Source organism: Callorhinus ursinus, unplaced genomic scaffold (genome assembly GCF_003265705.2).
Source record: "Callorhinus ursinus isolate GAN/ISIS: 27379988/994484 unplaced genomic scaffold, GSC_fseal_2.0 scaffold2, whole genome shotgun sequence".
Taxonomy (NCBI): domain Eukaryota; kingdom Metazoa; phylum Chordata; class Mammalia; order Carnivora; family Otariidae; genus Callorhinus; species Callorhinus ursinus.
Genome location: NW_027397064.1, coordinates 5,334,258 through 5,404,438, shown reverse-complemented (window position 1 = coordinate 5,404,438; position 70,181 = coordinate 5,334,258). Strand labels below are relative to the sequence as shown.

At 47.8% G+C, this 70,181-nt stretch overlaps 1 protein-coding gene and 2 non-coding genes across 5 annotated transcripts; all 3 read left to right on the top strand.

Annotated features, from left to right (window-relative positions):
- The first annotated feature begins 23,543 nt into the window (after positions 1-23,543).
- ATG16L1 (autophagy related 16 like 1) lies at positions 23,544-60,563 on the top strand. Of its 3 annotated transcripts, XM_073877028.1 has the most exons (19): positions 23,544-23,829; positions 27,306-27,399; positions 31,589-31,694; positions 32,411-32,484; positions 33,359-33,610; positions 38,620-38,685; positions 41,040-41,126; positions 41,784-41,840; positions 42,055-42,102; positions 42,733-42,835; positions 46,190-46,295; positions 49,968-50,038; positions 50,774-50,845; positions 55,770-55,890; positions 56,163-56,268; positions 57,498-57,647; positions 57,792-57,839; positions 58,131-58,232; positions 58,993-60,563. In XM_073877028.1, exons 1-19 carry the CDS (start codon positions 23,715-23,717, stop codon positions 59,084-59,086), a joined length of 1,872 nt encoding a protein of 623 aa, XP_073733129.1. In that variant the 5' UTR covers positions 23,544-23,714; the 3' UTR covers positions 59,087-60,563. The 3 variants fall into 3 exon arrangements, with proteins under 3 accessions (XP_073733129.1, XP_025745109.1, XP_025745119.1); XM_025889324.2 differs by lacking the exon at positions 42,055-42,102 and having other exon boundaries at positions 23,545-23,829; XM_025889334.2 differs by lacking the exons at positions 41,784-41,840; positions 42,055-42,102 and having other exon boundaries at positions 23,545-23,829.
- LOC112808021 (small Cajal body-specific RNA 6) lies at positions 43,723-43,998 on the top strand. The gene has a single exon (XR_003204244.1).
- Positions 55,017-55,243, top strand: LOC112808028 (small Cajal body-specific RNA 6). The gene has a single exon (XR_003204245.1).
- Positions 60,564-70,181: the final 9,618 nt, after the last annotated feature.

Below are 70,181 nucleotides of genomic sequence, written 5' to 3'. Positions count from 1 at the left end.
TCTCTCCCGCTGCAGGAGAGCAGTGGCCCGTGCCCGTCAGGAGTGGCGTGGGGCCTGCACCGCCGCTCCAGCGCCCGGGGCCTGCGAGGCTCCATCCACAGCAGCCCCTCTCGTTCGCTCCCCCCCCCGTCCTCCTCCGCTCTTTCCACTCCCCTTCGGCCACGGATGGCGCAGACAAAGCAAGATCAGCCCTGGCCCAAGCAAGCCCCCACTTGCAGGTTACCTCCTGGGGGATCTAACCCAGAAAGAACCAGAAAGAAACACAAAGGCTGCTCACCAGAAGGCAGTTTCTCAGCCTTGACGCTATTGACATTTGGGGCCGAGTCATTCTCTGTTGTGGGGCCATCCTGTGCGTTGCAGGATGGTTAGCAGCATCCCTGGCCTCTGCCCACCAGATGCCAGGGCTCCCCGCCCCCCAACACCACCAAAGGCCCCCCGGGGGGGGGAGGGGGAGGGGTGAAATCATCCCCGGAAGTGAAAAACTGCCATCCCACGCTTCCCCTAGAGAAAGAGGCTCTCCCCACAAATCTGTCAAAATATCGCCAGGCCAGTCAGGCTCCTTCCGTTTCAAGGGACAAAGGTGGGGGTCACCTCAGGGGATGGGGTCTGTCACCAAGTGCTTGGCAAGTAAGGAAGTTTCACAGCTGTGCCTTGGGGGAATGGGAAGAGTAGCCCCTCAGCAGTCGGGTACAAGCCCCACGTGAGCCCAGGTTCAGCCCTGGGGCCCCATGAGATGCCAGCCACCACGCTCACCACCCCGCTGCTGCTTGTCTCTACTTGGTCCACAGTCCCAGCCCCTCGCTCAGTATGCCCTACATTTAAAGCTTCCGGGGAGCTCAATTTGGGGTCAGCTAATCTCCACCTGTCTTATTAGTTTGGGTTCCCCAGAAACAGGCTCTGGGACAAAGTCGGGAATTGAGAAGAGAAGGAAGCCAATAAAGGATGCTCTAAGAGTAGGTAGCCCCTGGGGCCAACCGGGGCTTAAACTATCTCCAAAGAGGTGAGAGCTGGGTGCTTACACACCAGCTCGCAAGAGCCACAGTGAAGGGCGGCCTCTGGGGTGTGTTAAATTCCTCAGCTCTTCTGGCCCATCAGCAAAGACAACTCCATTGGCGAGAGGGAGCATGACATGGTGGGGGCGGGGGGCACCAACGTGCCCACTCCACCAGCCCGTAGGGTCAGCACCACCGGGCAAAGTGCCCGAACCCAGCCAGCCCAGCGGCCACTGGTCTCTCCTGTTTCTACTCTGTGCTTTTGGGCTGACATTCCTGGGTGCTCAGAGAGACATCTCTGAAGAGATACTTAGTGTAAGTATGTCCCAAATAACATAATGAGAGACGGAAGATACAGACAGTGGTCAGACCATATATAGAAGTAGAACCCTGACCCACAGCCTGCCAGGAAACCAGGCCCTCATGCATAGTAACCGGCCCAGGAAGGCAGCCTGCTGTCTTTTTCTGACCGTCCGGGCAGCCAGACGACAACCTCCGTAACAACTGGCCCCAAAGAGCTGGGACTTGACTAATGATTGGCAGCTTCCCTAATTTTTGTCCCTGCTTCCAACTTAAGACCAACCAGAGAGAGTCCAACATGTCCTCCCGCCCAGTCACATAGACATCCCACTTTTAGGTAGCCCTCCTCCAGCTTCCCCAGGCCCCAGGCTCCCATCAGGGCACACCCCGAAGCCTCCCCGTTCCCCCCCGCAAGCTCCCCCACCCCTCTGCCTGCCTCTGAGGCTCTGCTATAAAGCAAATGACAGTTATCACAAGCTCTGAATAGATAACCCTGCCTTTTCTCATTCACTCTGTCCTCACTTATGTCTACACTAAGTCTGTCTCAAATAATTTACACTAAAAATGTATGGGTTTTTAAAATCTGATATTAAAATTTAACAGGGTGTCTTGAATTTTTTCTGGCAATGGTAAAGCTGTTCCATCTATCCAGGGACCCGGGTCAAGACTCCATCCCCCGGAGCTGGAGAACTACCGTGCTCCCACAGCTGGAAGGAGGCATCCCAAATCCCTACGGTACAAGCCTGTAACAAGCAAAGAGCAGTAACAACAAATAACACTTACAGACTGGACTGTAAGTTCCGGTTTCCCATCAAAGAGAACCAAATCAAAGTTAAGGGAGTGCTTGTTTTAGGGTAAAAGTTTTAAGAATAGACGAAAATTTAAAGAAGTGGGACGTCTGGGTGGTTCAGTTGGTTAAGCGTCTGCCTTCGGCTCAGGTCATGATCCCAGGGTCCTGGGATCGAGCCCCACATCGGGCTCCCTGCTCAGCGGGGAGCCTGCTTTTCCCTCTCCCTCTGCCTGCCGCTCCCCCTGCTTGTGTTCTCTCTCTCTCTCAAATAAATAAATAAATCTTTAAAAAAATTAGAGAAGTAAGTATACCCTGTCGAAGTTATATTTCGCTCTTAAGGTATCTAAAGCTAGCTGCCCGTTAGCTGGATTACCTTGGCCAAGCTATTCAGCACCTCAGGAGGGACAGAATTTGCAATGTTAGTTTACCCACACCACCTGCCCCCAAAACAAGCTGACTAACCCGAACAGTCCCACTTCTCAGAGGAACAGAATAGAATTCTGAGAACCCACAGTTTATGGCTTAGATTACCAGGATACGTCATTCACAATGTTCAGGACCCTTTTCAAAATTACTTTACGTAAGGGAATCTGCAAAATGTGACCCATCTCAAAAGAAAAGATAAGCAGCAGAGGTCATGTTAGAATTAGCAAAGATGTTAAAGCAGCGAGGAAACGACACCCCAGGACCTTAAGAAAAATACTCCTGAAGTGTAGATATAGTTAGAGATATGTAATATCTCTAAAGTATATATTTATTACATATACCTGCAGAATATATATACGCTTTAGGATATAAATATCTTTATATGTATATCTATCTATCTTTATATAGTATCTTGATAAAGTATAGATATATAATATATATATTTAGGAGTATTATATATCTCTATCTCTATCTATCACCTATAATCTCAGCAGAGAAATAGACATTTTAAAAAGTCAAGCCCAGAATTCTAGTCCTGGTCAAAAGATCCTTCAAATATTAAGGTGAAATAAAGACATTTTCAGATAAAAGAAAACTTCATGCTAAGATCTCCTACAAAAAAAAAATGCTAAGGGAATTTCTTGAGGCTGATGGGTTATCACAATAGGTAGGAACTCAGATCTTTAGGAGGGAATGAAAAGCATTGAAAGTGATAAATATGTGGATAAATAGAAAAGACCCTTCTGTTCTCTTAATTTCTTTAAAATATGACTGTGTAAAGCAATAATCATAACATTCTATTGTAGTGGTTGTAATGGATGTAGAGGAAAGACTTATGACCACAAATCATAAAGGATAGAAGAGGGTAGGAAACCGCTACGTAATTGCAAATTTTAGACATTTTACTTGAAGTGGGACAAAACTAACCCTAAATAGACTGTGAGGTGTTAAAGAAGTGTATTTTCATCTCTAGAGTAACCACCAAAGAAGGGGATTCTTGGGGAGCTTCTTCCAGTGGCCTCCAGTCCCACCTCCATATTTCCTATGTATTTCTTGTCTTTTGACCCTTTTCTGTCCCATGCTGGGCCCTGCCCTGATTCTTTGACTCCACCAAACAGCACCAAGGGAAGTCCACATGTAAGACCGGCTTCAGGGAAAATGTGGGGCAATGAGTGATTGCTCCAGCACAGAATGTCACGGCCAACAACTTACAAAGAACTATTAAACATGTTTGTTCTTAAAATTCTTCAGTTACCTAGCCAATTTTTCTCTGATCTACTTTCTCTGGGACGTGCCCCCCCCCCCCGTCCTCCACACTTGCCCTCACTCCCCATGATTTTCTCACTTTGTCCTACTGGACAATGTGGTTCTGCATCTCCTTCAAAGCCCATCCTGGCCATGCCTTGGGGGTCAGCTCCCAATAGCCATGATCCTCCAAAATGTTCTGCTACAAAAAGATAGTTTTCTCCCTGAAAAATTCCACTACTAGCTTTTAAACCCATTTTCCCTCCTTCCTACATATAGATAACACCGTGGAGACGTTTCCTGCCTCCCTTCTCTAGTAAACTGAGCAAATGAGCTCCAACGCAAATTTGCATCTTCCACTCATCCAGGTCTGAGCCAAACAAGTGCCTTAGAAGCATCAAAACCCACCCTTAATGGCTATTGTTACTGAAGTATACCCCCTGGGATCCCACTCCCCATCTGGCTTATTTGTTTCATCCAAAATGTAAATTTCTGAAGCATCTCCTACGTGCTAGGCACCCAGGTCTTGTCATGGTACATATACAACTCTCCCTAAGAAGGGTTTTTCAGAAAGCTCCTTAGAGGATAAAAAAAAATATTCTAGTATTTGGTATTTCTCTGTACCATCTCCTTGTCACTGGTAAACACAGGGCCACCTGAAGGCCAGCTTAATCCATGCAAGTCTAACCATAAAAGCTTTGTGCCAGGGGTGCCTGGGTGGTGCAGTCAGTTAAGCATCCGACTCATGGTTTCGGCTCAGGTCCTGATCTCAGCGTCGTGAGATCGAGCCCCTCCTGGGGTTACGTGCTCAGTGTGGAGTCTGCTTAAAACTGTCTCTCCCTCTGCCCCTCACCAGCCCTGCAAATCAATCAATCTTTTTTTAAAAACCCAAAAAACAAAACAAAACAGAAAACCTTTGTGCCAGCCATCTTTTGCTGCGTAACAAACCACCCCAAAACTTAGTGGCTTTAAACAACAATACTCATTTTACTCACAGATCGGCAATTTAGGGAGAGCTTGTTGGTAACAGCTTGTCCCGGCTTCCACCACCATAACTGGGTGAGCTTGAAGACTGGTGGCTGGGGGCTGGGAACATTGCAGTATCATTCATTCACAAGCCTGGTGGCTGATGCTGGCTATCAGCTGGGACCTCTGTGGTGGCAGGAACACCTATGGTCCAGCCTCTGGAGTCCTGCAGAATCACTGTGCTGCGTTCCGTTCTCAGTAAGCCCACGTTCCAGGAGAAGAGAATTAGACTCCACCTTTTGTGTTTTTTTGTTTTGTTTTTTGTGTTTTTTTTTTTAATAAAGATTTTATTTTTTTATTTGACCCAGAGAGAAAGAGGAAGAGAGCAAGCACAAGCAGGGGGAGCAGCAGGCAGGGGAGAAGCAGGCTCCCAAGGAGCAGGGAGCCCGATGCGGGGCTCCATCCCAGGACCCTGGGATCATGACCTGAGCCAAAGGCAGACGCCCAACCAACCGAGCCACCCAGGCGCCCCTAGACTCCACCTTTCGACGGGGAAGTGTTCAAGAACTCACAGGCATGTTTTAAAACCCCATGGCCTTGAAGAGAAATGTTGCTCATAATTGAGCCTCATAATCCACAAGAAGCTTCCTCAACATCCTCCTTGCCAGTTTTCTCCAAAGATCGGGGCATCCTGCTGCTGATCTCTCCCTCCCCTCCTCCCTCCCCCTCCTCCCTCCCCTCCCCCCTACCCCTCCACCCTCCCCCTCCTCCCTCCCCCTCCACCCTCCCCCTTCCTCCACCCAGACAGATGTCCAGTCTTCCTCACTCTGCTCTCTTGGTTCTGGCACCTGCAGTCCCTTTTACATCAAGTTACCCTTAGACGCTCATGTGTTCCCTTCCCCTGTGCTCCATTTCTGTCAGTTTCCTCAATGGAACCAACAAAGTCTTCCCATCCCGGGAAGGTGGGGGGTGGGGCGGTTGTCCCTCTTTAATATTTCTCATGCTGACCCCTGAACTGCGTGGGTCCGCTTAAACGTGGATTTTCTTTTTCTAAATACAGTAGAGTACCAAAAACATATTTCCTGTTTCTTACGATTTTTAGTATCATTTTCTTTTCTCTAGCTGACTTCACTGCAAGAAAGTATGTAATACATGTAACATGCAAAATAGGTGTTAATCGATTGTTTATATAAGACTTCTGCTCAACAGTTTGGGGGGAGCCAAAAGTTACCCGTGGTTTTTCTTTTTCAAGATTTTATTTATTTATTTATTTGAGAGAGAGAGAGAGAGAGAGAGAGAGAGAGAGAGAGAGAACAAGTGGGGAGGAGGGGCAGAGGGAGAGGCAGAAGCAGGCTCCCCGCTGAGCAGGGAGCCCGATGCGGGACTCGACCCCAGGACCCTGAGATCATGACCTGAGCCGGAGGCAGACACTTAGCTGAGCCACCCAGGTACCCCTACCTGTGGACTTTTGACTGCGTGAGGCGGTTTGGCGCCTCCAACCCCTGTGTCGTTCAAGGGTCAGCTGTCTATGTGTGTGTGTGTGTATACATATATATATAAACACATTTATATATTTGAAAATAAACCCAAGAGTTCACACAGTAATTATATTTGCAAGTTGAGCCAGTATTCCGGATAGACTAGACATCTTTGTACACACACAACCCATGAATGTAAATAAATGCACCTGAACGTATAGGGAAAGCGCACACGCAAGGGAGACCTTAATGAAGACCCTGTTTCCAGAGGCGCAGGCAGAGTGGAGAGAACCCGCGAAGGATGTTGAGACACCCAGGGACCAGTGACCGCAAGAAGCCACCACCTCCCTGAGCTCACTTGTTATCCAAGGCAGTGAGAGTTGGAGCCAGAAAGAGGGGCCCCTGCTAGACACTGCGGCCATAAAAGGAACCAGGAACAGCAGAGAAGGGCAGGGCTTAAAGGCACCTCCTCCTCCCTTGTCTCTTCGTTCCTTCCCCACTAGTTCTCCCATTGCCCAAACCAAGCAGAGGCCAGAGGGCAAGGGAGGCCCTTGGCCCAGGAGGCAGCAATGTCCATAGGGGTCAGCTTCCAGACACGGGACACACTGAGAAGGGCAGAGAACCAAGGGGCAGGAGAGTGGGCAAAGCAGCAAAATCAATACAATTTGTTACAAAAATGAATAAGATCACTTTTTGACGGTAACTCTTTCACACTATACATACATCGTGAGTAAAAGATGGGGGGGCACATAAGCAAACAGTTAAGAAAAATAGACATGGACAGTCATGGGCTGACAGCCACTCTTAATTACATGAACTAATGGAGTGGGATTCCTGGCATGACTTACTCCAAAGTAATTTATATTTGGCTTGGAAAGCAGAATGGTTTTTATAACAGATTTTTCTAATTATGTTTTGCTTATGTTAATATGAGGATTTGATTCCTCAAGTAAATACCACCTGATCACAAAGCAGGATGGCTCAAAAGCACACTGAGCGCCAGGTGGAAGACAGGCTGGGATTTCACAATTCGCTGCAAACGATGCAAAAGTAAATGGAAGGTTTTGCTTTGGTTTCCTGGGGGCTGCGCTCTCCAGCTGGTGTGTAGAGGCATGAAGGGCAGCTCCTGTATCTCATGCTTCCTCTGGATTCATCAAAAATAATAGCACTCAAACGGCTATGGATAAGGATCTCCTGTAGAAGCTTCGAGAATGCATATTCATATGCCTGCCGGAGCACCGAGTTCCCTCGGTCGGGATGGTGACTGGGAATCGGAATTTCAGCAAACATTCCAGATCAACATGATGCCAGTGGTCAAGACATCAGATCTGTGGAAACGCTGTTCAAAGTGCGGGACGTGTTCATGCATAAAGGAAGCAAAGTGGCTTAACAAAGCGGGGAATGATTTGGGGTCAGAGCTGGGTTCAAATCTCAACTTAGCTATTAGTTAGTTGAGGCCAGTTTCCTTCTCCATCATTTGCAAGAAGGGAAATAAATATACATAAGGGTACGCTTGTAAATAATAAATGAAAAGTGAAGATCATGACTGATTCATAATGGCGCTCACTGTTTGTACCCAGAAGCTTCTTGATTGAGCCTTTCTCAAGAAAATTGGGTTTTGGGAGTCCTAGCTTAGAAGACCCGGGAACACAGTACCCATGAGGTGTGCCGAGTCGGATGCCCAGCTCTGGGTCCTTGTGCTCACTGAGCACTGCCCCGAGAGTGTAGATATCATACGTTCCATGGTTTTCAAGGCTCTCTCCCTCCTTGTTTCCACCCAGGAAATTATTATTCATCCTGCAGCATATGGACAACAGGTTTTTACCCATTCTCTCTTGCTGCTGGCATTATACCATCCAACAATATGGTGTTAACAAAAAATATTAAAACTAGCCATGTTAAATTTTTGGTTCTGGTTCATAATGTAACACAATGAAAGGGAAAATCTTTCGCACAGTCCCAGTGGTGCAGAAACATTTAGAAAAGATTCTAAATATAGACTCCCAGATGACAGAGGGGTTGTTTTATGTCATTCTGTGATTTCCTTTTCACAGCATGTTCTATGTGCTGGCATAAAAAATTTTAATGAAGTCAGAATGCTAAATTTAAGTGAACTTTTGCTCTCGTTCATTGCAAAATACAGCTCGTCGCCATTTAATTGGCTGTGCATCTTGGCATCAGACCGGCAAGCAGCAAAACAAAAATCAGACCTCATAATGCAACAATCTTGATTACGCCCTGATTCTATTTTTTTTAAAGATTTTATTTATTTATTTGTCAGAGAGAGAGAGAGAGAGACAGAGCACACAAGCAGGGGGAGTGGCAGGCAGGGGGAAGAGCAGGCTCCCCGCTGAGCAGGGAGCCCCATGTGGGACTTGATCCCAAGACCCTGGGATCATGACCTGAGCCGAAGGCAGACGCTTAACCGACTGAGCCACCCAGGCGTCCCTACGCCCTGATTCTAACTACCACTGTGGGTCTTTCTTAATCTTTTATGTAATTGACCTTCAGTGAATACGTGCAAAAAGTGTTTTCAATTGTTCCTCTTAAATCACCCTAACTGGACATGAGTATGCGACAATATATGACTTGAGGAATAGTTTACATAATCTAATTACTAATCCTTGTTGATATGTGATAAGCTCCAATTATTTTTTGGTCAATAAATAGCCTATGAATACTGCTTATTTTGGGGAATAAATTTATACTGCAAGCTGTTCTAAGCAAGCCATTCAAAATGTTCACTTATAATTTAGGTACGAATTCTACAGTAACCTGTTAGTGACTATACAATCCGAAGTAGCTCTATTAGAACTGTGCTTCTCAAACTTAGGGGTACAGAGGGATGCCTGGGTGGCTCAGTTGATTAAGTGTCATGATCCCAGGGTCCTGGGATCAAGTCCCACATCGGGCCCCTTGCTCAGCGGGGAGCCTGCTACTCCCCCTGCTTGTGTGTGCTCTCTCCCTCTGACAAATAAATAAATAAAATCTTAAAAAAAAAAAAAAAAAAACCTAAGGGTACAAAAAGATCACCCGAGGAAACCCCTTCAAAATGCAGGCCCTGGGGCCAACCACAGAGAATCTGATTCAGTACCCTCTAGGGCAAGGGAGAGATGAAAACAGAAACATGCATTTCAAAATCAACATCCCAGGTGATACTGATGTAGCTAATTGAGGACCTGCCTGTTTTCCTGGAGGACCTGCCCATTCCCTCAGCTATGGGCAGACTCCCAACCTTGGCATCCTCCCCTGGCTGGAGGCAGGTATGTGTCTAGGATTAAGGAAAGTTCTTTCAGCTCTTGAACTTCTCTTGGCCTGACCCCATGACAGTCTAATCACAAACTGGGTAAGTTCATGAAAATCCAGCAGGTTACTTATCTCAAGGATTGCTCAAACAGGTTAATCCTAGATGCCTTCAGGGCCAAATAAAAATGCAGTGCTATATGTGTTCACTACTCCATAGAGTGAATCTTACCCATATTTTATAGAGAAAGAAACTGAGGTTCAAGGGAAGTCAGGGCACTTGGCAAAGCTCACAGAAGACAGGTAGAAAACCGAGTCTCTGAGCCGTGTCTTCAGTCTTCAAATGCTTTCTTTCCAGCTCCTTGTCAGGCGGTTGTATTGCCAGGATCTGTGGAGGTGGGTTAAGCTTTTTACATAAGAAATAAACTAATTACCTCTCGGAATTAATTTTCTATGCGAGAGGAGATTTCTCTGCACTCACAGAACAACAGCTACACAGGAAATGATTAAAATTCTAAGAAAACTTTTCCTCCGTCTCTATCTTCAGACCTTTTACAATGCTTCCATCTTTTGGTTAGGTGTGAAAATAGAAAAGCAAGTTGAGTCCTGGGTTACCTCTGATTTTCAAGCCCTCTATCAAGGGCCAACAATCCCCTGGCTTGGCTCCCTGGAGCTGGGCAGAGTCGTTGCAGGAACTGTTTCCCAACGGATCAGAAGAGTGATCCTCACAAACCTAACCCTAGAATTTCCTTTTGACTTTTGCAGTTTGGATGGTTTTGTAATTTTGATGGCCTGCTCAGGCTGTCATAAGAAAATACCATACCGTTCAGTTTCCGGTGAGAGCCCACTTCCTGGTTCGCAGAGAGCCGTTTTCTGGGTATCTTCACATGCACAGCAGAGAGAGGGAAAGAGGTGTCTCTCCTCTCCCTCTTTTTATAAGGCCGACATTCCTAGCGGATTAGGGCCCCACACGGATGACCTCATTTAATTTCGTCTCCTAAAAGCCCTTCTCCACTTACAGTCACTTAATCCCTTGGGGGTTAGGCATTCAACACATGAATTTTGAGGGGGACACAATTCAGTTGATAGGAGATGGAGTCAGTAATTTTCCAGGAAAGCAACTTTGGAAAGAGGCAAGTGGGCAGTTTTCCTAACTGAAGACAGAAAGTTCTGTGCGAGAAGGTACCCTCCTGACCCTTTCGTGGAGAAAGGGATGGTATATCAGGAAGTCAACGTGTAGGGTTACCGGCCCTTAGGCAGGGCACGAGAAATACTATGGCTCTGAATCTGGTTCCATAGTGTCTCAGGCAGAGTTGTAAGCCAATATGTCTGTATTTGTACATTTCCTGGGGAGGTTTGCTTTAGCCACCATGGCTTCCCTGCTGGTTTTCAGACATATCAGGCAAGTTCTGGCCTTAGGGCTGCCTTAGGCTGGGTTTCCTAGAAGCAGAGCCTGAGACTGGGATTCTTGTGCAAGGGATTTATTGAGGAAATACTCCAAGCATCAGGAGAGGTGTTGAGGGAATCAGGATAGGTCAGAGGAAGATGTTAGGCAACTGCAGTTTTAGAAGAAGTCTAGCCTAAACCTGTCCCATGGGGAGCTTGGGAAGGAATGTACGTTGCATCATGGAGATTGTCCTGCTCGAGGTTAGGGCACTGGGCACCTATGCTCTTTGTCAGTCATTGACCACCTCCCAGGCATCTCTAAGAAGGGAGGTTGGCCTAGGGTCCAGAGAAGGGGACATGTGTGAACCTTTAGGAGCCAACACCTGCTACAACAGGGGGCTCGGTGCACTGGCTGCTCCAGAGCATTGGGTGGGCTCCAACTGGACCCGCTACAGAGCCCGCTCTAGCTGAGCCCTCTGCCCGAACGCTCTCCCCCACAAATGACCTCTTAGCTAACTCTCACCTCCTTCCGGTCTTTGCTAAAATCTCACCTTCTCAGTGAGGTCCATCCCAGCCACCCTATCGATGTGCAAACTGCACCCAAACCCCCTCACCATCACCCTTACTCTGGTCCACTTTTTTGTTTCATCCATAGCTCTCATCGCCCACACACATACATAATTTGCTTCTTTAGTATGCTCAGTCTTTTTGGCTTGTCTCTCCCCATTAGAATGGAAACTCTTTAAGGATAGAAATACTCTGAGCCGTGTGGCTAGCCTCAGCACCTAGAATAATGCCTGGCATATGTTAGGCATTTAATAAATGCTTGCTGAATTAATTGAGCCTCAAAGGGGTCCTGACACAAAGAAGAGAGGAGGTCGAGAGCCTAAAGAAACAGATGATATCCAAGGGTTCTAGCCAATCCTTTAGGCATGTAGGCCCTATACCTCTACAACCCTATACCCACTGGGTCCTACAGGAGGGGTACCCCTACCTCCAGGAATACATGGATGATACCATTTTGGGATCCAAATGAATGTAAAGTCGCCATTACAATGTGCTCTGTGTCCCACCCAACATAGCTGCTGTGCTAGAGGACTTAAACTTCTACTTGCCCTTCTGAAATAACTTGGTCTTTATTCTCCCTCAGGAGTCTCAACTTCGGAAAACTGTGCCCCATCCCCCCATGATTATACCTTACTTAGCAGAACTTCTCATTCAAAGATACATTCTGCATCATAAACAGGAAGTGAGGCATTGTCACAGCTTCCTGGGAGGATGCTTTCTAAGGCATGCACTCAGAAGTGGAGTGACCAGGTCATCGATACCCACATTCTATCTGCCTGACAAAAAAGGTATCTTGGACAAATCCTGAAAAACGTATTTTTTAAAAAACCAAGTCTTCCTAGCCATCCCCCCAAACAACACATAGGAAATTGTTTATTCCTCGCCTGGACAAAATGGGCAAAGAATGTAGACAGATAGAGTACCCAAAGAGAATGGATGATGGATACACAAATAGATGAGAAAATGTTCAGTTTTACCAAAGAAATGTAAAGTAAAACAACAGTCAGATCCGATGATCATCTATCACACTAGTGAACTTTTTTCTTCCTATTGTACTATCCAAACTGGTGAAGATACGGTCACAAAGAACGTTCTACACACAAGGAACATTCTTACAGTGCGGGCGGAACGTACAGGGGTGACGGCTGATGGAAAGTGCGTGGCCAGCTCTTTTCAGAGACTTTGCTATCTTCATCGTCTTTGACCTGCTAGAGTTAGAATTCTACGGGAACCCCGTCCTACCAAAATAATCTGAAATTCAGGGAAGGGAGGTCTTTTGAAACCAGCCCTATGGGTTTTTTGTTTTTGAATATTTAGCAGGAACCCTGCTTACAAGGTTGCTGGCTGTTTCCAGTTTATGAAGGTGGTGCTTCTGTAGCAGAGGCCTTCCCTTACTACCCCATAAAAATATCCACCCAGACTTCATTTGCTTTGGAAAAATTAACCGAAATGTGCTGTTTAGTCACCAGAAGGTAAAGCAAATCCCTACCTATGCATTGATCTCAAGGATGCTGTGAAATCACCACAAACGGGAATACAGGATCTCTGGAGGGAGAGGCAGAGAAGGTTCCATCCACTCACCCCCATGCAGGAGACCTGCCCTCTTGGCCTTGCCTGAGAGGTCACCCTGGGGTGTGGCCCAGAGGGCAGGCAGCGCCCCCACACTGCAGCGTGATGGGCTGTCACCTCCACGGTCATGAGTCAGGGCCTGACAAAGGGCACAGAGAGGGTCCTTTCCCTCTGCTAGGAGTCCTCCCCACACACTCACCACCATTTAGGACCTGGGGTAGCACTCTGCACTTCTTCCAGGACACACAGCGGCTGGTTTCTTCAGATCCTGGCAAAGATGAGCAGAACAGGGCGGGCATTTTCTGCTCTCAGTCTCTGTAACGGAATGACATCTAAGGGGTTTTCCTGCTCTAAAGTTCTAAATTTCCATTTTAGTCAAGGCTCTCTGCTTACAAGAAGGGAAATTAGCTGAGGAAGAAGAGACCCTGGCGCTGGGGAACAGGGCTGTCAGGTGGAGGGCAGCTCCATCCTGGGCCCTGCTCTCTCTGGACACTTCCTCTACCCACCTCTTCCTTGCTCCTGTCCACAGACAGCTCTTCCGCCCATTCCTGGCCTCCCTGGCTTCTCCCTCAGCTCCAGACACTGAGGTCCAGCTCCCCACACTCAGACCCCTGGAAATGGAATATGGCCTCTCTTGGGTCAACTGTGCATGGCTGGTCCAAAGAGTGGAGTGGTAAAAGGGTCCAGTGATGTGGTAGAATCATAGCCACCAGACCCCTGATCTTATCAGAGGGAAAGAGAAGTGGACTCAGGGAGGGGAAGGACCCCTCAAATGTCTCCAGCAGAGTTGGCAACTCCTTCCTTCCTCAGCCTTCTCCTGATACTTGGGCTCCCCTCCTGGTTCCCTGAACAGCACAAGACAAGGAGGACTAGACGTGAGAAATGTATTGAGGGAGAGGCCTGTAGGGGAAGATGGGAGGGGCGCTGGACAAGGCTGGTCCTCTCAGGGCCAATGGGGTGTCTATCTTTGTCATCTCGGGCTGCAATAACAGGATACCATAGACTGGGGAGGGGGGGGCTTAAATAGCAGACATTTATTTCTTGTAGCTCTGGAGCCTAGGAAGTCCAAGATCAAGGTTCCAGAGATTCCATGTCTGGCAAGAGCCTTCTTCCTGGTTTGCAGACAGCCATGGGGAGAGAGAGATCATCTCTCAGGTGTCCCTTCTTTTTTTTTCCTCCCAATATATATATATATTTTAAGTTTTATTTAAGTAATCTCTACACCCTATGTAGGGCTCAAACTTACGACCTCGAGATCAAGAGTCACATGCCCCTCTGACTGAGCCTGCCAGGCGCCCCCCTCAGGTGTCCCTTCTTAAAGGGCACTAATCCCACTCAAGAGGGCTCCACCCTCATGATCTTCCAAAGGCCCTGCCACCAAATACCATCACAATGGGGGGTTAGGGCTTAATGCATGGATTTCAGGAGTACATATTCAGTCCATGACAGCACCCTGGAGACAAAGTCAGAAGAGGAGTCTCCCGTGTCTCAGGAGCTTCCCTGCGGCACTCAGTCACTGGCTGGGGCGTCTGAGGGTGGCACGGACACTTTGGATGTGGTGGTGGATTGGGAGCACAGCTGCTGGGGTCGTAAGTCGATTACTCTTCCCCAGTAGGAGAGCTGAGAGGCACGAGTTCAAAGGCCAACACCCAACCCCTTCTTTAGTTTAAAAATGCAAAAATTCCTTTGCTTGAAGGCTGTACAAAAACAGAAGGCAAGCTAGGTTTGGCGGGTAGGCCATATTTTGCCGATCCCTGGTTTAAATCGCAGGTTAAGTTTTCTGTTGCTTGCAGTTGAAATCCTCCTAACTTCCCCAAGAGGCAAGTTATGGTTGACACCAGAATGCTGACTTAAGGTTGCTTGTCCTCCTAGGTCCCAGTGTAAATTAGGACTTGACGCTCAGGCTTACAAATCTGCAGACCATACTTTACTTTACTTCTTGTGTGTATAAGCTGGTAACTTAAGGATAAAGTAGCAGGTGTGAAGTGGGGCGAGGCTTCTGTAATAGACCTGCAAGGACAAAGGTACCCTTATAGTTTAACAAGTCACAGGAGGGTCCCTAGCAAGAATCAAAGATCTGTCTGTGAGGTACTTTCCAACTACCCCAGTCCCCAGCACAGCAGAGGGTTCCCTTACTCTTGCCTCCAACACACATGCACTCCTAAGTGAGGAGATGGAGCTGAGAATGGTTGAAAAACAACCTTCATGGAGGTGGAGGTCAAGTTGGACTCAAGGAGATGGGGCTTCGAGAAAAAAAGAGGTAAAGAGAATTAAAGAAACTGGTAGGAGGGAGGGAGGGAAAGAGAGACAGAGAGAGAGAGAGACACTGGGGACGAGACGGTGTGGGCCATCCCCAAGGTCTAGGGCAGGGCCCGGGGCCCACAGGAGATCTCAGAGGCAAGTTAGAAAGACCAGAGGAGAACTTTCCAAATCTCCAGCTCCTGGAAGACTCTGCACGAGCTGAACTAGATCACTGGACCCTGCAGGGAAGGACAATGGAACATATTCCACGATCCTGCATGGCCTTCCCAAGCTTGATCGTTCTGCCCTGGACTGGACTGCCCCACACCTCCTGGGAAGCAAGGGCGGTGCTGGGGTTACCCAGGTGGTTGGAGAAGCCATTTGTCCACGTGCAGTCTTTGACAAGACTAAGGGAGCTCTGCAATTTAATTGTGGGAAAGCTTAAGAGCTCGAGGTCCAGTGCACATCATGGGATAGAAAAATTTCCTTATTGGAAAGAAGAGGTGCAGGACAAGATGCTGGAATGCATGTGAGTCACACACCACAGAGTGGCCAGTCCTGCAGCCTGTCCCTGTTGGACCCTGCGTCGCTGGCTGGTTCCTCCTTATTTGAGGATCTGCCTCCCAGAGGAAGTGCCTGGATCCCGGGATTTGCAGAACAGACTGCTATTTCGACTTTAGGTCTTTCTGAAGACAAAAGGTCCACTTGATACCTCAGCAAAGATCCATATCTCATGACATGCAATATTTACTGATTTACTTTGTCAGAATTCTACTCCACCGTGCTTTCTCCGTGGTTCTACTGCATGAGAAGGTAGTGTTGGGAGGGGCTCTGCACAGCTATTAATACCCCGTGAGTCACTCCAACGGTGCCATTTGAAATGATGTCCCTTCACTTTCTGTTGAGGGGGAAGAGAAAGTAGTTCTAACATATGGCAACCATATTTTCCCATATTTCAGGTCTATTCTAATATTTCTATTTTTTTTTAAGATTTTATTTATTTATTTGAGAGAGAGAGAATGAGAGATAGCACAAGAGGGAAGAGGGTCAGAGGAAGAAGCAGACTCCCCGCTGAGCAGGGAGCCCGATGCGGGACTCGATCCCGGGACTCCAGGATCATGACCTGAGCCGAAGGCAGTCGCTTAACCAACTGAGCCACCCAGGCACCCTATTCTAATATTTCTAATTGTAACTTTTGGGTTAGGAACATTTTCTCTCACAGACTAATACTATCATTTAAAACAGAGATTAAGGGCGCCTGGGTGGCTCAGTTGGTTAAGCGACTGCTTCGGCTCAGGTCATGATCCTGGAGTCCCGGGATCGAGTCCCGCATCGGGCTCCCTGCTCAGCAGGGAGTCTGCTTCGCCCTCTGACCCTCCTCGCTCTCATGTGCTCTCTCTCTCTCTCATTCTCTCTCAAATAAATAAATAAAAAATCAAAAAAAAAATAAAACAGAGATTAACTCACTCAGAAGTTCAGGAGATTTCTGATCGAGACACTCTTCCCCGAAAGTCTGGAAACGGGGTGCTGATTAACACCAAAAGTGCACGGTGAGAAGAGCAGTGTATTTGTCAGGATTGTAAAGGGGAAAGCCCTGGATTCATGCTCACCGGTGGGGGCCCTACTGTTTTGCCCACCCAGCCCTAGTCTTTTCTTGGGCTTGTCTGATGTATTAATCAGGGTTCTTGAATGACAAGCGGGAATAAAAACCCAATGTAGGGGCACCTGGGTGGCTCAGTCAGTTAAGCATCCAATTCTTGATTTCGGGTCAGGTCGAAATGATCTTGGGGTCATGAGGTCGAGCCCCGAATTGGGCTCCGCACTGGGCATGGAGCCTACTTGGGATTCTCTCTTGCCCTCTCCCTCTGCCTCCCTGCTTACACACTCCCTCCCTCCCTCCCTCTCTCTCTCTCTCTCTCTCTCTCTGGAAAATTAAAAAATTAAAAAAAAATGCAAACCAGCTTTAGTGAAATGTAGTAATGTATTGGTTCAAGTAACCAGACTGGGAGGAGAATAGTGCTGGGTTAGTTTCAGGAGTGGCTGGAACCAGGGACTCCAATGCCAATGCCATCAAGACCCTCGGTTTCTCATCTCTTCTTCTCCTTTTTTTTTTTTTTTAAAGATTTTATTTATTTATTCATGAAAGACAGAGAGAGAGAGAGAGAGAGGCAGAGGGAGAAGCAGGCTCCCAAGGAGCAGGGAGCCCGATGCGGGACTCGATCCCAGGACCCTGGGATCATGACCTGAGCTGAAGGCAGACGCCTAACCATCTGAGCCACCCAGGCACCCTCATCTCTTCTTCTCCTTATGTGATTGCCCCCGTTTTCTTTTCAGACCAAACTTTTCATGAGACATGGGAGGGGACATGGCGACCAGTGGAACCCGATGCATATCCCCAGACTTCCTACCCAAAGGACAAAAGGGCCCCTCCCCTCTCTTCCAGACCCAGTTTAAAAGTTCCTGTGCAGAACAGTGATTGGTAAGGGTTTCTATGCTCATTCCTGGGGCCAATTTGTGGCATGGAGGGACAGGGAAATGCCATGAATGTAGTCAGGAGGGCAGAATCTGTTCATAAAAGAGGGGGGGGTTCTACAGGGGAGGGGGGAGGGGATGGGTGAGCCTGGGGATGGGTACTAAGGAGGGCACGTTCTGCGCGGAGCACTGGGTGTTATGCACAAACAATGAATCATGGAACCCTGCATCAAGAACTAATGATGTGATGTATGGTGATTAACCGAACAATAAAAAAATTAAAATTAAAAAAAAAAAGAATGGGGGGCTGGGCTGTCTGAACAGAAGTTCTGCCTGCCTTCTTCTGAGAACCGTCCCTTCCCTTGGGGGGACCATCTAGAAGGCTGACGCTGGCCCTCTGCCCCATCGATTGTCGGACATGGGCATCTGCTAGCCCATCAGCGTCTGCTCCCAGGAGTTTAGCACTGGGGCGCGGAGGTGCCAGAGCAGTCTGCAGCTGGCTTGTACTGACAGGCCCTCAGAGGGGCCACGTCCTCACCGTCTGGGCAGGGGGACTGAGAAACAAGAGAAGCCCAGCTGCCAGGCAAGAGGAAAAGGAAGCAGAAACTTATGGAGGGAAGTAGATGCCGAGGGCTGAGCATTCTGATGGGATCTGCATCCTGGTTCCACCGCTTCCTGGTGTCCAGCCACATCCCCACCCACTGCCAGCTCTATGCAACACCCTGGATCTGCATAACCCCCCCCTCCCTTAAGGAAGCTCAAGTTGTACTTCTATTTATTTATTTATTTATTTATTGACAGAGAGAGAGACACAGTGAGAGAGGGAACACAAGCAGGGGGAGTGGCAGAGGGAGAAGCGGGCTCCCCACCGAGCAGGGAGCCCAATGCGGGGCTCGATCCCAGGACCCCAGGATCATGGCCTGAGCCGAAGGCAAGACGCCCAACCGACTGAGCCACCCAGGCGCCCCCAAATTGCATTTCTATTGCTTGTCATTAAAAGCATTCTGGGGTACCTGGGTGGCTCAGTCGGTCAAGCGTCCGACTCTTGGTTTCGGCCCAGGTCGTGATCTCGGAGTCCTGGAATCAAGCCCCGCATTGGACTCCACGCTCAGTGGGGAGCCCGCTTGAGGATTCTCTCGCCCTCTTCCTCTGCCCCTCCCCTCCTCTAAAATACATAAATAAATCTTAAAAAAAAAAAGTCTTCTGATACTCTATTCAGCCTAAAAAAACAGCCACAACCCTAATGTGCTGACACGCAAGGCGGGGGGGTGGGGGGGGGGGGCTGTTCGTTCTGGTGTTAAGGTGTCAGTTTTCCTGGAATAAATCCAAGCTCTGCCTCTTCCTAACTCCATGACAAGCACAAGCTACTTGACCTCTGTATGTCAGTTTCAAACCTGTAAAAGGAAAGATTAACAGCACCTGCATCGTGTAGGGTGCGAAAGAAAGAAGTTAAACCAGGTAGAGCCCAGTCCCTGGTACGTAGAAATCACTCAGTAAAGTTGGGTGTTATTCACAGCAGGAGATGGCGGGAGTGTCTGGGAGAAATTTAAATGTCTGGGTGGCTCAGTGTTAAGCGTCTGCCTTCAGCTCAGGTCATGATCCCAGGGTCCTGGGATCGAGCCCCGCATCTGGCTCCCTGCTCCGCGGGAAGCCTGCTTCTCCCTCTCCCACTCCCCCTGCTTGTGTTCCCTCTCTCGCTGTGTCTCTGTCTGTCAAATAAATAAATAAAATCTTAAAAAAAAAAAATCAAAGAAGCAAACCAAGGGAGATAACTCCCCACAAACACACTCTCCAGCCAGGGCTCATACTCCCAGCTTGCTAGATGTGCCATGCCGAACCCTCCAGCCACCGTTCCAGTACTTGGCTGCCAAAATAGAGGAGGGATAACAAGGTATTCCTCTAGGGAAATAGAGCTTTGCTATAAACCTTGTGTTGGCGTACAAGGCTAATACCTCCCTCAAACATTGTCGTCGTTAAAATACGAAATCTCATTTTTACTTTATATTCCTTAAATAATGCACATTCAGATCTCCCTTCCTGAAAAGTGAGCTCTGTGATCAGGATCCAAGCCTGGGCCATCTGTCTTCCACACAGGGCTCACCCCTGTGCCAGACACACACTAGGACCCAACTGTTTACACTTGCTGATTGAAAGATAAAGGGAATCAGAAAGACCTAAAGGGGAAGGACCAGAGTAAACAGGACAGTTGTCTGAAAGTTGGACTTGGGAGTCCACCGAATTGGAGCAGCACTATAGGATCTCACAGATGAGGTATGTAGGCATTAATGGTTAAGGTGAAAGTCTGGGAAGTTTTAACAGTGGAAATGCTGTTATGTTAAATCTGGTTATACTTTGTTTCAGTGATACTAAACTTCGCACAAAGAAAGTTCTTTGTTGAGTGATGCTTCTTCCATTCTTCTGTGAGCAAACTTGCACTTGCTTAACACACTATTACAAGAATCTTGGGATATCTTATTTACACCTTACATCCATTAGAGCCAGTCAGAATCCATTTTATAGATGTTGCTTTCCAGCAAAGCATGCTGAATCCTTTAAACACTCATTACTAACCAGAGCAAAACCAAAAACTTTTCTCTTAAGCCTCATTATCTGTCTCCAGAATATTCAGACAACCTTATTTCCTCCTCCTTCCTATTACTCATCCCCATCCAGCCGTTCCTGTCAAGGTCCTCAGGAGTACACCTGAGACCTCCACATCAGACATTGCTCTTCACCAGGATGCCTTCCCTTTTGTCTAATTTAGGAATTAACTACATATCATTTCAAATTATTCTGTTTTACGTATTCTAGTCGATCCAAACTGTAGCATCAGCTGGAAGAGACCTGATGGTGGAGTACAGTGGTTAAGGGCTGCTGGAGTCAGGAGCCTGTGTGTGAACCCAGGTCTTGCCACCGACTGGCTAGGTGTCCTCAAACAAGTTATTTAGCCTCTCCAGGCTTCAGGTTCCTTGTCTGTAAATAAGGATGAAGATGGTAACAGTAGCTAACAATAACCTTACCAAGTAGGGTTGTTAGGAGGATTAAAAGAATTACAGTGTGTGAGGTAGTCAGTCAGAAGAGTTCATGGGCTAGAACACTGTGGAAGCTTTTGTACTTATTAGTTATCTTCCACAGAGCTCAGCACCCAGATGAATAAATGGTTTTATAAGTACATGTTCTTTTTTTAAAAAATATTTTATTTATTTGGCAGAGAGAGACACAGTGAGAGAGGGAACACAAGCAGGGGGAGTGGGAGAGGGAGAGGGAGAAACAGGCTTCCCGCAGAGCCGGGAGCCTGATGTGGGGCTCTATCCCAGGACCCTGGGATCATGACCCGAGCCGAAGGCAGACACTTAATAACTGAGCCACCCAGGCGCCCCAGTTGACGTGTTCATTTTTATAACTTTTTCTTGCACATGTAGTACAAGTGTAATGGGTAGTAATTAGAAAACATATAAGATACAGAAAAAACATAATAAAATATAAACATGAGTCAGCTATCCTCAAATTAAAACAAAAACAAAAACACATCAGCAATGCCACTGCCCAGAGTTAATACTATCAGTGTTTTCATATATTCCATTCATTGATTAAACAGCATTTACTGGGGCACTTGGGTGGCTCAGTCGGTTGAGCGTCGAACTCGGTTTCGGCTCAGGTCATGATCTCAGGGTCCTGGGATCAAGCCCCGTGTCGGGCTCTGCGCTCAGTGCAGAGTCTGCCTCAGATTCTCTCTCCCTCTCCCTCTCATTCAGTCTCTCAAATAAATAAATAAATAAATAAATAAATAAATAAATAAAATCTTAAAAAAAGTAAACAGCATTTCCTGAGCACCTAATATATAACAAGCTTCATGCTCTCACTGGCTATGATGTTGAGCAAAAAGAGACACAGCTCCTGCCTCACAGAGTTTACCATCTGGTGTGGGGAGACACACCTTCATCAAGTAATGATACAAGTATGCGAAGCCGCAACTGTGATTATTGCTATAAAGGAGAGGTACGTGTGTAGGAGGGAGACCTGACCTAGTTGTGAAGGTCTTTTATTGAAGATTGTGAGGCAGTGGTTACTGAGTTGAGAATTAATGCATAGGAATTCACTCGAAGTCAGAAGGGAAGAGTGTGCACAACAGAAGCACAATAAATCCAAACGTCCTCCTGTGGGAGGGCGTATGGTGGGTGGAAGGGAGTAAAAGGGTCCGAGGTGGCTGCAGATAAAGATACTAGATAAAGCTGGTGGCTTAGGGAGAGGGCACACTTAGCAGAGCTTAGTACCCTTAGTTTAGAAATTATATTCTCTATTCATTTGACAAATTTTGCCTATGAGGATCCAAGGATGCACTTCTTTTACATAAATTAGATTTACACCATACACTGTTTTTATTAGGAACATTTTTTTGAACAATAAGTATACTGTAATTTAATCTACCTCTTGTTGTTGAAAATACAGTTTCCAATTTTCCGCTATTATGAACAATGCTGTGACAGACGTTTTTGTATATGGACATTTGTCCAAATGTTTAACACAAATTTCTGCAAGTGGAATCGCTGATTCTGCAAATTTGTTAGTATGTTTTAGTCATAATCTTGTCTAGAAAATCAGCACATTCAACTGTCAAGATTTGATGCTATGTGACACTATGGTCTTTTGAGGTGGATACCACTGTTATACTTGGGGGCGTTTTTGGTGACATTCGGAAAACTGCTCTCTCATTTTCTTCAGTGTGTGAGAAAGTTCCTCCTATTTCTGATTCTTCCTAGTCTTCCCCTCAAATTCGGATCACTCAGTACTGACTGCCAATGAAGTGTCTCTAACTACAGCTCTAGAAGCCTGGCTGACCTACTCACTGGCTCCACAGGAGAGGAAAGGCTTTTTTATCTGTCTCTGAAGGAGCTTCCACTGGACTCGAGCCACACTGGAAGAGAAGCCAGGCTCTGATACTCCCTTCATCTCCTCTGGCCTCCTGCTTCGCCCAGTTCCATCTTCATGCGTAAATTCACTAACTTCTTAAAGGTAAATGGAGCTCAGAGGATTCTATTACAGACCATTTCCATTCTACTGAGTTGACAAATGCCATCTTCTCAAGAGTCTGTCTTCCATGGACCACCTTCAATATCTACTGGCAAACTGTCCTTTCCCTCTTTCAAAGTCCTGCTCATGTCCCCACCCTTAGATTACCTCCTAAGAACCCATTTACTGTTAGGTAATAATTTCTAGGCTTCTAATTATTAACATAGCCAATCTATTCACATTTTTCTTTAACTGTTCTCTGCATTCCATCTCTTCATTGTAAAAAACCTGTTCCCAAGGGCAATGGGACCCTCTTGCCAAAGTATAAAGCAGCCAGACATTTGGATAGGAGCACACCGGGGGTCTAGGTGAAGTGAGGCTTGGCAATGCACCAGGCATAGCGCTCACTGCATTACATAGGTCATTCCTTCTAATGCTCATGGCAACCCTAAGAGGGTATCATTAGGGTCCCCGTTTTACAGATTAGGAAATTGAGGCTCTGCAAGATTGCCACTCACCTAGGGTCATTCAGTTACTGTGTGGGGAGTGGCCCCCACTTCTGCTTGTAAAGTGAGGCGATAAAGAAAAGAAAGGCAGGCCAAAAAATATATAAATCGGGGGAAGGCAGCGAGGAAACGTAAATTGACAGGCGGCTCCTTCCCCGTCGTCCCCTTCTCGCGGACAGCCAGGGCTCCAGCGCAGCCCGCACGCCCCCCAGCGGCCGCCTCTCTACCCCCTGCGCTTCCGGCCTCGGGAGGGCGTCATTAGCCAGCGCCTTGCGCCGCCACCAGCCACGCGCGTGCGTGCGGCGTATGACGTCGGGTGAGGAGGCGGGTTTTCCGGTCCTGACCAAAACCCTTTCCGGCAGGAGCCGGAAGACCGTCCCGGACGGCATTGGGGGCGGCCTGTGCGTGGAAGTGAGGTCTGGGCCGCCGGCCTTCCGGCGTCCGCTGGTCGCCCATGCTGCGGCCCGCGGCCGCCAGCCCCCACTCGGATTGGCGGCGGTAAGGCGCCGGGGCAGCGCGCGAAATGTCGTCGGGCCTCCGTGCCGCCGACTTCCCCCGCTGGAAGCGCCACATTTCGGAGGAGCTGAGGCGGCGGGACCGGCTGCAGAGGCAGGCATTCGAAGAGATCATCCTGCAGTGTGAGCGGCGGGCGGGCCCGGGGAGCGGGCGGGCGGGCGGGCCCCGCTGCAGCACGCGGGGCGCCAGCAGGAGCCGGAGGCCGACCCTTGGCGTCGCCCGCGCGCCTTGCGGCGGCCCCACAAACCCTGCCTTTTTTTTTTTTTTTTTTTGGATCTTACTCTCTTTGACTTTAGAGGGCTTTCCCTACTGAATGGTGTGTTCTTCGTGGGCAGGCACCGTTCGTGCTTGTTACCCCAGCATCAGTGCTTGTGTGCTTGAATGAGCTCCAGAAACGTCCAGTTCTGGGCCTCGCGTTGTTGAAACGGTCACAGACCTTAAGCATTAACTCGCGTAATTAACATTGTTCTCTGAGTGTAATGAAATGTTCAGCTTTTGATTCCTCAGACGTCTCGTTTTTACTCCCATCTTGGTGTTCTTTAACTGGTACACATTTTGAGTCCCCCTGGTCGGTGGGGACATCGTTACTGGAAACTTCAATATGAAAGAGGTTTTCTCCTCTCCCTGTCTGCAGTTTGAATACAAAAATGTTCGTACCCTTAGATGAGGCCTCATGAGCATTTCCTTGCTCCCTCCCCAATTTTACGTAACTAACGAACGACACATTTGGGGAGAGAAATGGGCTTTCTTCGGTCCCATGGTACCATCTACCCCTTGAAGTGAGCCTGACAAAAGTCTGGAGTTCATGTTGATGATGAGATTCAAAGTAATAGTCGCCTGTTAATGAATTCTGATTGTGCTAAATCAGTGGTTCCCAAACTGATGTGCACGTTAGTACCACCTGGATCTTTTAAAAAAATTAAAAAGCCGGACCAATTAAATTGCAGTAAATAAGGGTGGGACACGGGTATGAGTGTGTTTGATGCTCTTCAAGTATTTCTTTTTTTTTTTTTAAGATTTTGTTCATTTATTTGACAGCATAAGTAGGCAGAGAGGCAGGCAGAGGCAGAGGGAGAGGGAGAAGCAGGCTCCCCGCTGAACAGGGAGCCCGATGCGGGGCTTGATCCCGGGACCCTGGGACCGTGACCTGAGCCGAAGGCAGCCGCTCAACGGACTGAGCCACCCAGGCGCCCCTCTCCAAGTATTTCTAATGTGCAGAGTGGTTTGAGTGCTTTGGTAAATATACGGCATGTGTTAGTTCTCTTTATCTTCTCGAAAATTCTATGAAGTGGGTCATTGCCCTTCTTACACATGAGGAAACTGATGCTGAGAGAGATTAAGAAACTTCTTTGGGTAGGCAAAGCAGATTCACGTTGGAGCCTGGATTTGAACACAGACTTGATGGCTCCTAACTTTTGCTTTTTTTTCTCACTGGGGTTCCGAAGAAATGACCCTTCCTTGCTTTCACTGAACCCACCCTCTTAAAAAGATGGAAGAAAAGCGAGATGATGTACCGCTCTTGTGCTTATTCCTTGTACTATAAGAGATCCTCACAGCCAGAAGCACAGAAAGCCCCTCCCACTCAAACGTGATTCCCACATGGGTTATATAAATTCAGGTGGTCAGGTGTTTATTGGATGCTTTGTCTTAAAAGCTAAAATACACTTAACAGTCACATTGGGCTGGAAGTCTGACTCCACACCTTACTGATCTTTTCACTTACCTTTCTGAGTCTGGTTTGCTGCATCTATAAAAGGGGCGAAGCTTGCCCTGCCTGCTTCGTAAAAACTGTGTATAAGTGCTTTGAAAGCCGTTTACGAAATAGTCTATAAACAGAAGTTGCTGTAATTGCATTGACAGAGATTGAATGGTTTTTCTGCATTGAAAATAGTCATTTTGATGGGAGGGGGGAGGATGTAGGAGAAAGGTCAGAAGATGATCATCCTGGAGAGGGAACACATCATGAAACAGCTGTGGTAAATAGCACATGCCAGAGGGGCTGGGAGCCCAGACTGATACGAGAGGCGGTTAGGGGGCTGGAAAGCAAGACAACCTTTGCCTGTTAGAGTTTTTCTCTTTAGGTCAGTGATTGACATTTGGGGGGTCACTTCCATTTTGCCTGTGGAACACCTTCACTTCTGTCCTCTTGCCTTCCCAGGCCAGTCAGGTTCAAGTTCAGCCCCTGCCTCTGAACCTAAAGAGAAAGGTGAAAAGAGACTGTGAGGACAGGTGGCAGCTTTCCCTTCAGCTGGATCCTTCTCTTTAGTGAGAGGGACTTTTAAGGAGGGTACCTCCTGTCCTTTGAAAGACCTAATATCACAGGGCGCCCAGCTCTGGTGTGACATTTTGAAGATCTTAATTAGAACCCTTTGATGTGAGTGAACACCCAGGGTTGGAACCATACTTCCCTGTTCTGCTGAACTGCTTGGTTAAATTAATCTAAATCAAGAATATTTCTGTTTCGGCCCAGGAGTTCCATTTCCATATATAAAAGAGAATTGAGACTCAAGACTCTTTAAGAAGAAAGATAAGCCCTTCCAACAGCAATATTCACTAGCATAAACCCTATCAAAATTTTGTTCTAGAGCAGTTCTGATCTCAGACTTTTAGGATGTGTGACAGTCCCCATCAAATGTAGCTATTCAACAAGTTTCCCATGATCAGTCTCTTATTTCGCTTAGTGCCCCCTCCCACCTTGCCTGTCCCTGTGTGACTGTCATTCCTAACTACTTGTACTTTGAACTCCACCATGTTTCCTGTCACATTTGTTACTTTCAGAAAGAAAATTCATTTTCTTCCTTAGGTTCTCCACTCTTTTGTGTTCTTTGACAATTAGCATCTAACAGCCAGTCACCTGAGCAAGGAACTTCAGAATAATCTTTGACTTTTTACTAGTAAATGTCTGTTTATGTCACTGCCTGCTTTTAAAATCGTTTATTTTACCATTGCCACTAAGAAAAGATCTGAATTTTCCATTCTGCTCTTTCATGTGTTGGTTCCAACTTTCATTCCTATCCACTTGCAAGATAACTGCTAGCCCTCCCGCCTGGACTCTGTCATCCTCACCTGTAAAACCGTCCAAGGATATGAGGAAAGAAAGATCACTCTCCTAGTTCTTTTTATACCTGACCCTCTGCTATACTTGAGCTCCTTGTTCATATTTGTGTCTCTGGTGCCCTGATCTAAAAATTACATTTTCCAAATGTAATAATAAGCTCTTTCACATTGCTTAGAGGTGCATAACATTTCATTTTTCCAGGGTGTTTTTTTGTTTGTTTTGTTTTGTTTTTTGACTCCTGAGATAAACATAGGTAAGTGGGGGACATTCTTGTAGGGATGTTTCCACAGGTTCCTTTGGCCGGCCCATTTGTGCTTAGGCCAAGAAACTTCAAAGGAGTGTATGTTTCTGGGTTTTGGACAGTTGCTACAATTGCTGTCAAAGTGCAGCACCTGGTACTTTGACACCTAATGAAAGTGAAACCTACCCAGCTGTCCCCTGTTGGTTTTTTTGGTCCAGATATTTATAGGATATTAAGTAGTAATAAGGTATATATTAGTTATAATAAATAATTTTTCTTCTTCTTTTCCTTTTTAATAGATAACAAGTTGCTAGAAAAGTCAGATCTTCATTCAGTGCTGGCCCATAAGCTGCAAGCTGAAAAGCATGACATCCCCAACAGGCATGAGATAAGGTATTTTGAAACTATCCTGTGTTGCTTGTGTCTCTTCAGTTGAAACGGTTCTCAGTTCAGCTGTCACTTCTCTAATTGAGAGGTACTGTGTCTGTGCTCCAGTTTTTGTCAGTTCCTTTCAGATAAGAACTTGTGAAGCGGGCACCTGGGTGGCTCAGTCGGTTAAGCAACTGCTTCGGCTCAGGTCATGATCCTGGAATCCCGGGATCGAGTCCCGCATCGGGCTCCCTGCTCAGCAGGGAACCTGCTTCTCCCTCTGACCCTCTTCCCTCTCATGTGCTCTCTCTCTCTTTCATTCTCTCTCAAATAAATAAATAAAAATCTTTAAAAAAAAAAAAAAAAAAGAACTTGTGAAGCCAAGTAACTAAAATCCTCTCTGAGGGTACGTACCCACCCAGAAGGCTTATCAGTAGGTGCTGTAACCCTGAGAAGTCACTCAGGGCGGGTAACTGGGCCAATTCCTCCTTCAGCCTGCTGGGTTTGCTTTTTCTAAATAATCACACCAGTAAGCATTCTTGAGCAGATTTATAGATCTTGTTAATACAGGATTGGCTGGCGCATAAAGTGCTTTTTATACAACACAGGTCTATTTGATCCTTTTTAAGTTCATTGGTTTTCATCATATTTTAATAGAGTGTGAAATTAAGCTAGCAGGTTGCAGCAAGCTTTCCTTTTTTTTTTTTTTTTAAAGAAAGATTAGGAAAAACCTGCATTTTAATAGAAAGGACAACTATTGTTTGATTAAATACGAACATATGTGTTCATGGTGGGGAGTTTGATGTGTTTACATGGGTCATTCATGTAAACTATTTTTTTTTCTTTTTTAAAGTTTTTTTCTTAGAGAGTACACATGAGCAGGGGGAGGGTCAGAGGGAGAGGGAGAAGCAAACTCCCCGCTGAGCAGGGAGCCCAACGCGGGTCTCGATCCCAGGACCCCGGGATCATGACCTGAGCTGAAGGCAGACACCTAACCGGCTGAGCCACCCAGGTACCCCGTAAGCTGTATTTCTTTTTGAGGATCATGGTCCAAAAAAATCCAAAAGTCAGACTTCATCACAAACAGTTTAAATAGAATCATTCTATAGTCTTACTGTCTCTTTCCAGATGTTTATCATGTTTGCATATTAAATTTGAGAGTCCATATGGGAACAGTACCCATTATTGCTCTAGAATTTATGTACTTTTTTGCATATCAGCTAACATTTAGCAACTGTAAGAATAAGTTGGTAGTAATTTAAGAGTTTTTTAAAGCCCAGAAATGCGAGGTATAGCCGAATTTATTTATACCTGTAGCTGAATCTGCTCTATAACTGCCTGCCATCCATGTTTCCTCATCTGGTCTCATGGCCGGCCAGAGGGGGAAAGAGAAACAGATGGTCCAGCCCAGGTTCTGTCCTTGCTTAGTAATAAATTCAAGCGATTGTTCTTGGCCTGTGGCCCTGAGAGAGCTCCTATAGTATTTAAAATATTAATTGCAGTGTTCTGGTCAATATTAGGTATAGAAAATGCCATTTTACCTTTTTCATCTAAATTCAATCAACTGAAAACTTGAAATAGTTTGTTTCTGCCTAGTTAGACTCTTGGTGACTATATTTCTCTATCCTTTCTTGGTCTGTCAAGCTCATTTGCTTGGAAGGTTGCTATAAATAAATATACAACAATTCTTTTGACTGAATATCACTGGAATGGTAATTTAATTGCAGGTCCTTCCTTTCCTGAGAACTCGAGCTCCTAATCAGGCCTCTCCTCCTGAGCGCCTTGTTTTTATTAATGGTTTTCTTTATTTTCCACAAGTTATCTATGATTCCTCTTTCCCCTCAGTGTCCTGGCCCTCCTCGTTGGTAGTCACTCAGACATGTTCATTCTTCATTCACACGCTCTTGTGGGTCTGTCCCTTAGTCCAGTGCGGGGAGACCAGCTCAAGGGGGTGTTTGATGGCGCCACAAGGGTATTTACAGAAGATGGGCCTGGTGGTTTCCTCCCTTCTGTCTCTCCTTAAGTTCTGTCCGTATTATCGTAGTTATTCTTAAAACACTACAACCCATGCTTAAAAAGCTTTATCTGGATCAATTATCTGAGTCCCTTTTGAAGTGTCTTAATCCCTTTGCTTTCTGCATAGATTATAGCACAGAAGTAGTTAATTCCAGGCATTTTCTATGTGTGCTTCCTAGATGGCAGCATCTGGCGAATTGTTAGAAATGCAGAATCTTGGGCCCCACACCAGACCTACTGTTTCAGAAAGTCGGGGGGGGGGGCGGTGGGTAGAGCCCATAATCTGTAATTGGGTGATCCTGAGAATCACTGCCTTAGACCATGGCTGCTCCGGAGTCCATCTGCAGCACCAGGCGTGCAGTGAGTGCCCTGCTCTTTGGAGAAGGGACTAGTTTTACATTTGCATATTTCACAGGGCTTTGCATTAACATAAGAGGATTTGATAAAAATAATTTCTAGTCCTCCTGCCTAATTTAGAATGGCTTCTTGTACAGTGTGTTCCACTTTCTAATCTCTTGGCTTCTACTTCGTGGGCAAAGATGGGGAAGTATTAGGTTGCCTCAAAGGATGAGGTATTAGGATGGGCTTAGAATATGTCTTAAAAATACCTTTAGACATCAAGGGTGACGTCAGGAGGGGGTGTCACACTACTCCCTCCCCTCTTGTTTATGATAGGGCTCTTCTCCCCCTCCCTTCGGGTGCTCGTGTCCTGCTTTTCCAGCATCTCCATCTTGTGCTTTCCCTGGGTGGTGGCTCAAATGTCTGTCATCTGATGGTTCTCCTCTGTAGCTGCAGCCAAAACCCCAGTCCTGAACTGAAAACGCACAGTTCGGTCACCTGCTGTTTCTGACGTGGGATGCAAAACAACATCGACTCTTGAGGGCGTCTGAGCTGAGTTCTGTGGCTTCAGATATGTCTGTTTGCTGACAACTTCTACTTGTCCGCCTCTGGCTTGGACCTCTGTACTTGACGTGCAGACTCCGGTACCCAGTTTCCACTCCACACACCCCCATGGGTGTCCACACTGCACTCTTCAGGCCTCCTCCCAGGCCCTAGTCTTTCCCATCTCAGTAGGTGGCACCTGCATCTTTCTCAGTTGCTCAGGCCCGGAACATTGAGGTCCTCATCGTGTCCTGCTTTTCTGTTAGACTCCACAGCTAACTCAGAAGGCAAATGCTGTGGGCTGTCTCTTCAGAACGGATCTAGGATCGGACCACACCTCCCCGCTTCTACTGCTACCACCTTGATCTGAGCTGGCCTTCGGAACAGCTCACTAACGGGCCTCCGTGTTTCTGCCCCTGCCCCCCGGCAGCCTGCTCTCCACTCAGCACCATGGCAGTCCTTTTACAACTTGTTATTCCTCTGCTCACAGCACTGCGGCGTCTTCCAGTCACGGTCCCTAGAGGAGCCTGGGAGGCTCTGCATGGTCTCCCCGCCTCCTCCCTGCCTGTCTTTTCCACCCTCCCGGACGCGGGGCTCTGCTTGTACTTTCTCCGAGGACACCAGCTGTGCTGCCTTCTCCAGGCCTTTCTGACCCTCGGCGTTCCCTCTGCGCGTGAGGGCCCAGCCTCCAGGAGCCGCGTGGCTTGCTCCTCACTTTCTTCCGGTCTGCGGTGATGTTCTCTCAGAGAAGCCTTCTCTGAGTGCCCTGCACAGAACAGGAGCCCTGTTGCTCCGTCCCCTTCTTTACCCTGCTTAGTTTCTCTTCACGGCACATCTGACCACTGGACCCCACGTGTTTACTTATTTGTTGTCTGTCTTCTCTTAACCATTTATCGGTCGCCTGAAAGCAAAGCTTTGTGTTCACTGCCTTCTCCCCGGGTCCAAGGTCACTGCCTGGCATGTAGTTGGCACTCAAACATTTGTCGAGTGACTGGACCTTGTTGTCTCCTCCATGTTTACCGAAACCTCATCTGGAATCCATGCCTTGTTCCTGACACGACCTGTGGTTTGGGTTGTGGTTGGTTTATTTGACCGTGTGTCTCACGTTTCCTACTTTCTACATCAGGTTTGTAGTGGCTTAGAACCACATTGGCCCGGAGAAAGTGAACGGCTTTTTTGGCTGTGTTGTCACGTACAGGTTCGAAATTCTGAGGTTACTGTTTCACTGCCGGACTGAAGAGGTTTGGGGTCTGATTTTTTTTTTCTTTCCTCTCTTTTTTGCACGTTCTGTCATCTGCCTGGTTTGGGGACCTAGTCCCGGACACGATGGTGCCTGGAATGATAGTCAGCTACAAGAGATGGCCCAGCTGAGGATTAAACACCAAGAAGAACTGACCGAACTACACAAGAAGCGTGGGGAGGTACCGATAGCCACTCCCCGTCTCTGCTCTGTGCGGGCCCCGCGGTGGGGAGGACAAGCGGGCGGGCGGGCGTTGCACTAGAATTTGCAGCCGTCCTGGCTGCATGTGGCATCGTACTCTCTCTGGGAATGCAGCATCGGGACAGCTGAGGGCTTTCCCTCTATCAGCAAGAGGGCAAGCCACTGGGGTAACTGCCGGTCACCACACTCCCAGGTGGCATGAAAGGTACAAGTGGAGAAACTTCCAAAGGAAAGAAGCCTGCTGCCTGTTCCAGGGCAGATCTCACTAATACCTTCCTAAAGTGTTTGAGAGCGAACCCTTCAATTTCTGAGAAATTCATTATGGAAAAAGTCCTGGGCTTTGTTAATCGTGGGTGGCTGTTTGATGGCAAATTATGAGAAAATGCAAGTTCTCATCAATGCAGCTGAATTGATCATTTTATCAGCCAAAGAGCGTGATAGGTGGCTGCAGTGGGAGGGGGACAGACGGGTCCTCAGCGGGAACCTGGCAGTGACCTGTGCTATTTCCCATTGTTCCCATGAGCATCCCCATCGACCCTCCTGCTCCTCACTGCCACCCAGCTTGTTTCTTCTTGGTGCCTTGGCCCAACCCAGCAGGGCACCTTTTCTTTCCTAAAAATAAAAGAGCCCACTGTTGTTTAGTTTCCTACTGAGGTCCTGAGATCTCTCACTGATGCAAGTGTTCTTCCCCCGCAGTTAGCTCAATTGGTGATTGACCTGAATAACCAAATGCAGCAGAAGGACAGGGAGATGCAGATGAATGAAGCAAAGTGAGTAGAGATGACACCCTCCCGGGGCTGGCCACGGGGTTGCACTCTGTTTACTGTACTCTTGTGGGCGGGGCCGGTGGTGATTGCTGGCAAACGGTCACCCCAGGGGACTCAGGAAGAACGTCATTTCTGTGCATGCATAACCTAGGATTTTTTTCTACCCGCTCTAAGGATGGCAGAGGCAAGGACAGTGCCCTCAATCTTCCAGGTTTCCAGTATGCCCCTGGGGGGTACCTTTGGCCCTTGTGAGTGTCCCTGAAGCATTCGTGGCTCTCCCTCTGGCCACTGCATAGGAGAGCTGGCATCTTCTGTGGTGGAGATGGGGCCAGGGTATGTGAGCCTGTGGCCCTTGGAAACAGGGATGAGTTTGTCGGCAGGGTAATTCTTGATCAGGGAGAAACCTGGGATTCCAAATCCTAGGACCTTTGAGCTGGAGGGGAGCCTAGGTTTCATCTATGCCTTTTTCCCTTGCTCTGCAGACAGGGGTCTCTGAAGGCTTAGAAAGGCGTCTTTGCTCATTGTGTGATAGAACCGATGGAATGTGCAGAATTTCTAGCCTCCTTTTAAGCCCCTGTTAGTACTCTATTCAGGCATCAAAAGTTCCCTCTTCAGATCCTGCTTTTCTAGTCATACCCTGGATGAATTTCACCCTAGGTAATTCCTCTCCTGATGGGCTTGTCCTGTAAACCACTGGGGCTAGGCTTGGCTAAATGAGATGTTTGTAAATGTGAAGAGTCCTCCGTGCACCCGCTGTGGTGGCTAAGGTTATTATAGGGGGCCCATGCTCACAGAGCTCCAGCACCTGGCCAGGCACTCTGGCTCCTCATTCGGCTCTGGAGTGGCCCCATACCTCTTCTCCACGTCCCGCTTTCAGAATTGCAGAATGCTTGCAGACTATCTCTGACCTGGAGACGGAGTGCCAAGAACTACGCAGTAAGCTTCAGGACCTCGAAAGAGCCAACCAGACTCTGAAGGACGAATATGATGCCCTGCAGATCACGTTTACTGCCTTGGAGGAGAAACTGAGGAAAACTACTGAAGAGAACCAGGAGCTGGTCACCAGGTGGATGGCCGAGAAAGCCCAGGAAGCCAATCGCCTAAATGCAGAGAATGAAAAAGATTCAAGGTGAGACATCAGTTCCACAGGTAGTGGTTTCCATTTTTAATAAAGTAGAGCCTGGTTCTCTGAAAAGACAAAAATGAACCTGGCAGCTCTGATGAGGGAGAAGGGGACAGCTGGCCAGAAAACACTAATAAAATCAGAAATCGCAGTGGTGCATGTAAAAGATTTGCGTTTATAAGACAGTTTTACAGCTGAGCAGAGGATTACCTTCCAAAAGGGCTTTGACCCATACAATTTTTGCCAGTGAATTCTTTTCAGTGTTTCGAAGAAAAGCTAATTCTTGAACAATAGAAGGTCAATCAGAGGGGTGCCTGGGTGGCTCAGTCGTTAAGCGTCTGCCTTCAGCTCAGGTCATGATCCCAGGGTCCTGGGATCGAGCCCCACATCGGGCTCCCTGCTCCGCGGGGAGGCCTGCTTCTCCCTCTCCCACTCTCCTTGCTTGTGTTCCCTCTCTCACTGTGTCTCTCTCTGTCAAATAAATAAATAAAAATCTTAAAAGGTCAATCAAAATTAGAAAAAGATTGGAATTTCCCCCATCCCTAGTTTTATAAAACCACCCACACCCATACCAAGGCTCTTGGTAGTATAACAAGAAGACTACAGTCTAATCTCACGAAATATAGATGTGAAATTCCTAAGATTCACTGGTACCTTTTTTTTTTTTAAAGAGAGTGTGTACATGCACAAGGGGTGGGGTGAGGGGGAGCAGAGGAAGAGAGAAAAATCTCACGCTCCACACCCAGTGCAGAGACTGATACTGAGCTCCATCCCACGACCCCGAAATCATAACGTGAGCCGAAATCAAGAGTCAGATGCTTAACTGAGTGAGCCACCCAGGTGCCCCGGTACCTTTTTTTTTTTTTTTTTTTTAAATTCACTGCAGTCCTACTAGGATTTATCCCAGGAATTAAAAGATGGTGTATCTGGAAATCAGTTAAATCTATCACCTTGGATGATAAACTATAGAGCCACTTTAGTAGAACCCAAAAATGCCATTTGCTCAGATTCAGTTCCCAGTCCTGATAAAAACCCTTAAACTTGGAAAAAAGCTTTTAATAAAAACACCTGTCTGCAACCAACAGCTGATAGGGTTCTTAACAGGGAAGCCTTCCACCCTGGACACCAGGAGTTGGTCTTGGTGGAGGGAAATGTGTGTGTTGAAAATTCCCACCGAGAGTCCCAACATACACCCAGGAACAGAAGAAGGAAGGGCTCACTGTCTCCAGCTCTGAGCGATGTTTTGGCCATCTGACCAGGTAGGACACAGAATGCAAGGCCACTAGAAAGGGTGGGGGCTCATGTTCATCCACCTAGAAAGCCTAAGAAAATCCACCGAGAAAACCAACACTAAGTGGTCAACAGATTAGAACATACGACTTTAAAGCCGTGTCTTTAGGGTTTGAGAAGATTGTTGCAGTTAATCTAAAAGAATGAAAACAGGAGAGTCGTAAGTAATAATGATAACTAATCCTACCAAATAATATTCAAGTTGATTTGAGAATCTGTATAAAAACTGAAAACATAAGGTAGAGGTAAAAAAATGTGATTATCTGCTCTTTATTTTATGAAAAATTTCTAAATAGTATGAGTACTTTCCAAACATTAAAAATAATAGAAATAAAAAGTGGACTGTATAAAATTTTCAGATTTCTTGGGGCGCCTGGGTGGCTCAGTTGGTTAAGCAACTGCCTTCGGCTCAGGTCATGATCCTGGAGTCCCGGGATCGAGTCCCACATCGGGCTTCCTGCTCAGCAGGGAGTCTGCTTCTCCCTCTGACCCTCTGACCCTCTTCCCTCTTGTGCTTTCTATCTCTCATTCTCTCTCTCTCTGAAATAAATAAATAAAATCTTTAAAAAAAAAAAATTCAGATTTCTTAAAAGAACACAGAAATAATCGAGGACATGAGATTGTCATGTAAATACCCTAACGTGGAGCTGATAAGACAGGCGAGCCCTCTGACAGGCATGAGGTACAGGGAGTTGCTGAAAGCAGGCGTGTACACAGTCAGGGAAGCTGGCCCAGAGGGCTGTTGGGAGGAAGGGGGAAGCCCCTTCACATTGTCCATGGGAAGCCCATTCCACCACCATCTGAAGGGCACCTGGCCGTGACCTGAGAAGTGTTCCCACTTGTTGGACTTCAACCTAAGCAAGTCCTGAGACTTGGTCATGGGTATTATTTTGTGATGGCACATTACTCATAGTAGTGAAAAATAAGCAGTATCTCCCTCCGGGGAGAAATAAATTGTTATATTTTCATACAGTGCGGTTTTACAAAGTCATCTAAAAATACGTGTCTTAGGAGTACTTAGTGACCCGAGAAAATGCATATAATTAATATAACTAAAAATAAGCTAGGAAATCTTTTCATAGGATGTGATACAAAATTTGAATGAATTCGAAAGATTAAAAAGGAATTATACTGTTAATGGTGTTATTTCTTCGTGGTGAGACTGGCTTTTCTCATTTTATACTTCTCTGTATTTTCTAACTTTTTTTAAGTTTCTATCGTATTAAAAAATGAGCTTTCCCTTTTTCTGTCTTGTGTTTACTTTTTTTTTTTTTAAGATTTTATTTTTAAGCAATCTCTGCACCCAACATGGGGCTCAAACTCACAACCCCAGGATCGAGAGTCACGTGCTCTACGGACCGAGCCAGCCAGGCGCCCCTCATGTTTAAGTAAAATAGCTTGGCCTATGCAGTGGAGTCCTTAGGCAGCTTAAAGGCAGTGAACTCACCAGGGTCACCTGGAAGTCAGTGCAGTGTGTTGAACACCTGCCAAGGGAGAAGCAGGCAGGCATGTGGTTAAGCTAAGGAAGGGTCCTTGGTCATCACAGCGGACAGGAGAATAATACAGACTTCCTATTGAACATGGGGTGCAAGGCATATTACATGTTTGCCCTTGTTCCTTCCTTTGTAATGTTTTCCTAGGGATTTGCCCCTGGGTGTAGTCTCATCTGATTGTGTAGGCGGAGCCTGAGGTTTCTTCACTTTGCTCCCACTTTACTCCTTAGAAGCTTTCCCTCCTCCCTGCCGATCCCCAGGTTAGATGTTCTCCTAGTAGCCTTTGTTTACCTGAGTGGTAGCATGGTACATTTCATGTTTTGAAGCAGCTGTTCATGTTCTGCCTCCCTCTCTAGGCTGAGGTGTATGTCTTCACAGTCACAGTGGCTGATGTATTGGATGCCCTCGGGGAATATTTGAACTATTAAAGCAGGTGCTTGCTTTTTGGCTATTTTAATGAAGGAGGAGCTGCAGGTGCTTTGTCCTGCCTGTGACCCTAGGTCTATCCTTTAGCCCTCCCTTACAGCAGGTGCCTTTCCAGGAGAGGAGTTGTTACATGCCCCACACTGAGATTCTGGTTTTCCCTCAAAGGTAGTTCATGGGTCATCTATTTCAGCTAAGAAAAAATTATTAAGCTCTGTCATTTGTTCTGTAAAACTTAGTTTTCATCTTCTAGTTATAAAATTAAGAGTGTAGCGCGTAGGTGACACACGTCGGTTAAGTGTCTGACTCTTGATTTCAGCTCAGGTCCTGATCTCAGGGTCGTGAGATTGAGCCCCACGTCGGGCTCCATGCTCAGGGGGCAGTCTGCTTGTCCCTCTCCCCCTCTGCCCCTCCTCCCACTTGTTTGTGTGTGTGCACACGTGCTCGCACTTTTTCTCCTTCAAATAAATATATAAATCTTTAAAAAAAAAATAGGGGCGCCTGGGTGGTTCAGTCAGTTATGCGTCTGCCTTCAGCTCAGATCATGATCCCAGGGTCCTGGGATTGGGCCCTGAGTTGGGCTTCCTGCTCAGTAGGAAGCCTGCTTCTCCCTCTCCTGCTGCTGCTCCCCCTCTTGTGCTGTCAAATAAATTTTTAAAAATTTAAATAAATAAAAAATAATAAAATTAGTAGGAGTATAAGCTGCGACCTCATCCCTTCCCATGATTCAGATATGCCACCTAGAGGACTTCTCCCTGTTTTGAGAATTAACACTGTGGTAGAAGCTTTACAAAAAAAATTCCGGCAGAATTCTTGATTGGGGCTTAATAGCAGTGCTAGAGTTCCGGATTAGGGGTTCTCCACATAGAGGGTGAAACCACAGTTAGAGATTAAATTGCCATGGAAGAGAAAAACGAGGCCAAGGTTAAAAATGGAGGAGATCCTGAATTTAGGACTTGGGGAGAGACAAATTATTCTGAGAAGGGGAAATAGTGGACTTGACTGTTGGGCCACATGAAAATTTGTCCACAGCCGAGGGGTGCCTGGGTGGCTCAGTCAGTTAATCAGCCACCTACTCTTGATTTTCGGCTCAGTTCATGATTGAGCCCCATGTGGGGCTCCGCGCTCAGTGGGGAGTCTGCTTGAGGTTTCTCTTACTCCCTCTCTCTCTGCCCCTCCCCCCCCAAAATAAGTAATCTTAAACAAAAAAAAATGGCCCACAGCTGAGACGTCTGTGTCCAGCGCTGGTAAGTGAAGCCATGTGCGTTTTGACAGTTCAAGAATCTCATACCTCAGTTTCCTTATCTGTAAAGTAGTGCTGAATCTCAAAGCACTGTTACAAGGATTAAATGAGTTAAACCCTGGAGATAACAATACCAATACCAAGTCAGGGACAAGTAAAATCTAAGTAAATCTTAACTGTTAACTTTTCATGCTCTTGATATGTTGGTGTCAGACTATTTGCTGCAGGAAGCTAGCTCTTGATGGTCACTAACCCTGGATAAACCTGATGCGCCTTTCTGTCCTGAGAGGCCCCGGGTCACGACGGGCAGGCTTCTTTCTTGCCAGGTCACTGCTCTCTCTAATGACATAATCCCTCTTCCGGGCTTTGCTCTGGAATCCTTTCTAACAGGGTTCCTTAACTGACATTACTGGTGTGGGTTTGGGACTTTGGTATCTTTGCCCAGGGCAGTTATTTTAGGTGCACTGACTGACTATTCAAGTGTGTTAATGAGAGCTAGTAGTTTACTGAGGGCTGAAACGCCATGCTTTGTTGAAGCAGACATAACTAGTGGCTTTCTTCAATAGGAGGCGGCAAGCCCGGCTGCAGAAAGAGCTTGCAGAAGCAGCAAAGGAACCTCTACCTGTTGAACAGTAAGTAGAGCTATTCCAATCACACCTGCTCTTAGTAATTGGATTTGCGCTTTTAAAGTGGTTTTATCGTGGTCTTATTTCTGTAAAATCGTTTTATAGATTGTAGAAAGGAAACCTAAAGATGTAGGGGAGCCACTAAACGCACTGGTTACCTCCCCAAAGGTTGCTCCAGCTTCTGCTCCTCATCGGCTTTGGCGCCCTGTGTGGATAACTTCTGCATCCTGCATGAATGACTGCCTTGCTGCTTCCCCCTTGACACCTTGATCCGTTTTCTACCCCTCGTTGGGCCTCTTGGAGTGTATCGCTGGGCTGGGGTTCTTTCTCTTGCTCTCCGTTCTTGGTGTGTGACTTTGAGTGGAGGTGTGGGCAAACCTCTAAAGCCTAACTGAAAACAGCCGTTTCTTGGAGCAAAAGGGATTGAATCTGTTTGGAACTTTCCCCGATCTGGAGTTGGGGTGGAGGATCTCCCCCAAGATCTGAAGGTTTGTGTTAAGAGTGGTGGATATTTTAATGACTGAATTCCCTTTGCTTCTAGTCCACAGTGTGTTCCTTTTCTACTGAAAAAATATTCTGGAATATAGTATTAGAATTGTGATTTACTGGGTTGTAAAACGTTTTTTGTTTTCTTACAAACAGAGGGGACTGGTTTGAATTCAGTTAGAGGAGTCATCCACCAGACAAGGTATTAATTTATAAGGAAAAAAAGGTTTTCATACCAGGACTGCTTTCGATTTAGAATATGTACATTTCTTCTATACCCTCAGATGTGGAAAATAAATCTCAGATGTATTTTCCTGACACTACAAAGTAAATAAATGATTGACCTAGAAATGACAGCTTACAAAAGCATCATTTGTCTGCCTCCCAGCTGCAGCATGAACAGATGACTGGGTGTGACACAACTTAGGTCAAGCACGCTGCCCAAGAGCTCATAGAAAGGGGCCAAGTGAAGCTGATCTGGGAGTGCCTGACTGTAAACGCCTGTTCGTCGTCTCTGTGCTTCCCAAAGAGTGGAGTTTCTGGGGCAAAGGACATTTCTATCTTTGAAGGGTTGTGATAACCAGTTGCCACATCCTGGTATTTTCTTGTGGCCCTGGGTCTTCGCACAGTTCCAAGTGTCTTCATGTCTGTCGCGTTCTGAAAGCATTTGCATAGGCTCGGCTCATGGTCGCTACTCTTGCTGTCTCTGCCGCTCTGCTGTCACCCTTGTGTGGACACGAGTGACTCCCCCAAACCGCAACCACGAAGAAAAGAAAGGCCAGCCTTGTTTTCTTTCTTCAGGCCTGCCTTTGTTCTCCCCTACATCCTGGCCTAGACGGGGGTCAGTTGCGTGGAAGCCTAAAATCAATAGCCAAGGAAAACAAATTGTCTTTGGTTTAACTTGCTTGGTGACAAGTTATATTTACATAATCCGGATAATTAATCATGGATAAATCTTGCTCTCAAGTTCTAAGGAGTCCAAACATTAGGTGATACAGGCTTGGGTTGTTACGTTTTATTACTTTACTTCTGGTTGCAACTCGGTAGGAAGTCATTAAGACCAAAATAATTACTTGCCTTCCCCCCAACCAGGAAAAAGGGGGTGGAGTGGATTCCAGAGGTGCTTTGTATCTGGCGGGATAAGGCAGGTAAACAACAGGGCATTTCTGTGGCTTGATTATTTCGCGTGAAGCATGATGTGGACTCCCCAGACGTGAGAAGCACCAAGTGTTGCAACCTAAGCATAAAATACCCAGAGTCAAAAATGAATTGTGTTGAGATTTGGCTTTCCTGTTTCTATCATTAAGGCAGTATTTAAAGCCGATGTTAATGCAGCCGTTGACTCCATCGCCCTTCCAGCGAACCGTTTTCTTACTCCCCTGGACCTCCTTGCCCTGTTGCTTCCTTGTGCTCCAGAGCCGCCCCAGCTGTCGTCTGTGCCATGCTCAGCCCGTCACGTGGGAACTGTTCTTGGCGAGCACTGTGGTCCAGTTGTTTGTGTGCAGGAGCCCTTAGCCACGAACCCGGCCTGAAGGAAAGAATCTCTGTTGACACTGGATGCATGGTTCTAGACTTAATAGATCATTCTTCCCTTGCTTTCCAAGTGGGAGCTATGTTTACACCTCAGAGGATCAGAAGATCACTTTTAAGGTTATTTTCAGCTGGAATGCTGGATTTGATATCAATAGGTTAAACGTTTCTTTTAGAGCGCGGCTGTTCCTTTTTCTCCAGAGAACCCTTGGCCATCTCTGTCACAGCCAAGTCGCGTAGGCTGCGTGTGACTAGGGAGACGGTGCTGGCCTTGGTGGAACAGATTCGCCGCAAAGCTCCTGCCGAGCAGGATCAAAGACTTAGCCTCTTGCCCTTTTTTCCAGGGATGATGACATTGAAGTCATTGTGGATGAAACCTCTGATCACACGGAGGAGACGTCTCCCGTGCGAGCCATCAGCAGAGCGACCAGGTAAGTAGCCGGCGCGGGCCAGGAAAGGAGCGCTCACGCTGCAGTCCGACAGCACGTTTGTGGCCGCGGCGAGAGCAGCTCGATGCACCCAGGCCCTTCGCTGGAGCGCCCGGCCCCTCCTGCCTGCACAGCTGTGGAGATCGTGGGCTCCTGAGTGTCCCCATCTTCCTTTGGTCACCTTGTCATGGGAAGCAAGCTCCCCTAGTGCTGCCACCACCCTGTGAGGTGTTGGCTTCCCACAAGATGGACAGTTACACCTTGTTGGGATGAGTATTTAGATCATACTGTTTACTTCGTACTTGGGTTCCAGGATTTTTTCTCTTTGCTAAATAAAGCAGGACTGAAAGGGTGGGGATTGGTTGTTAACAGCCAACACTGTTAGGTCAGACTGAATGAGTCAGGGTTTAAAGCACAGTCTCTGGGACAGTTAATTACTGCGAGGGAACCTCGTGTCTTTCACAGCTAACGAAGCTGGGTCCTCCCTCTTGCCTTCCCCCTGTTTTCTGATGGTTTGCTCCTCCGAGGGGTTTCTTCGCTGGGGTTTGGGGACTCGATGGGAAACATACTCCCAGGTACCTATTTTTGTGGACTGTTTTTATTGATGAATCATGGGCAAAACGTTTCTAAGGTTTAAACCTATCCTCCCCTCCTCTTTAGTAAGCGACTCTCGCAGCCTGCTGGAGGCCTTCTGGATTCTATCACTAATATCTTTGGGTAGGTTAGAAAACTTTCACCTTTCCTTGTTAATATGTGTGAATATTCATAAGTATTGTATATGATTTATCGCCATTTTTTAAACGTACACCAGAATTTCTGTGGCGCTGAGTGTACAGATGCTTTGACTTCAGCTTTTCACCTAGCTTCTTCCTTTTTTCCTCCGTTTTCTTTCTCTTACTCTCGCTGCGTGCTGATCTGGCCTTACCTTTAGTCTGTCCGAGTCTCCCCTTCTGGGACATCACTCTCCTGATGCTGCCAGGTGAAAAGAATACCTTCTCTCAGCCCGGCATGTGAGCGTGGCTCCTTGATGATTGTGCTCATTGCTGCTTCAGTCCCTTTGTTGGATGTGCATGTGCCTCCCAGGCCGCCGTGCATGTTCCTGGGAGCGCTGTCGGCCTCTTGAGCGGGCAACGGTTAGGTTGAGCTCTGCACAGCAGACACGCTCTCCTCCCTCTCTTCTCTGGCATGCGTTCGACTCTGCCTTGACCACACTGTACGCTGAGAATGATCGTAGCTAGGCATAGAAGTGACCTTGAAGTAGTCTTATCAAAATACAAATGAGCTCCCTTGGAGCTGGCGGTTACATTACGTTGAGAACGTTTTTGCAGCCGTTGATTGGCCGGGAAGCAGTTTTGCGGGATTGCTTTTCAGTGTTGGGTTCTGGAGTCCATGAGTTATGGACTTTGAGAGAGTAAGAGAGTAGAGCTATGTGCTGGATACCTCTCCGGGTATCGTTTGGGTGAGGATGCCTCTGGTAGGCTGAACTGTTCTGTGGTTCGAAGAGTCTAGGAGGGAGAAGAAGCTACTGTCAAAAGTTGTCTTTGAATCCCTCCTGGGCGGACAGGAAGCCTTGTGTAATCCTAATACTTTCCTTTATGTTACTTCTTAGGAGGCGCTCTGTCTCTTCCTTTCCAGTTCCCCAGGATAATGTGGATCCTCATCCCGGTTCTAGCAAAGAAGTGAGAGTGCCGACAACCGCGATGTGTGTCTTCGTAAGTGCGGTTGGACCCCACCTGCCACCAAGCTTTGTGTCGTAACCGAGCCAGACAGTTCAAGGATCCGTTCTCTACCGCAGCTAGCTTTCTACTATTTTATTTAGAGCAGTAGCAAGCTTTTACACCTGTTGGCTGTGGCTGATGGAAGGGATTGATACGTTTTGCTTAGGGACAGAATTTATTACAAACATTCTCTAATACAGGACTGGCTGAGAGAGAATCGCTAGCATGAGAAGATGGGACAAGGGGGAAGGAACCAGGGCTGGTGAGAAGTTACAGTAATTTATGTCATTGTTGTCACTGGTTGGCTCCAATCTAGAGTGAGACTCTAGTCAGTAGTCGGTTTTAGAAGGTGGGTAAGGGCAGCTGTTTGCTCCGTGAATTATACCCATATCTGTGTGACTTCCCTTCGTTAGGAGCACAAGGTTGGAAGCAGGAGACAGTCCTGGGCAGAGGCCACTGTGATGCTGGGCTGTCAGCTGGAGTTCAGAGCTGCGTGCTAATAAAAAAGAATAAGCAGGTCCCAGCTGGGGGGACTGAGCAGAAATGGATTCAGGCTGGGGAAATGTGGGGGTACCTGACTCGGGGCGGGGGATGGAGAGGCAGAGCCCAGATAGCTGGGCTGACTCGTGGATTACATGGGGTGAGTTAGAGGAGCCAGCTTTCAGGGGAAAAAAAGACTCACTGTAAAAATGGGAGGGAATTTATATGGGGAAGGCTTACAGTTCCAGGCATAAGGAGGAATCGAGTAGAGATTTCCACCCAGTGAACCGGCTGAGTGATTTAACCACCTCGTATGTCACAAAGAGAGTCTCCCTCTGGATGAGGAGTTGGACTGGGGACCATTAAGGCCCCTTTCTATTGCACTCCTGTGAGTCCCTGGAGGTCAGTGATGATTGGTAAAAGGTCTGATTGCACTTAATGTCACAGTCCCTTCTTTGCCCTCAACTCCCAGCAGCCCATTGTTTTTTCCTGTCACATTTAAGTCATGTGTATGGGGATAATGGAGCAGCTGATAATTTGGGATTCTGTCAGCGTGTGTTTCTGAGAGGATACAGTTCACAGCTGACAAGTATCCAACAGAACCAGCTATGCAGGAGCTTGAAGAGCGGCAGTCATGGGTGTGATGGTGCATGATCTCAAGTTTTCAATCTGAGACCTCTTAAGTAGAAAGATATTAAAAAAAAAAAAAAAAAGGAAGGGAATCACATGGAGGCAAAAAGGTTCGTCACCTGTCTGATAGCTTTTCAGCAGTGGGACACGAGGGCTGCGTCAGGATCAGATCACCAGGCAAAATAAAGTGATGCTTATGTCCCAGTCAGTTAATAATCATGCTTTCAATAATATTTCAGGCATCTTTTTCAGTCCCAAGCAAATGTGACAGTAAGATTTTGTTTTCCCAAAAATGATGTTTTAGGCAAGTGATTGATGACCTGTTGGGTTTTTTTTTTTTTTTAAGATTTTATTTATTTGACAGAGAGGGACACAGCGAGAGAGGGAACACAAGCAGGGGGGAGTGGGAGAGGGAGAAGCAGGCTTCCCTCGGAGCCGGGAGCCTGATGCAGGGCTCGATCCCGGGACCCTGGGATCATGACCCGAGCCGAAGGCAGACGCTTAACGACTGAGCCACCCAGGCGCCCCGCTGATGACCTGTTTAATAGTCTAATATTTGTAATCCACATTTTCCGCAGTCTTTTTTTTTTTTCCTTTTATGGAAATTTTCCAACATTTGTGTGATAGGGAGTAAAAGAACTTTCAGGTCCCATCATCCATCATCCTGCCAGGCAGCCCCAGTTAGCTACGTCTGCCAGTTTTATTCTCTCTGCCCCACACACTTTTGCCAGAGCAATTTAAAGCAAATCCCAGACATTGTAGTTCATAAAGATTTCAGCATCCGTAGTCTGTCTTTCTTTCTTTCTTTTTTTTTTTTAAAGATTTATTTATTTTAGAGAGGGTGGGAGGGGCGGAGGGAGAGAGTGAGTTCCAAGCAGACTCCCTGCTGAACACAGAGCCCGATGCGGGGCTCAGTTGGACGCCCAACCAACTGAGCCACCCAGGCGCCCCCATAGTCCTTTAAGAGAGGTTTTAGTGACATCTTCTGGTATTCTTTTCTCCCATTCTAGGAGGGAATGCTTTTTACTCCATTTCCCTTCCCATCTTGAACACAAAAAAAGATGCCGTCTTTTCAGATTGTTCTAGTTTGGATGCCATTCTCAAAAATTTCCCTGCGAAGGGGTACCTGGGTGGCTCAGTCGATTAAGATTTCAGGTCATCGTCTCGGGGTCATGAGATCGAGCTTTGTGTCAAGTTCCGCACTCAGTGGGGAGTCTGCTTGGGATTCTCTCCCTTCCCCTCTGTACCTTCCCTGTGTGCGCTCGCTCTCCAAAATAATTAAACTTTTAGAGAAAAAAAGTTTCCCTGTGAAGAATTTATTTTTTTTTTTTAAGATTTTATTTATTTGACAGCACAAGCAGGGGAAGCGGGAGGGAGAGGGGGCAGCAGACTCCCGCTGAGCAGGGAGCACAATGAGGGCCTAAATCCCAGGACCCTGGGATCATGACCTAAGCCAAAGGCAGACACTTAACCAACAGCCACCCAGGCATTCTTTCCTGTGAAGAATTCAAATTCTCCCAAGTGACACCTATTTTATTAAAGGCCTATTCATGATCAGGCACAGTCCTAGGTCACACAGCTTGGTGGAAGTCCTTTTCTATAGATGAGCAAGTGAGCTGAGACTTCGGAAAGTTAAGAAACTTGGCAAAAGTGACCCTACTAGTACACACTAGTGCCGTGTTGTTTGCAGAACTGAATAGAATCCCACTGTAACACTGATGTGTAGTAGCAGGACTGTATCTGCTCGTTATTAGGACTCCATATGAGTATACTCACATTAGGAAAGCCCATAAAGACTTTATCATGAGAAGCCATGCTGTACTTTGACTACCTAGTTTAGCATGTAGCATTAACATAATCTGGACCAAAAGAGAGGCAGTTAATCAGAGGCTTACTTTTAAGCTATTAAGATCATAGAAGAATATAGACTGAAATTTCATTTTTCTTAAGAAATAAAATTAATGCAAAGAGAAACTTTAGGCAGTCTACACGGATTTTGAATACTCTTTAAGAAGGTTGCAGTGTATTTAAGTAAGTGGAACTGTAACTATAAGAATAAAATGGTAACAATCTTAGGAGACCCTGGGCTAGGAATCCAAGTTAGTTTATGAGCGGATCTCCTTCATCTCTGAATGAGTGTCTAAAACCTTTGGTTAGGCATCCAGAGTGTTCATTTGTACTGGGCTTCCTCTCGGGAATGACGGTGATTGGGGTTGAAGCAGGGTGCTTGTCTTGCAGGATGCTCACGATGGGGAAGTCAATGCTGTGCAGTTCAGTCCGGGCTCCCGGCTGCTGGCCACAGGAGGCATGGATCGGAGAGTTAAGCTTTGGGAAGTGTTTGGAGGTGAGACCCCAGAGTGCAAAGAGCCTGCATTGGTGACATCTGGTTGACCTTGCTTTCAAGCAATGTGTAAATCATTCACCTTCTTCAGATATCCTGTATTTTGTGTAAGGAATTATCTGACCAAAGCCTTATCACCATCTCATATGCTATAGCTGAGTGGATATTTGCTCGGAGTTTTAAAGTAGTGACTAGAAAATGCTGTTAAGTTATGGATTCGTTAGTGTTTATGTTTTCTCAGGTATAATTAGAACATCTTCCAAGGTAATACTGGTTTTAGAAGCAAAATAAAAAGTGTTAAAGTCATAGACTTTAGAATTAAACTATACATTGAGCTGAGGTGTGTGCATTTAATAACACCAATGGCTTTGGCCTAGGGAAAAAGATTGAGGTCATATCTAAGCTTGAGAATAAAAAGAGGGGTGTATCTTTCAGGCAAAATGTATTCAACAAGCCGCTTATCATCAAGGGCCAGAAGATCAAGACCTTGTTTCAGAAGTGGCTTCAGAGTACTCAGATGGGAAGCATTAAAACAGGAAATGGGACTTAATGCATCTCTTAGAATTCTGAAGGTGGGGATAGCTCAGTTTCAGCATTTTGAGATTTAGTTAAATCTCATGGTTTTTTTTTTATTAAAGCAAGGTCAAGGAATAAGGCTGAAGATTTTAATAAGAACCGATTTGTCAACTTTCCATAGTTGTAGCACTTACATGCCCACTGTCCAACAAGAAGTAGATCCAGCAGGCCTCTGTCTGTGTTATTTCCCCCTGATCCTCCCCACAGCCCCGTGCAGTTTGAAAGGTGGGTATCGCCCCTACTTGACAAGATGAAAACTCAAGAGACACTACTGATTTGCATAGTTGATTTACATGGCTGGTAACTGATTAGGGTGGCACGGGGGTGGCAGAACCGGGACCTGAACTGGGTCTTCTGACTGCAAAGCCCTTCCCACTGTGGTCTCCCCTGAGCTATAGAGCGGCTGAAGAAGCATGTGGGTGACTACTTTTGGTGTGTTTAGAGCAAGAGCAATCTATTGATCCCTTTGGTTATAATAGCTTACCAATAAAGCATCAAATTTGTCTGCCCTGGCCTTTTTTTTTTTTTTTTTTTTCTTCTGGGAAGTGACTCCATAGTTAAATCCCTGGCAGATACAGGTAGTTGAAGCCCCTGAAAATTTGTGCCGTTTTACCCAGAAACACCTTATGAATGATAATTGTGAAAATCACGGTAATACAATAATAAAGCCATATCATAATAATAGTTTTATGAGATTTGGGTTTTTAAAATCTAAGCAGATCATCTGTTTTGATTATGTTTTGTGATTAAATAAAAATAACTAGAAATACTTTTTACTTCCTGGTAGTAAAAGCGCTTGTAAGAAAATTAGAACCAGCCTTTAGTAACAGTGTTACATTTTTGCTGCTGTGAAAAGGAAGTAAATGGAAATTAATATTGGCATAATTTGTGTCAATAAAATGAGAAATTTCTACTGGGTCTGCAGAAATAACATAGAATGTTTGGCAGCACTTTATATAGTTTTGGGGACCAAATATCAGTTATGGCCTAATTATAAGGCATTTCTTCTGCAAATCACTTATTCAGTCAGCAGGTTTTTTCTCGTTGGCTAATATTTACTGAATCTTGGAAGAGACTACACAGGCCTTTTATGAAATAGTTTGGGGGTCCTGTTTTATACCCTTTTAAAGTATCAGAAGAACGGCATTTTCTGCCCAGTAGGAGCATCTTTCCTTGCTCTATCAAAATTTTGCAGAAGCTCCATTGGGATGTTGACATACCTTCCCTTGGTGTCCTCTAGATAAAGAGCTTTGGAAAGGATTTTTTTTTTTTTTTGATGGTTTGAAATCAGCCTCTTATGTAGAATAGTATTTGTTGGTCATTTTTACATTTTGGCAATGTGTTAACTGCCAGAGAAATAGACCGATATCTTGGGCATAAGCCAAAGCGGTATTTCTTAGAATTTACAGCAATATTTTTGTAAAGATCTAATCTAAAGACCTTAATTAATTAGTGGATATTGGCCTCTTCTGACTTTTGAAAACCTAATGAAGGCTAGGGTCCAAGAAAAGGCATTAAATGTGCTATACAGGCATTTTGCAAATAAATTCAGAGGGTGGGCTTCATCAACCAGTTTAATAATCCTGACCCTAAATGTATTTGACAGCTCCAAACGAGTATTCATAATTATTATCAGAAGTATTGAGTAAGAGAAAAGGCTCTTCTCTGAAATGTTTCCAATTTTGTGCTCTCTTTGAGATTTATTTATTTTATAGAGGGGGGGGGCGCCTGAGTGGCTCAGTCAAGTGTCTGCCTTCGGCTCAGGTCATGATCCCGGGGTTCTGGGATCAAGCCCCACATCGGGCTCCCTGCTCAGCGGGAAGCCTGCTTCTCCCTCTCCCTCTGTCTGCCACTCCCCCTGCTTGTGCTCTCTCTCTCTCTCTCTCAAATAAAAAAAAAATTTTTTTTAAAGATTTATTTATTTTAAAGAGAGAGGGAGAGAGAATCTCCAGCAGACTCTGCTCTGAGCATGGAGCCTGATGTGGGGCTTTATCTCAAGACCCTGAGATCATGACCTGAGCGAAGTCAAGAGTCGGACACTCAGCCAACAGACACCCAGGCGCCTCATTCCCTTTTATGAATTTGATTTGGATGGTTCCCTAATTGTTTTCTGATCTTGTCATCCTTAAGGTACCTTTATTTATTTATTTTTTTTTTTTAAGATTTTATTTATTAGAGAGAATGAGAGAGAGCACAGGAGAGGGGGGAGGGTCAGAGGGAGAAGCAGACTCCCTGACGAGCAGGGAGCCCGATGCGGGACTCGATCCCGGGACTCCAGGATCATGACCTGAGCCGGAGGCAGTCGCTTAACCAACTGAGCCACCCAGGCGCCCCTTCAGGTACCCTTTAGAAAGAGACTTAATCACATCATTTTGAGACTTGTACTCTTGTCAGTTTGTGCCTACCTACATCATTAAAGTTCCCTCATGGGTGGCCAGAGATATCTGAGGGCAGGACCCAGGAGCCTGTGCTGGGTCTGTTGGTGAGGGAGGTTGTGGGGAGGGGAGTGCTGGCAGCCAGTTGGATTACCAGAATCTTCGGTTCTCGGAGACAGGAGAAGTGTACAAATTCCAGAAACTCCAGACTAGCTTTACTGGCATTCTAAGGACTAGCCAGTTACACATAACTAAAAAAAAAAAAAACTTTTCAGACCCTAATGAGAATTAACACATAGATTCTGAAAAATTTTAGTAGTCAGGTTCTATAGAAGTAATTGTCAAATCGATACAAATGGTAATCAAACCCAAAGGTGTATTTATCTGAATTACTGAGAAATTGCAGGACTAAAACTCAGTCTCTAGACGGATTGACCTGTCTTTTTGTAAAGCGAATTGGTGATTCTAAAGTTCTTGGAAAGAACAGTGGAGCGCCTGCGCAGTGCTGGGCCCTGCGTCGGCGTACACACGCGCGGCCCCTCCCGCTGACCGGCTGCCTACTCTTGTCTCACTGCTGCGTTTGCCCCACTGCTCTGAGATGCTGCCTCAGTGCCGGATGGCTGCTCTTTGTAGCCTCTGATCGGCTGCCGCCGTGTTTCGGGTGCCCCGTCCTAACGCCGGTGTTGGCCTTACTTTCCTTTTTCTCCTCTCTTTCTCTCTCCAGATAAATGTGAGTTCAAGGGCTCCCTGTCTGGCAGTAACGCGGGAATTACAAGCATCGAATTTGACAGCGCCGTGAGTATCCCGTGCCTGTGGAAATGGGAGCACTTAGAGGTGCTTAGAAACCATTTAAGACATCCAGTTCTTGAAATTTAAAAATTACTCAAGACGATTTCCCTGCTGTTCTCGATCTTAAGTCCCATCAGTGTTAGGTCAGGATGCAGGTAGATTATAAATTCTGTGCTGGCTGTGACCGTATTGAAGTCTGGGTGGGGGAGGCAGGTCTGCGGTGCCCCGGCCGGTCAGTGCCTCTGCAGACTTGCTAAAGGCCCCGGCTGAAGCCCCGGCGGTGCAGGGGGAGGGGAAGGGGTCTATCTAGGTGCCTGAGAGATGGGCGGATCTCAGGGAGGGTAGTTTTGGGAGGTTGCGGGAGGAGAGAGGCCGGTGCCTCTGGGCTCTGCAGCTTGGACCGTGTGTAGAGAATTGGTATTTGCCATTGCTGAAGGGGGTGGAGGGGGTGGCTTATGAACTCAAGAGGACAAGTTCCGGTTTGAGCTGGAGAGTCTGCAACATTCCAGCAGGATGGCGGGATTGAGCAAGTTCGGGAGCAAAGTGTGGATTTACCGCAGTTGGTGGGTTGACAGGATACTGGGGTAACAGTTGGTGTTCACATCAGGTATGCAGCTTTTGAGCATCTAGTAAACCTTTCTGGACTTAGTTCTTAGGGAATTTGTATTGTGTGGACTGAAATCCTCTATTTCGTCTAAAATTTGTCTCTCCTCCACCCCCCTCTCTCCCTTATTTCCATAGGGCTCTTACCTCTTAGCAGCTTCAAATGATTTTGCAAGTCGAATCTGGACTGTGGATGATTATCGGTTACGGGTAAGACCCAGTTAAGGAAGTTAGTATAATCTCCGAACTTCGTGAGGTTCTCAAGGCACAAAATGTAGGAAATGGCAGGTTGATGAATTAGGAGGATCCTGTTTTCCTGAAAATCATACTTGATTCCCCCTGCCCTTCCCTTTCCCCCTTGGGAGAATTTGTGTTTCTGTGTTACATTCCTCCTTTGTCTAAGATTTAGTTTCAAAATACTTGCACGAGGAAGCCATCACATTTCACATGAAAGACTCAGGGTGTTCCTGTTCCTAAGAACTAGGTACTTGGGGCAGGTGTCCATTTTAGCAGAACTTCAGCAATCCCAGCATTGTCGTAGAGGTTGTTGTATCTCCGAGTTAGGTCTCCAAGACTAATAACGAGCTGACAGAGTAAAGCTGCAAGGAGGACATAGGAGTACGTGAGGATGCACCCAGGATGGCGAGAACTACAACTGTTGACACAAGGTGGGAGCAGGTTGGAGGGAAAAGGGGAAGGTCGGGGTCACGTGAAGGAATTTGCATGCGAACCCAAAGTTGTTGAGAAGTCGCTTGGCCTCCACAGCAAAGACCAAAACTTGGTGGTTATAGCATTTTGGTTCTAGTGAAAAACAAATAGCTTAATTTGGAGACACGTTTTTTTCCCTTAAGCCTGAAGCGGTTCTCACATGAGCTCATTAAGCAGAGGCTGTTGAAAGATAAGAGGGAGGCTGAGCTCTCTACGAAGAAAAAAGTTTGACCCGAGCTTTTGTACGTCAACCCGCACGAGGCATGGCGTTGAGAGCCTCCTCAAGGTAAATCTGCAGAGAGGCGGGGAGCTGCAGCACAATGGTCCGTTGCCAGTGGTCAGATTTGATGATGCCGGGATGCGGCTAGAAGAATCTTTAGAAATGCACAGTTAACCGATCACACAGGCTCTCCATCTTCTTGAAGGAGCTGTAGGGAACGTGACCGGTGTTAGATGCCAGTCACTGCCTCACAGGTGGTGGTGATCCTTCATTCTGAGTTGGAAGAAGATCCGGGGCTACACATGCAAAGTGTGGGGCGTGAAGCTGACACGGGTTACGTTCCCTTGTGAATGCTGAAGAGCCCGCTTTGTATTCTTGTCTGAATGGAGGAACAGGGCGGTGGGCCGCCGGGCCCCCGTGGGCGGGGCTGGACCCTCTGCGGAAGCATAGTCATGTCTGTTCCCACACTTGAACAAGTTTTCGGTTGCAGCCCTCTACTTCTGCACCCTCAACAGGGCCGAGCCTTCAGCCCGTTCTCGCGGTGGCGTCATAATCCGCCGTGGGCTGGGCTGTGCTCTCTTAACCGCTGATCACTTCCTGGTCACCTGTGACAGCGTTGGATACGTCTGCGGTCGTCAGTTTGCCTGAAGGAAAAGGGACTTTTCTTGAGTGGCTCCTAGGTGTCAGACCCAGTACTGAGGTCCTGTATGTACCCGACTGCTTTTTTCATCCCCAGGGGAACAAGGTGAGGTAGGTTATGGGGAAACCAAGGCTCAGAGAAGCCCACAAAATTGCCTCAGGAACCACAGCTACCAGATGGGAATGGGGACTGGGCCCCGTGCTCGTCTCTGCTTGACCTGGACTATTCTAGCACGTCTAGAGACTGAGGTACAGCAGGACTGTCTCACCGGGAAGAAGGACGTACAGTCTTCCTTTCATTCTAGGCCCTTGGAGGAAAAAAGCAAGCGGTTGAGGGGTCAGCCAGTTGTGCAGGATGATATTTTTCATTGGTAAAAGAGTTGTATTCAGGTGGGCATCAGCCCTTGGAAATAAGGGGACCTGGGGGTGGGAGCCAGACCTGGAAGACAGAGATCATAATGTTGGGAAACTTTTTTCAAGTGAGCTAGTTTGCAAAGGTGGGCCGAGTTTCACGGGAGAGGGTGCTCAGGGTGCTGGAGCACCAGGCTTCAGCTGGGGTTGCTGACGGGTTGGAGGCTGGTGCCAGGACGGTAGCCTCCTTAGCTGGGCTAGCTGGCTCTGAGGTCATCTGGCTCGCTCTCCGTGTATGTGTGATGAAGATCAGGAGGCCTTCGTAAACATCTTCTCTGTGCCCAGAGACATGGAACTCTTACGGGGTTCAGGAGAAATAGGCTCCCTCTTGTAGGAGGCTCTGGCTTCTACTTAAACCCTAGTTAACAGAGGGTGTTGGAAGACACGGGGGTCCATGTTCTGAAATTCAGGATCCAAGCCCTTAGTTTTTATGATAAGGGAATGGTGTTGGGAGAGGCCAGAATGCAGGCAGCAGCTGGCAGAGTCCTGGCTTTAAAATCCTTGTAGTAAAGGTGTCCTAGAAACAGCCTGGTATTTACAGAGGACTCCCTTGAATAGCAGGTGTTTTAGACTCCCTTAAATATCCAGAAGGTCCTTGGAAAATTGCCTAGCTGCTCTCTAAAATGTGACTTGAGGAATGGGGTTGAACAGCCCACCTTGTTCACTTCTCTAATGTTGACATGGAAGAGTAACCGCAGTGACGGGACTGGCTTTCAGATGGCGGTTTGTGCTTCAGAAACCTCACCGAGTTCTGCATTTTTCTGGGGTCCGTCGACTGGTTGGTGCTCATGGTGGTTGCCTGCATGGTGGGTGGCCCTCGGGTCTGCCCTGAGGCACGGGGTGGGGGGTGCCTGGCAGGGCCCTGGAGAAGAGAGGTGCAAGCTGCTCTTGACGTCTGAACCCGCTGCCCCATCTCTTAGGAGCCGCTGTTTGAAAAAGGAAGATAAAACCTGAAAAATAAATTGAATATTGAAAAGAAATACCAGAAACACCGAGTGGATAAAAATTTCACATAAATCTGATGCGCTTAAGATAAGGACTTTGTAAATTACGGAAAGAAGCCTGGAGGAGGCTGCATTCCATACCTTTGAGGGCGTGGAGCTGGACCCCATCAGCTGGATTTCCTCCAAGGACGAGATTCGCAGAAGGCCAGACTTTTTTAAAAAGCAAACTGACACACATATGAAGAGCCAGGAAATAACGATATCCCTTTCCTCTCTTTCATCAGTCCAGCAGTTTTACTCTGGGAAACGGGCCTGGAGAAGGCTACGTGCCTGTAGCTGTTCTGTAGCATTGTTTGTGCTCCTGAGATGTAAAGTGACCTGGGTGTCCGCTGGGCACAGAAATTTCCATGAAACTGTAATTGCCACTTGAAGATCATTGAACTATCAGAGTAACCATGAAGGCTCTTAGCGGGCGCAGGAAGGAAGAGCGTTAATGCTCCCAGCAGTGGGCCTTGTGCACCGGTCACCTTGTTTGGTCCTTTTACCGAAAGAGCGGGAGGAGGCGGTTTGTCTTTCACAGATGTTCGAGCCCTGGCTGTTCAAAACCGGAGCATTGTGACCCCAGAGCCGGAGCATCTTCAGCTGTCACGTGGAAAACTACTTCGAGCAGTGGATAAATTTTTAGGAGTATTTTCACATGAGGGCAGTGCAAGCATTAACTCACAAAAACGAGTGTGCTCCCAAGCCTGTTTGTGAGCAGTGTCTCTTCCTCCGGAGTTTGCCAACTGGGATTTTACTTCTGTAGGAAGAAAGAAAGCAGTGAATGTACCCAAAACTTTGATTTCTTTGATGAAGTAGTTCTTTTCTCCAAACTTAATTTACATAGCATGAGGAGTACCCTTCCCAAGTGATCCGTACAGTTTGGCTGGCCTGTGCTGAGTGGAATCCTTACTCCCGTGTTGTGTTGAATGTAAGCCTTGTTGCTGGAGTTTTCGGGATCTTACGAGAAGGATCCGTGGGAGGTTTTTACACAGCCACAGCACAGCTGCCCCTTGGCTGGCAGCAAGTATATGATGTACGTTCCAGTTTCGGAGAGGTTTAAACGTGGGAGAAACGAGTCTTCGAATGTGTACCAGCTTCTCCCTTCGGAAGTGGGGGGACGGGTGGGCCCGGGTTTTCTGTCCCTGTGCTGAGGTGGCATGGCTCCACTGAGCAGGGAGGGAAGATTGGTTTCAAAAATTCTCACGCTGAACATCTTACACAAAACAGATCTCCTCTTTGGGAGTCAGTGTGGAAACCCTGTAAGTAAGCTGGCAGTTGTAGTGCGTATATCAAAGCTTTTAAAGGCTTATTTATTTATTGGTTGGTTGGCTCATTAAAAAGAAAACAAACCTCAGTGAAGGCCTTCTGAGCCTTTGAGATTTTGCACCGAGAAGCATGTTGACCCGTGCTGAAAAGCATTCTATGAGGAGTAGTGAAAGGTCTGACTCCCAGGGTCCCCTCCCTGCACCCTTGGCATCCCCTTGGGCTCCAGTACTGCCGAGTCGGGCAGAAGGGGGGCGGTGCTGGGTGGTGCCCCAGTGCTGTGCTCCTTGGCTAGCACCCCACAGTCACCAGCCCCGGGGGTTTGACTGTTGGGAGTGCGCAGCTCTTTGTGGTTATGGTCTGACGTTTCAAGCTGAGACCTCTGATTGAAAAAACCCCCAGGGGTTTTAATTGTTTATTTAAAGAGTCCTGATGTTCCCTTTTGTAAATTATGCCTGCAGGGAACCTGTCTGTTCTGACTGTAAATAGGGCCTGGATTTTCAGAGGCACTGGGTAAAAATCCAGGCTTTTAAAAAATTCTGTAATTTGATACAATCCAGACTTACAAAGAAGGTTGCAAGAACACTACAGACTGGGGGTATCTGTAACAGAGTTTATTTCAAAAAGGTCCTCCAACTGCCCATCCCTTTTTTTGAGGAGAGAGGCACTTGAACTTGGCACTAGTGGTGTTGGATTTTTTGTTGTTATTTGTGCTGGGAGATTTATGTGCTGCTTCTTGATTCCTCACCTCTGGGCCACACCGAAAGACAGGCTTTCTGGACGTCTAGTCGAGCCACATATCCTTTTGTCTGAATATTCCTGACCATATCTCCAGGTGTTTGGAGAAGCTAGCTCTTCCAGCATGGTGCGCCCCCACGGCTTACCCTGGCTGTGTTCTCTCCCCTAGCACACCCTCACGGGACACAGCGGCAAAGTGCTGTCTGCCAAGTTCCTGCTGGACAATGCGCGGATTGTTTCCGGAAGTCATGACCGGACCCTCAAGCTCTGGGATCTACGCAGCAAAGTCTGTGAGGAAATCCAGTCTCTCTGTCTGTGTGTATGATTAGACGTTAACCGCAAGGTGTTTGTTGCCACATGAAAGCCTATGCCTGGCGTGATACCGTTTGAATTGCAAGTCCGGTTTCATACTCAGAGTGGCGTTGAGGTTGTGCCGGCTTTCTGTGTTTGAGATTGTGTTTAAATAAGGAGCGCTGGTTACTCAGGGCCAGGGGGAATCGATGCTCCCTGCACAGCCCCGGAGTGGCCTCTGCTCGGTTACTAATGTTCGCTCTTCTTTCAGGCATAAAGACCGTGTTTGCAGGATCCAGCTGCAACGATATCGTTTGCACAGAGCAGTGTGTCATGAGTGGACATTTCGACAAGAAGATTCGTTTCTGGGACATCCGGTATACTACCCCAGAGCATGGTGGGGGAGGCAGATGAGAGGGTCTTCCCGTGGCAGAGCTCTGATGAGGTTTTGTATATAGAGTGTGCTTTTTAAGATCCCGGAAGTGGCGGAAATGAGCCCCAGTCCACATTTATCTCAGTACTTTGACATTCTTTACCCTGAGGTAGACTGTCTCGTTCAGCAATCACTTACGAGCACGCTCTCTGTGCTTTCGAGGCACTTTGCCAGCTGCTAGGTAAACGAAGGGACAGCTAGGTAGTCTGCAGTGTCGCAGGGAAGACTGATAAGGCAGGTCTACAAGGTGTTCTGAAGTAGAGCCAGGCACCTTGGCCCAAGGACATGAGAGAATGCCTGTCGGGATGAGTCTTAGGAAGTGAGTGGGCCTGACAGACTTTCCAGGCAGCACAGCTTGGTAGGTAAGGTTGGGCCCTGAGCAGACAGGACTAGCCAGTGGTGGGTTGGGATCAGATGACCTTTTGTAAGTGACTTACTCCCATAAGCTGTTGGGTGTTTAACAAAGGACCGCTCGGCATGAGTGCATAGAGGTGCTGGTGGTGTTCAGACGGTGTCCTGGGAGCGGAAGACCTCATCCAGCAGTAAAGGGGAGGGGAGGGGAACGGATTTGAGGGAGCATTTGCACATGGTGGATGAGGAAGGGGAGAACTGAAGCCAGACCGGGTACTGACTTGCCTAGGGCGGGGACTCTGCCCTGGAGTCCATCTCCACACCTGGAATCCCCCAGCTGCACTTGGGGGGGCCCTGGAGCCGAACTTCGTAAGGCAGGAGCCTGCGAGAGGCCCCACGTTTGTCCGTGTACAGTACAGCCTCCCAGACCCCCCGGAGCAAGTTTATGGGCCCTTGGCCACGTGGACACATCATCACCGGAGGAGTACTGAATGGGTAGTAGACCTGCTTAGCTCGTGCTGAGCCGGAGGTCTGATTGGCAGTTACTGTAGCATTCCCTAAGCGGGCGAGGAAATTAATTCTTCCCCAACTCCGAGTCCTGGTAATTAAACTATTACTATAGCATGTAGTGAGAGAAAAATAAAAGCAGCCCCTGAGGTGATTTCTGTAAGGTTGGGCCACGTTCACTGTCCTTCAAGAGTAAGGCTTTCCAGTCCAGTTACCTTCTTTCCCTCTCTCCGTGGAGCAAGGCGTCCTGGGCAACGTGGGGAAGTTCTGACGCTTCCATGTTCCGTCTTCTCAGACTTCCCATCACTTTCGTAGATCGGAGAGCATCGTCCGGGAGATGGAGCTGCTGGGGAAGATTACTGCCCTGGACTTAAACCCGGAGAGGACAGAACTCCTCAGCTGCTCTCGTGATGACCTGCTGAAGATCATCGATCTGCGAATCAATGCCGTCAGACAGACGTTTAGGTAGCTGAAGACGTGCGGGTTTTGGTTTTATTTGACTCTTGCTGTTTTTCTGGGGGTCGCATGAACACTGGAGGCCCTGACCCTGCTCTTTCAAGCCCCGAGTGTTGTGAGCTCTCGGGGTAATGGTGCTGTTGTTGGTTTCAGCGCGCCTGGGTTCAAATGCGGCTCTGATTGGACCAGAGTTGTGTTCAGGTGAGTAGCGATGCTCCTCCTGCCCCGCCCACCCCCAGCCTGGTGCATCCCAGAGGGGCACATGTCCACTGTCTCACCCCTGAGGGAGTGTCCAGGAGTGACCTGGAAGCTCAGCACCAGGGCTCACTGTCTCCTTCCTTGCTGATGTTCCTGAGAGCTGTTGGAGAGCTTCTAGGGAAGCTACAGAAGGGCAGCCTCCTTTCCTAGTTGTCGCTCTGCCCGCCCAGCGCTTCTCCCACGGGATGCTGAATCGGGGGTGGGCGGTTGACACTTTCTGGTCTTGTTCCACAGCCCTGATGGTGGTTATGTGGCAGCGGGCTCGGCTGAGGGCTCTCTCTACATCTGGAGCGTACTCTCGGGGAAGGTGGAGAAGGTCCTTTCCAAGCAGCATGGGTAAGGGGAACCCTGATGATAGCCCCCCTGAGGTTGTGTGGAGGTTCTGTGCCTTCATCCTGGGGATCCTGCCCCTTTGGGCATGAACTGAATCAGCCCCAGGAGGACGGTGTGCGCTCGCTGGCTCCGCTGTGAGCAAGGTCAGTGGGGAGAGGCCGGGGCCGTTCGTGCTTAGTGATGCCGACAGGCTGTCCAATTAGAGCCCTTCGAGTAGTGGCTGCTGGAGAAAGGTTAGGGAAGCGTCCTGTCTCTGATTATCTAGCGCCTCCTCTCCCTCTTTCCTCTCTGCTTCTCCTTCTCCCTTTGGAGAGTCTGGTTGTAAACATAGATTTTTTCATAGACTCTTTTTCAGTCCTCCCCCAGGCTCCTGTTTTGCTTAGCTTTGCTCTCTCCACCCAAGCTCAACTGCTAGTTGGAACAGAGACGGGGCTTTCCTCCAGAACCACCTCTCCCTGCTCCCAGGGGCTGTAGCCATTTGCCCACTCCTCAGTTGGTCCCCCGAGGCTCTTGTCGGAGGGTGGGAGCTATTGCCTTAGGGTAGACTTGGTACGACCTGACTCCTTTCATTCCTAAACTGCTTCCTGAAGTACAGTGCAGGTTCCTTTGAGTTCTTGTGCTCAATCCCAAGGGCCTGCCCGTGAGGGGCAGCAGTCCTGGTGAGCAAGCCGGGCGTTGGAGAAAGCTTTGCTCCCTGAATGTCAGGGGGCCTGGCATTCAGTTCACTCAGATCTCACAGATGTTTTGACCTCTCCCTTTGAAGCTCGTCCATCAATGCAGTGGCGTGGTCCCCCTCTGGCTCCCACGTCGTCAGTGTGGACAAAGGAAGTAAAGCTGTGCTATGGTCGGAGTATTGATGGCACCCCCGAGAGCGAGAGAGAGAGAGGGGAGGAGCTGAAGCCAGCGAAGCACACGAGCCCCTGCGGTTCTGTCCTGCACGTGGTGTGTTGGGTGCAGCTTCGACCTCCAGAGACGAGCTGGAGCCGCGTGGTGCCATGACCTGCCTTTGAACAGGATTTCTGAGGATTTTAGCTGAGGTCTCTCACGGCCTGAAAGAATAACACTGAAAAAATCTGGCCCTGCAGTCACTTAGCAGAGGTTCAGGTTCTTGCCTTGCCTTGATTCGGGTGGGAAACACTACTGGCTCTGATCTTCCATACCTCAGCGAAGGGAGCGCGGGCACCTGCTGGCTTCCTCACTGGCCGGCAGGGCCAGGAACGCCCCACGCGCGCGTGCGGCTGTCGGTTCTCCCTCCGTGCTTTCTCCCGTCCTTCCAGAGTCGGTTCTGGCCCAATGCATGTCCTGTCACCTTGGGATGGTTTTCCTGGTGAACTCACTTGAATCATTGGATTAACAGAAACCCAAACAGGATCACCCCTGCCCTCAGCCCATAGGGACTGCCCTGATTTCTGAGGAGGTGACAGGACCGTGGTCCTCCCTGCTGGTCTCTTGTCATTATTACGAGGCTCTTACTCTGATCTCATCTGATTACTGTTGGAATTTCCTTAGATCTCCTAAACCGTTCTTAGAAAGCAGCTGTTGTTCAAAGCTTCGGGCTTCCTTTCTCCCTAACGATGCTACACACCTATTTCTTGGTCGAGAAGTAAATCTCAGTTTGGTTACAAAATACTTTTTGGAGATAGGAGAGGAAGTGCAGAAACCTTGCAGGTAAGCGGGCATGCTGCAGGAGTAGAGTGGCTCCCTGCGGCCATCTCTAGACTCCCCGAAAGTGGGCTGGGCGCACGCCACCTTTTTCCCCCGTGTGCCTCGGTGACAGTCACTGGTGACAAGGGATTGGAAGCCTCGAATGTATTAGCCTGGAGCCAGCGGTTCCGGGTCACTGCCCCTCTGCCAAGCCTACGTGCAATACCCCCTTGGTGCTTTAGTTCGAGAAGCCCATTCCAAGAAGCATGGGAACGTCATCTTTTAAGTTTCAGGAGTTCTGATTGAGGCCAGGGAAAAACTGGCTTGTGGCTTTTTTTTTTTTTTTTTTTAACATTTATCTTTACCGTTTTACCTGTGTATCATTCTAGTTCCTGAGTGACTGAAACACCAATACTTTCATCACTTTTTAATTGCACTTTATTTTTTTCCTTCCACACTTGTTCTCTGGACAGCTGTGGGTATGAGTGCTGGAGCTGGGTGAGGAGGGGCGCCGTGTCCCCCCCCCCCTGGTTCCCCGGCCCTCCCCCCACCCCCCTTCCAGCTTCCTGCTCCAAGAGCTCAAGGGGAGGTGGAATTCACAGACCAGGGCGCATCTTTTATTTATTTAATTATGTTGCCCAACAGAACTTGATTGTAAATTAAAAAGAAATCTGTTATATACTTTTCAAAGTCTGTCTCTTGGTGGTTATTGTATGGTCCTCTGTCCTTCAGAGAAAAAGCTGTTTCTTTTATCTGTTTTCGTGGTATTCATTCATTTGTAAATCACAACTGTTATTTTCCTGGGGTCTCTCCTCATCGGTCATCATTTAAGCCGCCGCCATCACCGCCTGTAAAGCATTCCAGTTTCACACTGCGTGTAGGTCTTAACACAGCAGAGGGCCTCGTGGATCTCCGCGTCTGTCCTGTGAGCGCCCAGCGAACTCCCGAGACTCCTACTGTCCGCTCCACGCCGCAGCCATTGTGAGCGCCCGGTTCCCCACTGGGGACTTTTGTCTGTAGGACTGATGATGAGCCATACCTGTCTCCTGCTGGTCTCCGGCCTCTTTGCTGAAGGCGCATGAATTATTGTGCTAGGACAAATCCTGATCTCCCAGAGGCTCCCCCACCTCTGCCGCCCAAGACCTCTGTCCCGTTCCCATCCCCCCCCCTTTTTAAGATTTTATTTATTTGACAGCAAGAGCGGGAACACAAGCAGGGGGAGTGGGAGAGGGAGAAGCAGGCCTTCCGCCAGGCAGGGAGCCCGATACGGGGCTCGATCCCAGGACCCTGGGATCATGACCCGAGCCAAAAGCAGACGCTTAACGATTGAGCCACTCAGGCGCCCTTGTCCCGTTCCCTTGATGACTGTTTTACCAAGGGGCCAGCCAAACATCCGCTTAGCCCAGCACCTGGGGGCAGGATTCTGCTGTGATCGGAAGTCTCAGAGGCAGCCGGCTGTCTCCAAAAAGCTGAAGGAGCTCTTTACAGTCACTTTCAAGAAGGTAAGTCATTCTTAAAAGAAGCGTAAAGTAAGCGTTGCAGTAACCTCCAATTACCCTCTTTTCTTTGAACTTGGAGGGAAGCTTGGCTGCTCTCTACTTTGAACAAAGAGAGGTTTCGGTTTGAGATCCATCTGCACCGTGAAGTTCTCTTCAGGTCACCTGACTGCCAAGGCTGAGCTGTTCAGCGTGTGGGCTCACACGGCAGTGGAATATAGGACTTCAATCTGACTCTCCCGGTCCGCCCACCCCCCCCCCCCCCCCATCTGTCAGCTCATCTGGGACCCTCTCTGCTGCTGCGGGCTCTGCTGGTGAGGGTGGGAGGTGGGCAGAAGAGTTTCTCCATTTCCCAGATGAATCCTGGGCGGAGGGAGCTGCTTGCTCCCCGGTAAGTGGTGTCGGCTTTGACCCAGATGTTAACATATCTCAGAAGTTGAGAATTTTTAAACATTTTTTAAATGAACTTACATTCCCTAGGTCATTTTCCAAAATAGTGTGATAAATCAAGCTCAGTGCCTTATTCTTAAAGCATATACCACATATACAGTAGCCTTTGTCCTGTAAATCTTGCAAAGCCCCTCTGCATCTTTCCCACCGTGGCCCACGGGAGATTTTGTATGGATACTGGGGTAAGTGGAGGAAGCTGTTCAGCCGGGAGGGGCCGGCCTGACCCAAGGGCGGCTTGGTTGGGAAGTTGCCGATCCCTTGAGTGGACCAAGGTGTGCAGAGCTACCTGTGTCTTCGCGTGGGACAGCACAACTCTGCTCTTAGAGAACTGGACATTTTGAAATGTGCACTTGAAACTCCTCACCCGTGTGGGCACCAGGAAAGAGCAGCCGTGATGAAATTCCCCTCACAAGACTGCTGGACTGCGGAAACCACGGACATTTCTGGGTTCCTGCGAGGCCTTGGATCGTAATCAGGAGCCTGTGGCTCTCAATTTCTGTGACCTGTGAAATGTATCTCATGTCACAGCGGGGGAGTCGCAAAGCCTAGCGAGAAGCTGTTCTAGCGTCTTGAGCCCTAGTGGGCGCCCCTGCCTCCAATCCGCCTGCCCCTCCGGGCCTGCAGGGGGAGGCGGACACCAGACGGCCTCAGGCTGGCCACACTGACGCCTTTACTCCAATACATCTTTTCTCTTGTGCCCTACGATAATGCCCACTCACCAGAAAGCCCACGTTTTCAAGGCAATGATAAACTTTGGAAATCTTGAATAAAGTGAAATGTACCCATTTATATAGGTTCTGGAAGAAAACCAAGGAGAAGTGGTAAAATCCAGTAAGATTCATCTCCGGTCAAGGAGATTATTCTTAACCTGCTTCACCTCCGTGAAGTTAGATTTGTGTACCTCGGGGAGCTCTGGCTTGCATAGCACAGCCCTCCTGGTTTCCCTCTGTGCCTCCCAGCCCCTGCCTTCATTCCAGATACTTCTTCCATCCTCTGTGTGCTCCGGCCATGCTGTAGTCTTCCCACAGCCCCACTGTCCTTGGTGACCTTTCCCCGGGGCTGCACAGCCCTGTCTAACCCTGGCTGACAGGCACGGTGAGCACACGCACGTCCGGTGGCTCCAGAACCCAGAGGAAACTGCTGTGCAAGGAGCCCTGGTGCATCTACCTGCCACTCGGCGACTCTGCCCGAGTGACCACAAACCTAAAGCATGTCACAGACGACCGAGGACACGGTGCCATAGTTAGCCTCGTAGGGTTAACAAGAACTCCATGTCATCAACTATCCGGTCCATACTCAAATGTTCCCAATTGTTTTCAACAATGGGTTTTCTACGATGGGCTTGTTTGGATCAGGATCCAGCATAACGGACTACCTTAAAATGTAATGGCTTGAAATAACTATTACCCTCCCGAGCCCGTGAGTGGGGCCGGGCTGGCCCTGTTGGGGATGGCTGGGAGAGGGTGGCCCCACTCACGTCTGGCAGGCAGCTAGGAGAAAATGACGCAGCAAGAATGCACGCGTCGATGTGCGAGCACTTGTCACTCCGCCCGGGTGGCCTTCGTCACATCCCATTGGCCAGAGGGGACGGCACAAGCAGCCCTGCCTGAGGGGCGCCACCGGCAGCAAGGGGATAGGAAAGGACTCAATAGGAGCCATTGTGGCAATTGTCCACAGTAAAGGCTCCGTTCGGTTCTCTTCTTGGGTCTTTTATATTCTAGAGCGATAGCTATTGCTGATTTCTTTTTCTGCCCCACACTGGATCTGGTTGACTTTCCCCATAGGAGCAGTACGTGTGTCCCATGTGAGAACAGTGGCCCTGCACATGGCCATGTCCCAGGCTTCCGTGGCTCTGCCCCGACCCTAGATGTGGAGAGGAGAGCCGGTGACTCGGGCTCTGGGCTTCATTTTCCCGGAGAAAGAGCCTTAGGAGACGGTGCAGATAGTTATGCTTGTGAGCCAGGCTGGGCAGCCTGCAGGCTGGACACAGTCTGCTTTCTGTCTAGGAAGCCCTCAGGGCCGGCCGCTCCCTGCCCTACATGCCCAGGTGGTTCTGAGAACCTGGACGTCAGTTCTCAGGACCCCCTTGTGGTGCTCGGCACCGTGGGCACTCAGGTTTTTCTCTAGTAGGACTGAATCAGCAAAAAGCAAACCAGGCAGCCCCAAAAGGGTGGGTCATAACCAGCCAAGGGGATGAGTGAGGAGGAGGAAGGGAGAGTAGTTAAAAATCTAAGAATAAACCACAGAGGAAGCGGAAGTGTGTAGAAACTGTTCTGTGCGTGTATGTGTAGGTTTCGGGTCACAGTGTAAAAAGTGTATTTCTTTTTTACTGGTTTTAAATTTATTGAAATTCACATAAAACTAACCATCTTAAAGTATATTCACAGTGTTCAACCACCACCTCTGTCTAGTTCCAGCAAAAGACATTTTTGAAACTGGATCAGTGTCCATTTTTTTGAAACTTATATTTCTTGTTTTTTGTGGGTTTTTTTAAAGTATTTATTTGACAGAGACACAGCGAGAGAGGGAACACAAGCCGGGGGAGTGGGGGAGGGAGAAGCAGGCTTCCTGCTGAGCAGGGAGCCCGATGCGGGGCTCGATCCCAGGACCCCGGGGATCATGACCTGAGCCGAAGGCAGACGCTCAACGACTGAGCCACCCAGGCATCCCTGAAACTTTCTTGGTCTATAGCAAGCAGCTGATCTACCTGAAGAAAAGCATGGACCCTTGTCTTAGCTCCGGCTGCTATCACAAAAAAACCACAGACCGGGCAGCTCCGACAATAGATATTTCTTTCTCCCGCTTCTGGAAACTGGAAGTCTGAGGTCAAGGCGCCAACAAGGTAGGTTCCATCCCGAGGCCTTAGCTCGTTGCTGCTGTGTTCACCTGACTTCCGAGTGCACTTGCAGAGTAGAGAGTGGGTGTCTCTTACAAGGACACTAATCGTATCAGATCAAGGCCCCGTCCTGGGACCTCATCCAACCCTGATCACATCCCAGTACCCCATCACACCAGGGGCTTAGGGCTGCTTCCACGTGTAGATTTGCGGGGAGGGGTGCACAAACACTCAATTCCTCCGAGAGGCCTCTCCCTAAGTGTGCACAGCTTCAGGGGTGAGCTGCTCAATTTGTGCTCGGCCACAAAATCTTGAAGCAGCTTCACTAGAAGCCCCTCTAGTGTTGGGATCCACGTGGCACGACAAGGATGAAGAAGCACCGAGGCGCACGTCAGCCTCTCGTGGGAGAGGCCCAGGGGAGGTGTTCGTCAGGATCCTCCCGCCCCGCTCTGCACGGGACTCTCCTTTTAAGGGACCCCTCTGGGGGCGCCTGGGTGGCTCAGGTCGTGATCCCAGGGTCCTGGGATCGAGCCCCGCATCAGGCTCCCTGCTCGGCGGGAAGCCTGCTTCTCCCTCTCCCACTCCCCGTTTGTGTTCCCCCTCTCGCTGTCTGTCTCTATGTCAGATAAATAAAATCTTTAAAAAAAAAAAGACTCCTCTGCACAGTTGAGGCATCTCCCCAACCCTGGGAGACAGGGCAGGTCACGGGCTCGCCTTCTACAGAGGCAGAAGAGGAAATAGCAGTGAGCCCAGCTACTTGCCCATGGTCTCAGGTGACTCATCAGGGGCCACAGAACCTTGGACTCCAGCCTCGGGCTGTTTGTCCAACGGGGAAACCTGGAGCACCAAGAGCCATTCTCAGCACGATGCCTCAAGATGGACCTTCGAAATCTGCCCAAGCGTGGGACCCCAGGGTGACAATGTCCATGAGGAATGAGCACCTGTGTCCTAGTCACGGATAAGTCACTCGTGGAAGAGATGAGACTAACTTGAGCAATGGAGGAAAGTAGAAGGGAAGCTGAGTCCTTCCTAACAAAGAATTTTCTCATGTGTCACACTGTTTCAAAGGCGGTAGTGATTTCCCCATCCCTGGAAGCATTCAACAACTTGTTGCAGATGTTGTAGAGGAAAGCCAAGCAAGGGATGGAGTGTGGACTTCATTCTTTTTATTTTTGGTTTTATTATTTTTAAGTCGGCTCCAAGCTGGGCGTGAGCCTCAATGCAGGGCTTGGACTCACAACCCCGAGATCAAGACCGGAGCTGAGATCAAGGGTCAGATGCTTAACCGACTGAGCCACCCAGGCGCCCCTGGACAACATTCTTTTTAAAGTCTGCCCAACTTGAGAAGCCACAGGATTCCATTTATTATCTCAGATACTCTAAGCCAGCCCAACCTGTAACAGCCCTCTATTCCTTCGGCCAGTTGACCAAGAGGTCCATGTTGGAATTAAGGTGGCTTTTAAAAGCTCTGATTCCCTGGCACTCTTCGTAAATAGAGTTGCCCCAGTCTTTCCAGGTGCTCTCTGCTTCAGGGAAACCAAGGCAGTGAGGACGCAAGATTTTCACTTTGTAGTTGATGTTTAGCCGGGTATACCAGTTTTCCTCATGCATGTGCCCAAATAAAGCCCTAAGACGATCACCTAACCCTGAAGCCCATAAGCTTCTTAAGCTGAACGCCCCCACCCTGCCACCCCCGCGAGCTGGCTGGCGCTGCGTTTGATCCCTGGAGGTGAGGCGCAGGCTCGGAGCAGGCTCCGGGCTGCAGATGAGCAAGTACTGCTGCCACCAGAGGTTCCCAGACTTGGCATAATTCATAGAGCAATTTCCAAAATAACTCCAGGGGAAGGCTGACAACTTACTTTGGCCCAGTAAGGACTTTTTTTTCTTTTCCTAAACCACCATCTACTCTCATCTTTATTTTATAAAAGGACATTTTGTCCTTACGCTTAGTGGCTGCATCATGAAATATTTATGAGTAAAGTGTCATGATGTCTGCAGTTTGCTTTCAAACGGTTCAAAAGGAAAAAGCAATGGACAGGTGAGCACACGCACTGAAGCATTTACTGTCAAATCTCACAGTGGACTATGTGGGTGTTTATTGTATTATTCCAACTTTTCTCTATGTTCTAAACTTCACAATAGATTTCAGAAAATGAAAAATTCGTGGTGGGAGGCAGATCAGTGGTTGCCGGAGACTGGGGGGTTGGTGGAGGAGTTGACCGAAATGGGGGGGGCCAGGGAACTTTTGGGGGGTGGAAAGGTTATGTCTTAACCATAGTGATAGTTAAACTCATCAAACTGCACTTTAAAATGGGCACAATTGCTTGTATGCAAAGTATACCTAAATCAAGATAGGGAGAAAGAAGGACATTTTAATATCCAAAAATTGAGGACTTCATAACCTCAGAAAAAAGGAGGACGGTCCTTTACAGTGAAGACATTTGGCTCCATGACAAAGTTTACAACGGTGCCCTTGTTTTCCTTTCTCATTTTTCTGCCAAGTAGAGACAAATTCATGACTGACCAGAGGCTGGGAATGACTACCAGAGACTACAATTCCAAAATGCATGAGGTCCGGTACCCAGTCCGCCCCCCAGTTTTCCCCACCTGCCAGGAATTGGCGGGTCAGTGGCTGGAGTCTGTCAGTCTGCAACCCCCCCCTGCCCAGCCAGCCACCGGGCGCCAACAAAACCTTGAGAATGGGTGTCCCAAGAGCAGCCAGAGGTAAAGGCCAGTCCCGGATACTGCAGCCCCTCCAATGGGGACACTAAAAGAAAGCACCCCGGTCATTTGTCTTCCTCTTGTTGGCGTGTTTTGTTTTTTTTTTTTTAAGATTTTATTTATTTATTTGACAGACACAGCGAGAGAGGGAACACAAGCAGGGGGAGTGGGAGAGGGAGAAGCAGGCTTCCCGCTGAGCAGGGAGCCCGATGCGGGGCTCGATCCCAGGACCCTGGGATCATGACCTGAGCCGAAGGCAGACGCTCAACGACTGAGCCACCCAGGCGCCCCTTGTTGGCGTGTTTTTAAGGGGAAAATCAGATATTCTTTTAAATTTATAACAATGTTATCTTTTAACCTTTCTGCTATAGGAGAAGTGAATGACTTGGAGGGAAATCTCTTTTTTTCTCCATTTTATTTTATTTTTATTTTTTTATTATGTTATGTTAATCACCATACATTACATCATTAGTTTTTGATGTAGTGTTCCATGATTCATTGTTTGTGTATAACACCCAGTGCTCCATTCAGTACGCGCCCTTTCTAATACCCATCACCAGGCTAACCCATCCCCCGACTCCCCTCCCCTCTAGAACCCTCAGTTTGTTTCTCAGAGTCCATAGTCTCTCATGGTTTGTCTCCCTCTCTGATTTCCACCCCCCTTCATTTTTCCCCTCCTGCTATCTTCTTCTTCTTCTTCTTCTTTTTTTTTTTAACATATAATGTATTATTTGTTCCAGGGGTACAGGTCTGCGATTCAACAGTCTTACACAATTCACAGCGCTCACCATAGCACATACCCTCCCCAATGTCTATCACCCAGCCACCCCATCCCTCCCACCCCCCACCACTCCAGCAACCCTCAGTTTGTTTCCTGAGACTAAGAATTCCTCATATCAGTGAGGTCATATGATACATGTCTTTCTCTGATTGACTTATTTCGCTCAGCATAACACCCTCCAGTTCCATCCACGTCGTTGCAAATGGCAAGCTCTCATTCCTTTTGATGGCTGCATAATATTCCATTGTATATATAGACCACATTTTCTTTACCCATTCATCTGTCGATGGACATCTTGGCTCTTTCCACAATTTGGCTATTGTGGACATTGCTGCTATAAACATCGGGGTGCATGTACTCCTTCGGATCCCTACATTTGTATCTTTGGGGTAAATACCCAGTAGTGCAATTGCTGGGTCATAGGGTAGCTCTATTTTCAACTTTTTGAGGAACCTCCATACTGTTTTCCAGAGTGGCTGCACCACCTTGCATGCCCATTGGAGAAAATTTTTAAATTATAGACAAGAAAAAAAAATTTAAAACAAGTAAAACCTGACATACCCACCACACAGAGACCCCTGTTAACTCCTTAGTATGTATCCTTGCAGATTATGCATATAGTGCACATATGTGGTTATACATATAGGTATGCATACGTGTGTGTGTGTGTGTGTGTGTTTGCAAGGTGTGGTCATATTACACGTGCCATCCTGTGACCTTGGTGTGGTCACAATTTCTACCTTCCTATTCCAGATATTTCTGTCTTACACATCGCCTAGACCCTATTCAGATTTCCCCGATGGACCCAAATGTCCTGTAGATCCTGTTTTTCAACTGGAGATCCAGTGTGGGACCACGCGTTACATCTGGATGTTGAGTCCCTTGAGTGTCTTTTAATTGAGTACCTCCCTTTTCTGTGACATTGGCTTATGAAAGACACCAGCTACTTTTCCATTCATCTGAGAGCTCTCTCATGGTGTCTTCTGGCTTGTTCCTCTGTTCCCCGCATTTTCCATAAACCAGAAGTGATGTCAAAATGCTTAATGGATTCCAGTTCACCCAAGGTGATACATCATGTCTGGCTGGCACCATTGTTGATGCTAAGATTGACCATGGACCATGCCTGGTCCCCCGCTGTGCAGCCAGGCTAGCACCTTGTGATGAGCCCAGGATCCATTTGCCACCACTGTGGTGCTAACAGGGACAGTCATTTCTCCATCAGCTCTTCACCTGATGGTTTTGACCCCAGTGAATGATCTTTGTTTGAGTCAATCATTTCATCCGTAATTTTAGAGGGAACTTTTACGATCATTCAGCTATGATAAGACCAACAGATCAGGAAGCAATGGCCTCTGAAAAGATCATTTGTTACGGTTCTTGGAAGGAGGGGGCAGCCTCTGCCACTTAGGGCCACCTGGGGAAGCACCAGGTTTGGTCAGAGGCAGAGGGATGGAGGGAAAAACACGGGCAAGTGTCTTCTTGTGGTTTCCACAGGAAACAACTGGTGAGGCAAGTTAAGCGGGTTTAAGATTGGGGAGTTTGAATAACTTCATCTGGCTCTGTGGTGACGGGCTTTCTCCAGTTGGCTGAATCCTGGTCTGGGGATGATTTGGACAAGGCAGTAGTGGCTCAAGCCTGTCCCAGGACGAACCAAGGCCACTGAGGCGCCTGGGCTCCCGACTGGTTAGTTTGCATGTGAAAGGCAGTTTGCTGTCTCTAGGGAAAGGGGTAGCCCCCCGAGGGGCAGTCTCTCCAGGGTCCGCGGAGCCCCAGATGTCAAAGCATCAGAAACACAGAAAATAGGGGGCACCTCGTTGGCTCCATCGGAAGACCATGCAACTCTTGATCTTGGGGTTGTGAGTTTGAGCCCCGTGTTGGGCATGGAGTTTACTTAACCAAACAAACTTAAAAAAATACAGCAAATCAAAAGTCATGATTATTCCAATCAGAGTTTGTCAAAGCATGTTTTTCTACTTCCATCATTCCTTTTGCATTTAGTAGCTGGCATTTCTCTGTTTAAAAAA

What these genes read in the sequence shown, in the direction of transcription:
- ATG16L1 (XM_073877028.1), top strand. Translation starts at nt 23,715, where the DNA reads ATGTCGTCGGGCCTCCGTGCCGCCGACTTCCCCCGCTGGAAGCGCCAC. An exon ending in ATGCAGATGAATGAAGCAAA is followed by an intron (nt 32,485 to 33,358) that starts GTGAGTAGAGAT and finishes TCCCGCTTTCAG; the next exon opens with AATTGCAGAATGCTTGCAGA. An exon ending in GTCCTTTCCAAGCAGCATGG is followed by an intron (nt 58,233 to 58,992) that starts GTAAGGGGAACC and finishes CTCCCTTTGAAG; the next exon opens with CTCGTCCATCAATGCAGTGG.